Raw genomic sequence first — 60948 nt, 5'->3', positions numbered from 1 at the left:
ATAACTGAGGTGATCCCGAATTTGGGTGACATCAATGGCGGATCTTGACCTAAAACTCAGCATGGGCCGATGTTTTTTTGAGATAAAATCAGCCTGGGCCGAACCAATACACATTTAAAAAAATTCTCGAAAACCTGAAATTTAACACTATTGGGCGAAAAAACCGCACAGGCCGAAGCCCGGTCCGGCCTCCTCTAAGCTCCTCCCTTGGGTGACATATCTTACATAAACGTGTAAGCTCAAATCCGTAGCACTAACGCAATAACTTTTGCTAAAAGAAAGCTTGCGTATATTAACATTATACTTGAAAACTGATACATGAAGTCCACAAGCCGATACATTTATTTGAAACCCTAATTATAAACTATAAGATTAAAAAACAATGAACATATCGACTAAAGAAAATGTTTAACTATGTGTGAACCATCTGTAAGGGGACTGTGTAGGGGAAAATCTGGAAATTGTAGTGAACTTCATGTGACAATAGAAGCAGCAAACAAAGGAGGATTTTTTTCATGGTGCAAATTACCTTTTTAACCTTCATCACCACAACATCAAGTACTTCTTGATTTTCATTGTTGCAGAATACAAATCAACTCAACAACTCCATTATGTGAACTGCACCCAAAACCAAAATGAAGGTAAATCATATATTTTACTAATAAAAAGAAGAGTAAATTACTTTTTGAGTCCCTGTGTTTTAGTGGTTTTAACCACTCGAGTCCAAAATCAAAAAGTTTAACGCCCCGAGTCCCTAGCCACTTATTTTATAACGTTTTGAGTCCAATTTTGTTCATTTTATTTTATAACGATTTGAGTCCAAAAAATTGGACTCAAAAGGAGTCAAATGGTTATAGAAAATGCTTATAGGGACTCAGGTCGTTAAACTTTTTGCTTTTGGACTCAACTAGTTAAAACTACTAAAACACAGGGACTCAAAAAAGTAATTTACCCTAAAGAAAATAAACTTTCATATATTGAGAATTTTTTTATGCACGTTACCTAAAACAAATAACCATTGGACAATAATATGCCTTCATATACTTAAAGACGTCATCTATACAATATTACAATATGTCCTGCAAAGAAGAAACGAGTAGTTATTAGAGGTGGCAATTTCAACCCATTTATTTGGAAACAGGTCGATTCGGGTTGTATTTTATTGATATGGGGACGAATGTAGAAGATTAGCTAAAACGGAACGGGTTAAACAGGACAAAAGCCACCCGACATGTAATCAAATGCTTACAATATACAAAAATATTTTATTTGAAAGAACTTATCTTGTTATTTTAACCAAAAAAAAAAAAGATTTCATAATCATATTTAATAACAAAATACAAAAAAGAATGTTGAAAGACAGTTGTTTCCACAACCGGCCAACCCGGACCGTCACGTGAAGTTTTGACTCATTTAAAAGCAGACTGACGCAGACAAAAGGTATATGAATATGCTTTACCTGAAGCTTGATGCGTTTTATGCTCTCTTTACACTGCAACTTGATCAAGTTTCGATAATGGTGTAACGCATTACTTGGGGGGGGGGGGGGGGGGGGGGGATCTTCAAAATGATCTTTATTAAAACCAACACATCTGAGTCATCCTTTCAAAAGACCGAACAATATCTATCCACTTGAGAGATCTTTTTTCCAAAAGACTGAAAAATGTCGACAAACACAGTGTCTTTGCGGCTACGCTTTCCTTTGATTCTTGTGTTTTGACCTTGAATCACCTGTTAATTACTTCCATTGCCACTCGAACCCGATGCAACAATTCCTCAACATCATGAAAGTTAAAATCAAGAGCTCTTTTGATTGCAGATATAACGGCCTCTTCTTTTGAACTACACGCTGCAAATGCAATCCTTGATTTCCTTGAGGCTTCCATTGCTGACGTTACATTTTGTGTCTGTAAAGTATATCAGCGTTAAAAACCCGTAAACATGAAGTTTTTATAAATTTATGAGTAAAATGCCATTTTCGTCCCTGAGTTTTGGTCAGTTTTGTGACTTTCATCCCAAGGTTTGTTTTTCCGCATCTGGATCCAAAAGGTTTGAGATCTTGCCATTTTCATCCGGCTCGTCAACTCCATCCATTTTTCTCTGGTATGTCAGGGATGTTTCTGTCTTTTTTGTTAACTTAAAGGGCAATTCGGTCCTTTCCAGGGGTATTCGGTCTTTTTACATAAATTGAAAAAGACCACGTTGCCCTCACAGTTAGCAAAAAAGACGGAAATACCGCCAACTTAACAGAGAAAAATGGATGGAGTTAACGACCCGGATGAAAATGGCAAGATTTCAAACCTTTTAGATCCAGATGCGGAAAAACAAACCTTTGGACGAAAGTCGCAAAACTGGCCAAACCTCAAGGACGAAAATGGCATTTTACTCTACATTTATTAAGGGGTGTCAACTTCAAACATGGACAATAAGTGTTGATGGGTCAACGGAAAACCCGACCCAATTTGGGCCGTAAGCCCATCGGACCCACCTATTCTGCGCCTCTAATTATGGACTTTCAAGAGTAAACTTACATAGTTAAGAATCCGTGTAAAGCTGGGTTTGCTTTTAGCAGCAATAACATGATTTCCAGCCGCTTGATTAACACCCTTAACTAGTGCCGCCTTGTCAGCAGCTGCCGGGTTGTTCAAGTTATCAAGATCAGAAGCGGAAGCAGAGGAGGAAGGAGACTCGCCTATCAAAAACAATATTGAATAATCACGATAAGATTTCAGATTATGTGACATTTAATAATCAGAAGCAGGTAATTAGTTGCGACATTATGCATGAAGTTGTAAAAGTCACTTTTGATGGTGTTGCGTGCTTGGAAAATTATAACTAATTAAGTAATAGTCATAGTTGTTAATAGCGACCATAGCGGTCGCTATAGCGCGCTTTATGGCGATGCGACTATGTGTCGCTAAGTTGGTCATGGCGATGAATAGCGATTTTAGCGGTCGCTATAGCGCGCTTTATGGCAATGCGACTATGTGTCGCTAAGTTGGTCATGGCGATGAATAGCGATTTTAGCGACAGTTATTATTTTTTTTTTAATTTTTTTTTTAATGTTATAAAGGGTTATAGCTATAAAATAGCTAGATTTATAGGTTTTTGTTAAATATACATGTAAAATAGCATATATATACAAGGATATTTTGATGTAATATACATATAAAAATTTTCAAAATTCTTTTTCTAGTGTAATCGCTATTTATAAAATTGCCGTCGCTATTTGTCGCTATTCGCTACGTAGCCTAGCCATGCCTTGTCGCTATTCGCTATCGACAACTATGGTAATAGTATACTAGTATAGATACAATTTCGATACACAAAAAGACTGACCCGTAGTACCAATATGAAGAGACGTTTGCAACTCGTTCACGTCTTTGCAAGCGGTTGTGTGTGAAGAATATATAACTTTCATGTAAGCAACTTCCATGCATTTGTAGGCCAAAGATGCAGTTGTCATCTCCTTGGTTCTCTCATATTCATGAGCACAATACCTAATAACAGAAAATTAATTAATAAATTTAAAAAAAAAAAAAAAAAAAAAAAAAAACATAACCAAATGAACACGTATAAAAGAAAAAATGTTCAGTATTCTATAAAGTTTTTCGTAAAAAGATAGAAAATATAAACAAACACTTAAATGTTAAATATTGAACAACAAAAAGGGCCAATATAGATTACTTACTCGCATAATTTAGCGGTGCTACTATAAATGGACACTGATTGAATCATATCACCGTATCTCCCTGTTTGGCTATGGCAGGATTCAAATAAAGAGGCTACATGAAGAAATTTAAGCGCTGCTTCTATATAAAGAGCTCTACTTTCAAGGTTTGATCCAGCATTCTGCAAGTATTTTTTTAAATTATGAAAATCATTATCGGAAACAACAAACATTAAAAAGGAATTATAACAGCAGAGACGTCAAATTACTCAATTTCTCCCCATTTACCAAAAAAGGGTCGTTCTTCGTCGCCATCCGTTAAATGTGTAGGTTTAAAATATTAGCTAATAATGAAACATGTTAGACGGGTGAAAGTCACCCATAAGGTATTTAAATGTTTATTAGAACCAAAATAGCTTCACTAAAAAAATTGTGATATTCAATAATCATTTATATAAATTAAAGAGTAAAATGTCATTTTCGTCCATGAGGTTTGGCTACTTATTTAGCGAATTGAATGAAAATGGTAAGATTTCAAACCTTTTGGATCCAAATGCGGAAAAACAAACCTTGGACGAAAGTCGCAAAAGCAGCCAAACCTCAGGGACGAAAATGACATAATACTCATAAATTAAAAGTTGACGAAAAACTTTCTAACCCTAAACCCAACCTGACCCACACTAAAAATGGCCCGTTTTGACCAGTTACCCAACCAGCTCATTTTCTCATCTAGACATGGCACCATAGTTGTCGATAGCGAATAGCGACAATGCACCTATAGGCTACGTAGCGAATAGCGACAACTAGCGACGACTATTTTATAAATAGCGATTACACTAGAAAAAGAATTTTGAAAATTTTTATATGTATATTACATCAAAATACCCTTGTATATATGCTATTTTACATGTATATTTAACAAAAACCTATAAATCCAGCTATTTTATAGCTATATCTAATTGCTACTTGCATCAAAAAAAAAAAAAAAAAAAACAATCGCTATCATCGCTATTTGTGGCTATGACCCATATAGCGACACTACGTCGCATGGCTACATGGTGCGCTATAGCAGTCGCTATTAACAACTATGCATGACACATTGACACCAAGGTGGGAAAATCATAGAATATAGTAAAGACCAAAATACGAAGCAAAAAAACGAGTAGAACCTTAACACGATCAGCCATATGTTTAAGATTAGTCGCCTCTCTTAAAGCATTTGTCGTAGCTTGATTAGATAAATCCCTAACAAGAACAACAGTCGGATCCTGACTTTTGTCCTTATGTTTTTCAGGTGTCGGATTTTTTATATTCGAATGTTGACTTCCATTCTGATTCTGAGCTTTTTTATTATGCTTTAACGCCTTCGATGGCATATTATTTCCCACCTTTTCTTTCCGTTCGGTTTCACCTTGACCCACCGGTGGCAAAGAGTTTGACTTTCCTTTTACGGAAACATCCTTCTTTGAAGCTTTCTTGGAACCGTGAATAGAAACGTTATCGATTCTGACATTTTTGTTCGGCAATAACTCCTTTGATTTGGTAGATTTGGTCAAAGGGTCAACACCTCTATTATTTAAGATTCTCATAGGAGAAGAAGAAACCGATTCCACGGGTGACCCTTTTGATTCTCGGTTATTTGGCTTACTTTTATGAGAACCAGAAACCTTTGAAGAGCTTGAAGTGGCAGCCCGAACCGTATTTTGTCTTGAAGGTTCTGTTAACTTAACGTCTTTGATGTTTTTAACTTTTCTTCCCGAGCTTCCCCCGTCAAATGACTTTAATACCCTTGCCTTCTTTTCCTTCATGTTAATGATTTCACTTGTTTCTTTCACATTGTTCCCGGTAACATCAATTTCATATACTCTTTTTCTTTTCTTCGCAACGTCTCGTTTATCAACTTTCCCTGTGTGAGAAGGTCCACCGTTTCCATCTGTTTTGACTTTCTTGACCTTTCTCGGAAAATCTTTACTCTCTCTTTTGGTGCCCGTCTTCAAGCGATGAATGTTACTACCTGAAAAAAAAGTTATATCAAGAACGAACATTTTTCAAATGAACGTTCATTCAGCGGATAGTTCGTGAACTGCTCGGGGGGGAGCTCGTTCATGTTCGTTCATCCTTCATTTGAACAAACACGAACCAGAAATTTCATTCGGTCCGTTCGTTTAGTTAAATGAACGAACATGAACAAAGGTCGCATCCGTTCAATTATGTTCGCGAATGTTCGGTAACATGTTCATTTATGTTTTTGTTCGATAGTTCATTAGGGTTTTTGTTTATACATTTTATTTAAATACTTTCAGAATTCCAAGTAACAAAATATTTAATAAATATTAGTGTATTTAATTTAATTTAATTTATTTAATAAATATTAGGTTAGTATATTATGGATCTACGTAATCTTCGTGATGAAAGATGCCGATTTTATTCGAAATTTAATATTTGTTCGTTTCTGTTCATGAACGCTTGTTTGTGTTTGTGTTCATAAACGTTCGTTTGTACTCATTTATGTTTTCATGAGCATCCATTTGAGATCGGTACCTAAAATTAACGAACGAACACATTCATTTCCTTAATGAACGAACACAAACAAAAAATCTCGTTCGGTAAGTGTTCATGAACAGTTCGTTCGGTTCGTTTGCAGGCCTAACCTCCATCAAATAAACCTACATGCAAGTACAAATCAGGGTCAACGTCAATGAAATACCTTCATCCGCAAAGTTTTCACAAAATTTATCGTTCTCATTTGGCTTTAATCTGTCCTTATCCACAACCACGTCACGAGACCGCCCTGAATCTTGAAACGCTACTGCATTAACAACGGGAGACTGATTTACGCCATTTAAGCTTCTGGTTTTATACGAGGTGTGAAGTTTCTTCTTTGAAGAATTAGAAGACATCGAAGGACCGTCCCGCTTGGCTTCTTCATTTGGTAGATCTTTTAACGCAAGATTTTTCTTGACACCAGAAGATGGATTTTGTGAACCGAATTGTTGGTTGGCCCCGTCAAGTGTGACCTCTGCTAAGTGGGGCCCACCAGGATGAACGGGTTGAGAGCTGTGTACAGGACCAGGAAAATGAGAGGTTATAGCCTTGGTTGTTTCCTCTTCACTGATGCTACACCGATTCATTCCAGGCCTAGGTACATTAAAAATATTCACTAAAATGAAATATAAAATAAAAATATTCGACCCAACTGTTTCGGCCTATATCCAAAAGTTGCCCTTTTGACCCGTTACTCAACCCGACCCGTCCATTTGCCACCTCTATGCCGAACAAATCTAGCTTTTTCCAAAAGTACATGGATGGTCCTTGTGGTTTGCACTTTGTAACGCATTTAGTCCCTAACTTGGACATGCTAAAACCTTTAGATTTGCTGGTTGGGGACTAAATGTGTTTCAAAGTACAAGCCTCAAGGACCATCCATGTACTTTTAGAAAGCTAGGGACCAAATCCAAAATTTTGGTTAACCGCAGGGACCATTCATGTACTTTACTCTAAAATAATAGAAGCTCTTCTATAGGAAAATATTTATCCATCATCATGACATCATCAAACAAAAATTTAAATTTTACGGCACATGCAAAAGAGAAACTTACAGCCAGTCTAGCATGCTACAAATCCACTTCTCGGGAAAGCTGTCCGTATTTACACCAGGTGGAAGGAGCCTCCATTTCTCACATTTGTCACAACAAACCCACTCTTCATTGACCACGGGAACTACCGTAGACACAGCTGCATTAGATTCTGGCCCGTTGCCTATTGTCGATGAAGACGGTTTTTGACTTTTCTTTCCATTTGATCTCTCTTTCAACAAACTGTTATTTTCCATTGTGCTTTTTACATTAGTGTCCTCCAAAGGTTTCTCCAAACCCGTTTCTTCATTATCTTCCTGTTCTAAATCAAGTTCCCCGAAGAAATCTTTATACGTCTGTTTGACTTTTCCGCTATTTTTCTTGAAATCTTCTGTATAGCTTTTTGACCCGTTATCGCTTTTCTTAGTTTTAGATCTAAAAGATTCATTCTTTAAACCGCCTTCCGCTTTCCGTTTGCCACTTGAAGACGATGTGTTATTCCCAGGGGCAAAATTGTCCACACTTGTTTCCTTCTTGGGTAGAACACCATTTGTCGATTCCATTGAGACGGAATTCTTTTCGGTTGACTTTGACTTCTCTCCGGTAACATTTTGTTCAACGTTGACCAAATCAGGCCCGTGAACCGCTGTCACTGTACTATCTTGGCTCCCCTTGTGCATGGGCCCACAACTATTATCCTCTGACTTTTTTTCAGTCAAGTGCAACACGTCATAAGGAAGAGGAGATAATAAAAGACTTCCAGAAACCGGAAATGATGTCATCATCTGTTGCAATAATAAATTTCAGTTCTCTCTTAATTCATAACTCAAAAACATAAGAGTTAACTGCCATTTTTGTCCCTGTGGTTTGTCCAATTATGCCAGTCCAGGCCAAATTACAAAGTTGTACCATTTTCGTCCCTGACATTCTCGAAACATGACAGTTCCGTCCAAAAACTTAACATCAGTTAAAACCTCGTTTAATGAAGGGCAAAAACGTCATTTCCCTTTTTTTATTTTCTATTTTTACACTATTTTCCATTTTTGTTTTCTGTTTAACGGGATTTTAAAAAAGGAAAACAAAAGTAAAAACGACGGTTTTACCCTTCATTAAACGGCAGGTTTTAAACAGACGTTAAGTTTTTGGACGGAACTGGCATGTTTTAAGAATGTCAGGGACAGAAATGGTACAAATTTGAAATTTGGCCTGGACTGGCATAATTGGACAAACCAGGGGGACGAAAATGGCAGTTAACTCAAAACATAATATTGGTAAAACTACAAACCTCAAGAATACTAGTGGGAGACTCATACGGGACATCTCGAGGCCCGTGAATAAACCCGTGACTGTTTACAGGGCTGGCTTCCAAAGAAGACGGAGACATATCGAGCCCAAGCCCACTGTAGATTTCAGCGTGTTTTTTAGTCAACATGTTATCAGACCCCACTTTGATTCGAACCTTTAGAGACTTCGGGTCAGAATCGTTAGCAACGTCGGTAATCGACTTTGATTTGTTACCACTATATATGTTGACTTCTTGCTTCAGTTTACCGTTTGACTTTGACTTCCTAGGTGCTGACTCTGATCTAGCACTAACAGAGGCTGGCCCGTTTCTTACGGGTTGTGATTTGTTTGAATGCGAAACAGTATTCTGATTAACAACCTGCATAGTCATACACATTGAAAATATTATGTTGTTTCTATAACAAAAAAAGTTTCAGGGTATGCACGCATGCGCCTACCTTGTCTTCTACCCCCCCCCCCCCCCCACACACACACACACTATGCAGTTAATATCGTTAATATATCGGTTATCAATCCCCATGTAAAATATCGGTGTCAAATATCTATATTGATATTATCGGCGATATTGGCCGATATATCACCAAGTTTTCCGCTATCAATACCTTTCTTCTTTGTTCTACAGTTCGTCCTTCCTATTGCTACTATTAGTGTTTAAAGTCTTAAGTGTTAGTGTTTTAAGTCTTAATCAGTTCCTAATTGCTACAATTGTTAGTGTTTTGCAAGTTGCAAAAGGTTAATTTGTTAATGGTAGGAGAGTATACTGAATTGTTAGTGTTAAATTGCTATATATAAAAATTCTACATGATGTTAAAATTACCGATATCCCACCGCGATAACCTTTATCTCAGATATCGGTTCTTGACCGATATTCGATTTTTTACTGCATTAACTGCATAGCGCACACACACCCCCCCTAACTCAAGAATTAGAACATTAAGCTATCAAAAAACAAAAATCAATAACTATAGTACCAATGGAATATTAAATACGAATATGTCCCAAACTCAAAAAAAAAAAAAAAAAAAAACCCACCTTCATATGTGCGTTATTTGGAGAAACGGGCGCACTATAATTGAGATCTTTTGGACGTGCGTTTGGATTAGGCAAAACAGGAGAACGCTGCAAAAATGAACCGTAGCCTCCAAATTGCGCACCTGCAAAATAACCTCAAATTTGCATCAGTATGTTTTAACTTTTTAGCTTCATCTTTACAGATAATTAATTTAACTTACCCAAATTTTCAGTTAAAACTCCACCTTCAAAATCCTTCTGACAATGTCCCAAAACATTTTGTATCTTCTCGTCCTTCAGAAATCACAACAATGAGTTGCATTTAAAAGCAGATAATGGACACGTATATCACCACTTATGTGTGTATGAGTGTATCCCTACTTAGGAAACTAAATTACACAGCTCAAGTTGTAATCAGTTTTCTTATAGCAACTCGTTATCTGATTATCCAAATCTCACTATTTTGGCCCTAAATGAACAAAAAATCATACTCTAGATCGGTTTTACCCAAACACACAATATTCACTGTGCTAATTCAACTCACAGTAAGTTCAACTGTTAAACACACGTCCAAAGACGATGCTAAAACTATGGAGTGAAGATCGTTTTTAAACAAATAACCGCAATCTGAGTGTTTGGGTAAACCGGTTACGATTTTCTAACTACTTCAAGAGAGACAGAATTGGATACTCAGAAATCTTTAAGTGATCAATGAACTTTTATGTAGCTGGAAAAAATCGATTTTACAACAACTAAATCATATCCAACATACTAAACCAAAATATATAATTATGCTAATTACAACAAACAATAATCTAAACTAAAAAAAAACCCCAAAAGAGATAAAAACTGCTTACAATATAAGAGAGAGACACATCAGGATCAATTATTGAATCATCATCACCATCATTATTATTATTAATATTAATCTTCTGAACAAAAGCTTCCCCTTCTTCAATCTCAGTATCGAACTCCATCTTTCCCCCTTCAAAACAATACTTCAAACTCATCCCCTTTCTCTCATCTCTACTCCCCACAGAAATCATCCAAAACAAATTGTATCTTTCTTTCCTACAAACAAATAAACACAAAATACATCTCAAAACAGCAATAAAACTTCAAAATCTCATCGACCCATTTCAGATAACCGAAAACCCATAAAAACCCACAAAGATTTTTCCAGAAAGATCAAGATCGGAACTAAAAGATTAATAATTTAGTATTACCCACAATGAAAAGGTGACCTTTTTGAGCTGATTGACCGATCTGTTGATGAAATTGTTGAAAATCGAAGAAAGTGGAGGTGGGTTAGTGCTGGATTGTTGCGATCTTGGTACTTTGGACACAATCAATGAGACAGAAAACCGGAGGAGAATCTGGTTTGGGGGTTCACACTTCACCAGCCGCGTTTTTCTTCTTTATTAATTCTTTATTTTTTATTTTCAAATAGTAGTGCTTATCTTATTATTATTTGTTATTTTGGAAAGCACGCAATTTTTTTATTACTAGATAATTTTTTTCACCAACTTTTATAAGATTTGAAATTTTATCTTTATATTAAAAGATTCCAACTAATTAATGTCACTTGGCACACTTTCTTTTTCCTAAAACTTCTCAACCAGTATTTTTCGTATTTAAATAATTCTTTTCATGATTTAAAAAGGAAATGAAATTATGAAAAGGAAATTATTGATTTAATAAATATTAATAAACTTATATCATGTAATTCCAATGTAAAATCCTACTTTTAATAAACCATTTTAAAAAACTTCACATGAGCCATATCATCTTCAGAAGAGTGTCTTTTATTAAAGTTAGTTTCTTTTTACTTTTTAACTCGGGTTGATGTTATAGAATGATAATATTGCTTGTTTTATAATCATTACTTTAGAGTTGAATTATTCTACAAGAAGTATAAAAATAAGAACGGTAAAAAGCCATTATAGAGTGATAAGTGTCCCAAAAGAAATCAAGTAGAAATGGTAATTTTGTCAAAGAGAATAAAAAGATCATGCACATGCAAGGCATATGCTATTTCCCTCATATTTTTTTAAACGTCCATAACTTTTTTATACGGTATTTGTTTTTAAAAAAATTATTTAATAATATCAAGCGTCTTTTTATCTTTAATATGAGTACCATATTGTTATATTTAGGAAAAAATCGAAAAACCAGTTGTGTATTACACAATTGACATAACGTAAAACACAATGAGAAAACTCAGTTGCGTATTACACAATGTACATAACATACAACACAATGAGTATCAAAGTAAAAACACAATGGAAAGTAGACCAAAAACACAATTGATGACAACAGATAAAAGACACAATGGATAGCAGACTAAACACAATGAGTATCAAACTAAAAACACAATTGATGACAACAGATAAAAGACACAATGGACAGCAGATAAAAGTCACAATCAAACTAAAAATACAAGGGAAAGTAGACCAAAAACACAATCGATGACAATAGATAAAAGACACAGTGGATAGCAAATTAAACAGAATGAATATCAAATTAAAAACACAATTGATGACAACAGATAAAAGACACAATCGACAATGGACAACAGATAAAATTACAATCAAACTAAAAACACAATGGAAAGTAGACCAAAAACACAATCGATGACAATAGATAAAAGACACAATAGATAGCAAATTAAACAGAATGAGTATCAAACTAAAAACACAATTGATGACAACAAATAAAAGACACAATGGACAGCAGATAAAAGACACAATGGACAACAGACTAAAACACAATGGACAACGGATTAAAACACAATGCGCAACAAAACAAAAAACATAATGGACAACAGATTAAAACACAATCGATAGCATAATAAACACAATGGCTAGAACCTATAACACAATGTATAGAAAACCCAAATATAACACAATATTTATTGTGTCATACATGGTGTCATAGGTTCCGATAAGAATGCAATGGACATAAGCCAAATTAACATTGTGTTATAAGTTTTAATAATAACACAATGTATAGAAACCTTAGTAAAAACGTAAAGACCAGAACCCAGTTGAAAGATACAATGACCAGAACCTTTAACACAATACAAAGAAAACCCAGTAAAAATGAAACTTTTTATTTTATTTTTATATAACAATATCATACTCATATTAAAGATAAAAAAACATTCTTTATTATGGTGAATTTTTTTTTAAAAAGCAAATGTCGTATGAAAAAGTTATAGACGTTTTAAATTGATGGGGAAATTGACATATGTCTTGCATGTGGAGAGGGAAAGTCAATAAATATTAGACTGAAGGGAGTGGGGCGGCTCCCCCACCCGAGTCGCCCGGAGTCGCCTGGAACACCGACCCCCTTGGCGTCTTGGGTGGCGTCCCCCTCCAGCCCGTCTCCAGTAAATCGCCCCAACTTTTTCATTTCCCATGCATATATCCGTTGGCAACGGATAGTTTGGCCCAAGTTTTTTATTTATTTTTTTAAATACATCCCACCTTTATAAATAATACCACATATCAAACACATTTTTACCACAATCTTCTCTCAACTCATCAAAATTTATACCAATCTTCTATCAACTCATCAAAATGTACCCCCACAACATCCCTCATTTCAACCAAAATACACAATCTTCCAATCCACAACCCGATATGGCGGACCCAAACATTTTAAATAACCCGCTTTTTACGCCTATTTCAATAATATGCACGTTGCTAGCCCTACACCGCAAGTATACTACAACAATACGACGATACCGCAAAATATGGGGTTCACCACTTGGAACACACAACAAACCGGTGGTTTTCAAAACGTTGGAGGATCGAGACAACAAAATGGTATAAATTTTTTAGATATTTTTTTGTAAAGAATATGTTTTTTTAACTTTGTTTGTATTCCATCTAGTGGTGGATTTAGATGACGAAGAAGTTCCGGAGACCCAGTTCCATGTCGGTCAAAATGATGTTGAACCTCAAAAAAAGAAACGTTCACACAAGAGGAAAACACCGGGTGAAGAACGCTTGAAAACCAAACCGATACCATGGACTTCCAACGAGGAAATGAGCTTGTCCAAGGCTTGGCTAGAAATAACCGAAGACCCGAGATGTAGTAAGTTGTCTTATAACTTATTGGTCTCGTATGTACAAAGTTTTCTATAGATAACTATTGTTTTGTTTTTTATAGGTAACTATCAAAAGGAAAAAACATATTGGTCTCGTATTTACAACGTTTTCCTCAAGTTGGAAGATCAAGAAGATGGATACCGTGATCCCGATGGTATTGGCGCGAAGTGGCGTAAAATGCATCCTTTGATTCAAAGTTTCAACCAAATATACACTCGCCTAAGTAACTCGAGTGTGCGCCAAAGTGGTTCCGACGATGCGATGCTCCAAGCAAACGCCCAAAATGAATTCCGAGCCGAACACAAGAAGGCGTTTCCTTATCTTGCTATTTGGCAATTTTTAAGAACGAGTTCGAAATTTCACATAGTCATCGCCTTCGATCCATTTAAAAGTCGTGGCCAACCGTCGGCTAAGCGGTCAAAAACCTCATCCTCAAACGACCATCAAAGTACCGGTTCGGACGCTCGGTGCCAAATAAATCTCAACGACATTGAGGAAGATTTGGAAGAGCCACATGAAGAGACCGATGCGTTTCAACCACCACAACGGCCGGTTGGCCGAGATAGGGCCAAAAAAGCCGCCCAACCGTCTTCTAGCGGTGTACGAATCGACTTCCGAAACGTTCGAAAAAGTGACCAATAAGTTAGACGGCTTGTTGCAAACGAGCCAACAACAGATCAACTTAAAAAAAGAACACGGGGACCGAAAGCTAAAGTTGAAAGAAAGTCGTCAAAAAGCACTTGATTTGCAAATATTAACATCCGACGCGACAAACCTTACTGGAGCCGAGCTCGCTTTAGCCGAACAAATGAAGCAAGAAATTCGAGAAAAATATAACCTTTGTTGATTGTATTTTTTTTATTTTTGTTGATGTATTTTTTTTTTAGTTGATGTATTTTTTATTTTATTGAAGTAATTTTTTTATTGAAGTATTAGTTTTTATTTACTTTGATCAATACTTTTATAAAAAAATAGGACTTTTTTTTATATCTTTTACATAAAAAAAAGACAAAATAAATCAATCCACGTGTCGCAAGACGCCCCACCCAGCACGGTATCTTTTATTAGATTAAATATGTTAAAAGTTTCCCACAAAATCCGCTCTTGTTTCAAATATTTCTATAATTTATAATGATAATGGCTATTATTATAATGATGTTTTTGAATTAAACCTTAACCAAAAATAGATTTTGGTGATTTTTTGTATATTAAATTTATAAGGGTTATTGGATTTTAATAATCTGAAGTTTTATAAGTTGGCTGATAATAATCGCAACTTCAAAAATTCCCTACGACAATCCCATCTTGTAAAACCCAGTTAGTTTTTTGCTGACGTGGCAGCTTACATGGCACAAACTTAGTTATCAGATGATGTTGATGCTTATGTGTATGCTTATGTGGCACCATCACCACTTCCACCTCCATTACCACCGTCAGCTGCTACCACCAATGCCGTCTCCACCAACACCACCACCACTACCATCTCCACCAACACCACCATCTAGTGACTCAATGTTGACCAAATTACCATTTTTTTAGGGATATCACAAGGGAATAAATTGGGTCTAAGCTCAAGTGTCCGGAGCAGAGTAGGCTCCCCATTTTCTGTTGGAATCTCGCAGGAAAACTAGTTTTATCCCAAATTGAGTTGTTCTAACCGCCGAAGATGTGAAATGTTACCGGGTAGTTCACTAGGGAGGTGATTGGAAGAGAGATCAACAACAATTAGTTCAGAAAATGAAAACAGGGTATCTGAAAACTGAAACAGAGCCTGTGAGTAAGAAATGTCGGAGAATAAGAAGATGATTATGAAGAGCCTGTGGTGCTCTGTTTACTTTGTTCTACAATATTGGATTTACTGGTAAAAAATAAGATGAGTGTGAAGAATAATATTATTGTAGCCATTGGGGTTTTGAAGAATTTGTTTGTTCGAATGGGTTAAAGGATTGTTGTGTGAGTAGGGGGATATGGTGGGGTGAATTGAAAGGTGAGGGTTTTTTGGAAGACTGTAGAGTTCATTAGTGTGAGGAGGTACAGGACACGAATTCGGTTTGAATGTTTTTATATGAGTGGAACAACGTCATTTTGTGGTGGTGGCTGATGGTGGTTGGTGTGCGCTAAGGTTGTTGATGGTGATGGTGACAGTGGTGGCGGTTGATGGTGGTGGTAGTTGATGGTGGTGGCGGTGGTGGTGGCGGCGGCGGCGGCGACTGATTGTGGTGATGGAGGTGGATGTGGTGATGGTGCCACATAAGCATACACATAAGCATCCACATCATCTAATAACTAAGTTTGTGCCACGTAAGTTGCCACGTCAGCAAAAAAACTAACTGGGCCAGTTAGAAAAGGATCGATGGTGGCCAAAATCTTACAACTTGGGATTATCGTAGGGAATTTTTGAAGTTGGCCAAAATCTTATAAGTTGGGATTATCGTAGGGAATTTTTGAAGTTAGGATTATTATCGGCTAACTGATAAAATTTTGGATTATTAAAATCCAATAACCCAATTTATAATGATATTTTTTAATTAAATTACAAAATTTCTGTTCATATTTACCATGTTGTTTCATATTTACTATATTGTTTGATGTTGTAAAGATTGATGATAAATATGTATATGATTATTCGATGTCAAAGAAGATTACCGCAAGCTTCAATATACACAAGCAGTCCTCACATCCATATTTGATTTGCAAAAAAGATATGGTTCCTACAATCGTGAATCTTTTTTATATTATTTGAAAAAAAAAAATGATTTTGAAGGGCATATCTATGCACATATAATTTGTGTTTAGTTTTTGGTTTGTGAATATTTAAAACTTTATAGTTGATGCATATTTGCAATGAATGAATTCTCTGATGTATCTAATGAAAATAATTTCATTACTTCATTGGCTAACAATGTAAAAATAATTAAGAAACTTTTTAAAGAATTGATGAATGAGACAAGAATTGTTAAGCAATTAGAAGCAAGCTGGGTATTGATTACTATGAGCAAGAGATTACAAACTTGTGAAATGATTATCGGATGCACATACTTTTCTTATTGTGCTCTAGAAATAAAGAGTTTTCATTATTTAACCCGTGTAATGCATAGGACTATAACCTAGTATTTTAATAAGTATTAAGATTAGTGACATAAATGAAACAAATATAAAACTTGGGGTAAAGATCAAATACAAATGAGTCTTAACATATTAAATATGAGAAGTGTATAAAGATTTTTTTTTATTTTATGTTTTTTCAACCTACTTAAGCGTTATTATTAGTTGCAAAAAAAATGTGTATTTACTCTATTAGAGTAATAATGTGCAGTTAGACTAGAGTGATTACATATTTACTCTACTAGTGTAAATACATGATTGTTTTTAAATTATGGGACTAAAATCCGTGTTTGACAAGATGTGAAAAAAATGCAAAAAAGAAAAAAAAAACTCTTCTTCACTTCTCATGTTTAGTATCTTAAGCTCATTTGTACAACAACATTACCCTAAAACTTGGTTCCTGTTTAGTAAATATTATTATTTAGAGTAAACTACCATTTTGGTCCCTGTGGTTTGGTCACTTTTGCCACTTTAGTCCAAAACTCAAACTTTTTGCATCTGGGTCCCTGTGATTCCAGTTTTATTGCCATTTTGGTCCAAAAATGAAATCAGATCATATTTGTCTTATAAAATCCTGCAATTTTGTCATTTTCCTCAGAGGCAAATCAGGTCATATTTGTCGTATAAAATATGGTATTTATTTATAAAAAGAAATGATCATTTTGCCCCTGCGAAAAATAACAAAATTTGCAGGATTTTATAAGACAAATATGACATGATTTCATTTTTGGACCAAAATGGCAATAAAACTGAAACTACAGGGACCCAGATGCAAAAAGTTTGAGTTTTGGACTAATGTGGCAAAAGTGACCAAACCACGGGGACCAAAATGGCAGTTTACTCTATTATTTATAAATTTAAGTTGAAAATCTTGAAGAGAAGATCAAGGTACAATTCCTGGTAAGAGGTAGATTCGATATAATTTGGTGTAATTTAAGAAAAAAGTTATTATAACATTCGTCGTTAAAAGAAGGTTGAAGAATAAGAGTTGTGAAGTAGAAAAAAAAAACTAATTGAACAATATGCACTTTTATAATTATTTTATATATAATAAGTAAGTTGTAAGCCAATTAAAAATAAAAATTGAATAGTTGTTGGGTTTAAATAAAAGGGATGAGTGGTTTTATTGAAATAATATTGAATCTGGTTACCATTAGATAATTTATAACTTTATAATTACTTAAAAGGTAAGGGTATAAAAAGGAAATATGTAAATACATTTCTCTGTCATGATATCGTGTCACATGCATATATCGCTTTATAAAATTATTTTACGATTGTTGTTATGTGATTAAATCTAAACCTAATAAATAAGTAGTTGGTTGCGACACGTGTAATGTTTTTATGAGTCCAATGCGTTTTTTCTTGTTTTCTTTTATTTCACCTATTTCTATTTTATTTCTTAATATAAAAAATGATGTTTCATATCAAAAGAACAATATGATTTTTATGACTTCTATTCATTAATTTTTTTTAACGACCAACTAAATCACTTGATAAGCATCCTGTGATGCCCTTAATCGAGCAAATGCATCCGCTCCTCCATAACAGTCAGAGTTGAATGCATACTCGAGCCACCAGTTCCGGGGAAAACTCACCCGCCCGAAAGCCCATTGCGGTAAAACTATGTTCGGTTCGGTTTCGAACTGGCGACCTCCAGAGAGAGGTCTAGTTCTAAACTTCATTGCCAATGTTCTTCAAGTGATGCTTCCGGAGAGTTGAACTTCTATTCATTAGTATTGAAAATTTTGAGTGTGATGAATTCAGAGTAAATGCAACTAAATATACATATCTAGTAGTTCAAAAGATAAAGGATGAGTAGAATGGTGCGTAAATATTACGTTATCCCTATCATATGTATAATTTATTTATTTATAAATATTTTCTTTAACACCGCTTCTCATTAATGTGCGATGGGATATGTTGAACTATTTAAAGTTTTTTAATTTTTTTTCTTATTTAGATGACAGTTTAAAAGTCATGACACTAGTGATCTAGTGTATGGTGTGTTTTTCTTCCATAAAGTGATGTGGGTTCAAATTCTTATAAGTGTAAGATTACGTGTAGTTAGTTAACTAGATATTTCTAATTATATTAAGGGGATATTGAGATCATTAGAAGGAAGTTTTAAGCAATTCGCACACTTAGCTATATTCGAATACTCTCTCTTTAACACACACTAGCGATCACTTGAGCTCAATCATCATCCGAAGTTGTATTGGTTATTACAATGTTCTTTGTTTAATATAGTTGGTGATCAGTAGTTTCCATCACCCGAGGTTTTTTATGCCGGAAATCTTCTAAAGATCAAGGGCTTTTTCCTCGTATAAATCACGGTGTTCATTGGCATTTACATTTTTCATTCATTCATATCATTGTTTAACACTCAAGCACTCTACCTCACAAATCAAATTTGGTTACATTATCATTAAATCGATTTTTGACCAAAACAATTACAAATCCAACCTGACACGGATGAACATAAATCGCTGAAAAAATCTTATCTTTAATAAACCCATCTAATCAAGGTTGTTTTTTGTTTCAAAGATGAGTTTGATATGTTGAAATCATCAATTTTAATAAAATTCGCAAAGAAGGCATAACGTAGAATAAGAATTCAATCGATTGGCATGGTTGAACATAAGGAGAAGAAGTGGAGGTAGATGGTGGATTTTAGGGTTTGAGTAACACCGGTGCAAAGAAGAAGATCCATCATCAATTTCTTTTTTAAAAATTTGATGATAATCATAACTTCAAGACAGAAATCATAAATGATGTGGATGCGATTCCGGATCGAATTCGAACTCCCGATATGATTGCGAAGAACACGTATTGTCACACCCCCAAAATACCACATGCGAAAACCCCCACGAGGCGTGTGACGTACCAGGATCTAACCACCAATCACATTGAACTCATAACAAGATTTGAAATAAAAGCTTTCATTAACATAAAGTGTTACAAAAACATTAAATGTAATTCATCGTGTTCAGCGGAAGCATAATACATGTTTAACTAAAACCCAAGTGTATGAAATCATCTAGTCTCGTTTCAAGTTTCCATGTTCCTAGCTCGACCCATGACCACTCCAACATCACAGACAGCAAGTTCCACATCCACACGTATCAATAACTTGCGAGCATGCACACATGTGTATCAGACAACGCTGGTGAGTTCATAGTTTTACGAAAACATTAGTTACCAAGTGTTTAGTTTCGTTGATTGATTACAATGTTGATAATACCTCGAATACAAGACGGCTCCTGATTTATTTTGCCCTTTCCCCAATGCTCCTATCAAAGCATTGGGCATGACTGGGTCATTAGTTCACACCCGTCCTCTCAGGTACGGGGTGAGGGTGCCAAACCTAGATAGCGCTACTAACTAATACCCTGTTACCTCTCGGGTAACAAACGAGATGGGACTAAAAGGTGAAAGGATGAGTGCATTATCCAACATTCTAGATTTTACCCACAAGACGTATTCCTCTCAAGAATACCCAATTGATTTACCCAAAAACCTATCCCTCTCAGGGATACCCAATGATTGTCCCAACCACTGGGACGCATGCTCAAGAGGAATGAACTCACCTTAGATTGCTCGGTTGTTAAGTTACTTTACCTATTCCAAGTTGGTCAACCAAACCCTACCGTGGTTACCAAGGATAGTTAGTTTCGTAAACACTTATCCAATTCATGTATTCAACAAGTCACACGTAATACCATTGTCACATAACACATAGCAAACATTTAGATTTCGTGCACGTTTATAACACAGTTAATGTTCCCAACAATGGGTACCAATAACATCAGTTTTTACAATCAATCAAGTACACAGTTTACATCTATCACAAGATCACCTTATGTTGCTCATCCAGTACTCAGTTATCACAATAACTTATAACAGATGGATTGACTACCACCTGAGTCCAAATTAAAACCCTCATATTCAGTTAATCATTACTATCATGCCGCCAACAGAAAGTCACAACTCATGTGTCCTAATAACATAACAGATGGGGCGAAGTATCAAATCACATGTGAATGTCACAAATCAATACATAACAGATGCATGTTCTACCCACACAAAACCAGTTAGGTTTCTCAGTCTTAACAATATTGTTATCATGCAACAACTAGTATTTGTAAACACAAGTATTCATCCTCACATACACCTTAAACTGTTTACTGTACTGTCTACTTGTACGGCGAAGAACCATTCTTCGCCGGACATGATTATGACGAAGTACTCATATGGCGAAGAGCCATTCTTCATCGTCGATGAGTACGGCGAAAGATCCTAGAGATTCGTCATGAACCTCTCGACGAAATACCAGGTGGTTCGTCGAGCTAAGTCTTTCGTCAGGAACAATCCTTCGTCACCCCTATCAGTTACTAAATTTTTGGCATGCTCATCGGATCAAACAACAGTGTTTCTGTTTTTATTCTTACCAGTTCATCAAACCCTAATCGATGTTCATCATTAACACTAATATTGTTAACACATTGTCATGAATTAACACAAGTCTAATCTTATGTTGTTATCATCCCAACCCAGTCGCTAACATCCTCGTTCTCACGTAATTCAGATTATCAATCCCCTTTAACCAATCAATCAACATATTAATAATCATTGCCAGGGTCTTATTACCGATTCATAAACCTACTAATACGAAATCCCAAATCATCATATCTAATCATAACAATCATCACAAGTAATCAGAACAGTCATCACATGTAATCATAACAAACAACGCAGGTAATCACAACAATCAACGCATGTAATCACAACAATCAACACATGTAGACTACGACAACTAACATGGATTAAACACTAACCGAGAAGCCGAGTAGGTTGGTTCGATCGAGACGCAGAGGCTTCAATGATCGGATTCAACCGTCGAGTTTGCAAGGCAGAAGAGAGGTGCATAGGGTTTGACTAGGTTTCTAAAAACCTACAATGTTATGCGTATCACTACAAATATGCGTACAGGGGGATTTCTGGGCTTGGGCTTGCAAGGGTGTTTGGGCCGAGGCCCCCTTTTCCGACGAAGAACCTTCTTTGACGAAGGTTCCTTCTTCGTCGATGCGAGTGGCGAAAGACCCCCCCCCCCCATTTTTCGTCAAAAAGAACTTATGGTGAAGAATTCCTATTATTAAATCTTAACCCAAACTATAATTAACACTACACATTTAACAACCAAACATAACACATAAAACATTAATCATTCCACTGAACTATACACGACGCCACGTAAATCAAATTGTAAAACAGACCTTGAAATCTCGGGTTGTCACATCATCCCTAACTTGAAAGAAATTTCATCCCGAAATTTGACAAGTAATCCAAAGCGACAGGATGTTAAATCAAGATAACTGTGGATTTTCCGCAGGTGCCACATCATCCCCAACTTGAAAGGGAATGTCGCCCCCGAAATTCACAAGTTGTATCAGATTTAGATTGGTCAGTTGGGAATAAGTGAGGGTACTTGAGCTTCATCTGATCCTCGCGTTCCCACGTGAACTCCGGTCCACGTCTTGAGTTCCAACGAATTCTCACGATTGGAATTCGAATATGCGAGCGAATCTTGACGTCCTGGTCCATGATTTCAGTAGATTACTCAACAACTGCAACTTGTCATTAACCTCAGACTCAAATAAGGGTATCACAAGCGTTTCATCGGACAAATACTGCCTTAGATTCGAGACATAAATGGCATTGTGACGTTACCCAATTCGTCAGGTAACTCGAGTTTGTAGGCCACGTGACCGATTCTTTCCAGAATTCTGAATGACTCGACGTAACGTAAATTAAGCTTGCCACGCTTCCCAAGCGTACCACACCCTCTCAGGGTGAGACTTTCAACATGATACGATCGCCTGCAGCGAACTCCCAGTGTTTCCTAAGCTTATCAACTTTCCGGACGGCCACGCGCTACCGCTAAACAATTTCCGATCCAAGCAATCTTCCCAAGAGTTTCGAGTACAAGTCCTGGACCTGTGATTAGGTTGTCACCCACCTTAATCCGACATAGAGATTAGCGTTACTGTCCATGCACTGCCTCAAACAGAGTTATCTGAATACTAGAATGGTAACTGTTGCAGTAAAACTCAACCAAAGTCAGGTGTCCTTCCACTTTTTACTGAGTCCATCATGCACATGCTCGCAGCATGTCTTCGAGTGTCAGGATGGTTCGTTTACTCTGACCTTTTGTTCTATGATGATAAGTAACGCTCATGTCTAGACGTGAGCCAAGAGTGTTGTGTAGTGCCAGTCATAAATCAGGTATAGATCAAAACCAGAGGTAACAGGAGTTGGCACCCCGTGCCTACAAACCGTCTCTCTCAGAGGAATATTCACAAGCTGTGAAAACTCGGCAGTTTCCTTAATTGCAAGAGGGCGTACTGGTTACATGAGACAATCAATGATCACCCAGGTGATATTGTTTCCGTTCTGGGTTTTAAGTAGTCCAGTGACAAAATCCATGGCAGTCTGTTCTCATTTGCAAATGGGTGTTTCTGGTTGCTGATACAAACCAGAAGATTCTTGATATTCCACCTTGACTTTCGCACAAGTCAAACATCGTTCACACACATTGCTATATGGACCTTCATGCCCGGTTGCCAGTACCAGATTTATAGATCCTAATATCTCTTATCAAAATCTAGACGACTAGAATAACGAGGCTGGTGTGCTTTGCTCAACACAAGTTCCCTACGGTTGCCGTATGGTGGGATCCATATTCGTTCCATGTAGTAGCGAATATCGTCCGACTTGCCAAAAGTTGCTCCTCTGTGCCCCGCATGGACTCAACTTGAAAATTCTCTTCCTTCAGTGCTTCGATGTGAACAGGGCGAATCCGATCGGGTAGTCTAGAGTCGGTGGTGAGTTGCAAGCTCATACGTGTTTAGGTTCCATAGTCGTAGTCGCTCGAGAGTTTCATCCAGCAATGCCACCACATAATTAGCTTTCTCAAAATAAAGGTACACTGGAGGCCCTTGTGATTGGTCTCAATAGCGTAACTGGTACCGTCCAAGTAATGCCTCCATCTTAATTCCAAAGACCATGGCTTCCACCGCAGGTTATGACTCGTGCAATTCTTCTTGTAAATCCACTACGTAAACCATCACCTTCCCGCGTTACATCGGCGTGTGATTGGGGCTCTGATTCGAACTATCATGGTATACCACTAGATCACCCGTATCCTCGGGTAAAGACGATGCTCAGTGCATTGTAGTGTTGGGTTCCAAAAGCTGAAAAGACATTCTCCTATCTTGTCTCCCAAAAACACACAGCACCCCGCTGTGCTAAGGAGGTTGACGCTGTGCAATCCTCGAAAATCCTATGATGAATCTATGATAGTATCTAGAGAGATGTTACACCCCGATTTCCACGTGTCTCACCGGTGGGCCCGGTGGGGGATTACCGTGACGTGGTTGGCAACAATATAGTCAAACCACACAATTATATGAATGCACAGCGGAAGCATAAAGATAAATATATTTCAACGTTAAGTGTAATATCAAAGTATCACCATTGTTGAAATAAAATCCACAGGGGATCAATAGTAATAATAAAGTATTGTTCAACAGACTTCAGGCATCTTAAGCTTGCGAGACTTCTAATGATGCTAAGGAGAAATCCCAGCCAATTACGCGTAGTACCTGCATTTAGTCTTTTTGGGAAAATACGTCAGTTTACACTGGTAAATACATTCAACTGACACTTTTGTAAAATGTTTAATAAAATTGGTTTAAATGCACAAGGCACAAACTCTTTATAACTTGGGATAATTTATAATTTAAATCTTGTAAAGAATTACATGTTTGCTATGCGTTCGGTTGCCCGGGTCGTGCCAGGTTAAAGTTTAATAGACACACCACATGGTATAAAACCGTGGCGGGAAAACCAACGGCTATACCTTTATAGTCATGGACATAATGCCGGGTGTACGCCTACACCCGGATGTCAGGGTCGTGGCCATTTCGTAAAATGCTGCCAAGGATATCCGGGACATGGTTATTAAGCCCCCAAAGGCGTAAAGCCAACAAAACAAATTTTTAAACGGGTCACATTGATAATACCCAACTACTAACGAGTTGGGGTCAATTGCCCGACCAAGCGGTATTTTAAATACCGTAACCCAAGCCCGTATAACGGAAAATAAGTTAAAAGTATTTACCTTTGCAAGTATAAATCCTTAATCGAAATTAATTGCAGATAGCTTTTACTGGTCTCCTAATCTGGAACGAAGGTTTTAACATAACCTATTAGAATCCTAACGGGTCTTTAATTTAGCCGTAGCTTAGACCGGTTAGTTTCAAATGATAGATACGGTTTAATCGCGTGAAAGGCGAAAACCGGGAATGGAATGTGATTTTGACCCAACAAGTTTGAAGACTTGCTTTATAGGGGTATAGTAATCACACTTTGTATTTTGGGGTCAAAACAATATGGTTTGACCCGTTTCGGCTAGTTTATGTAAACTAGTTACATAAGCCGAACCGTGCGCGCAAAAGGCGTAACGGGTAACCGTAAGAGTCCTACACTTGTTTCCTAAGTCAATATGCTTTAAAGAGGTTGTGGTATCAGTAGGATACCTTCCATCATGCCCGTAACGAGTTTAAGTTCATATTATGCCCCGTAGGGGTATTTCGGTCTTTTTAAAGATTATAAATAAGGTTTCTGAGTTCTACAGGAAATCTGAGTTTCCGGAATAGTTTATAAAGTCTAAAATACTTTATTTATTATTTAAAATCAGTAGCAACTGGAATCGGGTCAAAAGACCTTGTAGAACTCAAGTTATGGCCGAAAAGGGTATATTCGGTATTTACCGAACCGTTGCCATAACTGCAGGTTATGAGCAGGTTAAAAATAATTAAAAATCTTTAAAAATACCAAAATATTATTTTCATCAGTGTGTAAAAGGTTTGGTGTCGAAATCTGGGTTTAGATAGGCGTTATGCTCATTGCGCTATTAAATTACTAAAGTTTCCGTAATTTGCGCTATTTAGCATAACTCCTATTCTGGACCTCGGATTGACGCGAAATTTTAGGTACATGCTTAGAAATCATTAACTAAGGTTATGGTTTCTTTACATGTCCGAAATTATCGTTTTAAATTAAAAAGGGCGCTACGGTCAACTTTTAGGCATTTAACGGAAATGTGTAAAAGACTCGGACAAACAACGAACCGGTCACAGAGGGTTATACCATCATGTAACCTGGTCCTAAGAGAGTCCTAAGGCATATCTAAATCAAACTTTAACGGGTCAGAACTGAAGTCAAAGCAAAAGTCAAAGCTTTTGCGACTTTCGGCTCCGAACCGGGTCAAAACAGTAAATGGTCGGACCAAACAAGTTTAGACTAGTTAATATACTTATTATCATGTTTTATAAGTGTTTAAACAGGTTACATATCATCTACATTATCGATTATGCAAGAAATCGCAAAATAGCATTTCTGTTGACTTTTTCTAAGCACGTTTGACTCGACATTTGGACTAGTTAGAGTGGGAATCAGAGGGTGCCCTTTTAGGGGTTTAAAGCCCACATGAATACCATCATATAACTATCTTTGATTCGACAAACCACTGGACCATTTGTGATTTATCGCAAAGTTAATCGTTAATTACGATGGATTGACTTTTAAGCTAAAACTATGAAAAAACGAAACCACAAAGGGTTAGGCAACTTACAGAAGCTTGGTGCACGACTTAGGATGCTAGAAGAGTGCTTGAGAGCTCCAGAGATGGACTAGAATGCAGATTTGAGGTGTGTTTCATTTGTGCATAATGCCTTGCCTTTTATAGTGAAAAATTAGGCTCAAGATCATTACAACTCACCCTACAATGGATCATGGATGTTCAGCAGGTGGCCCTGGGTGCTAGGGGTCATGTAGAGGGCGCCCATGCTTCATTAATTGCCTCAATGATCGTTCACAAGCTCAAACAGAAAGTCTGTCCAAGTATTCTGCATCTGGGACTCGTACACGGCCCGCATTAGGATTCAGGCTACATGCACGCGGGCCGCCTGAATCTTCATGTCAGGAAACGTATCCACAGGTGGCTCGCGGGCCGCATTAACTTGCTTGTTTCACTCAGGCGGGCCGCCTGAGGCCTGAACTTCAAGATTTTCAAATCTTTTGTAATGATTAACTTGACCTTTCGGTTTCGAAGGGGTAACTTTGCGATTTGGCCCTCGATTATTTACGATTAAGGGCCTCGTGACTTTTACCCGCATTATTAAGTCCCCGGTTAGTTTAATTACTATACGAAAAGCCTTAACTTTTATTGTTGACGCTTTTAACCCCTCTCGTACGAATTTGATCATAACTTTCTCGTTTTAAAACGGAACTTCGCGAAATTTATATAGTATATTCTAGTGAGTGTATTTTACTGTTACAAAGCCTTGGGTTCGTCAAAGGGTCACTCAGAGGTATAAATTAAACATGTTGACACGATTAACCCCTGTAGCTTGTAATCTCTCACTTTCTCCCGCGTTTCGCTCCGTACGATCCATGATTTATTCGTTTGAAGGTACGAGCATCATTTAGGGTTACTATACAGTATATTTACCCTTCGTTGACATTTATAACCCTCGAATTTACATACTTTCAAGGTTTGTCAACATTAGTCCTTTATTTAATATTTAATGCCACGTGTAAACTCATAACACGTGTTAACACATTATTGGACACAAAATTTCGAGGTGTTACATCCTCACCCCCTTAAAATAAATCTCGACCCGAGATTTATTGAAATAAATAAGGGTATTTTTCTTTCATCGTGGCTTCAACCTCCCACGTGAATTCGGGACCTCTACGGGCGTCCCATTTGACCTTAACAATAGGTACATGCTTCCTTCGAAGCTTCTTTACCTGTCGATCTTCAATCGACAAAGGTTTCTCCACAAATTTCAAGCTCTCATCTATATGCACATCTGTATGGGGTATTACCAGTGATTCGTCAGCGAAGCACTTTTTCAGATTGCAGATGTGGAACACATTGTGAATTCCATTGAGCTCCTCTGGTAAGTTTAACTTATAGGCAACTGACCCGACACGTTCGATAACCTCGAAAGGTCCTATGTATCTCGGGCTTAGTTTGCCTTTCTTACCGAAGCGCATCACCCCCTTCCAGGGTGATACTTTAAGTAACACTTTTTCACCTACTTCGAAGTGAAAATCTTTACGCTTCGGATCCGCGTAACTCTTCTGCCTATCTCGGGCAGCCTTGAGACGGTCTCGAATCTAGACAATCTTGTCCATCGTCTCGAAGACTATCTCTGGTCCTGACAATTGGACATCTCCAACTTCCGCCCAACAAACAGGCGATCTATACTTTCTACCGTATAATTCCTCGAAAGGCGCAACCTTAATGCTGGTATGGTAGCTATTGTTGTAGGAGAATTCGATTAGTGGTAGGTTCTTATCCCAACTACCACCCAAATCGATAGCACATGCACGTAGCATGTCTTCCAACGTTTGAATAGTACGCTCACTCTGACCGTCTGTCTGAGGATGGTAAGCCGTACTAAAATTCAAACGTGTGCCCAGAGATTGCTGGAAGCTTTTCTAGAAATGAGACGTGTATCTAGTATCTCTGTCGGAGATAATAGACACAGGTATGCCATGTAAGGCTACAATCTTATCAACGTATAACTGGGCTAACATGTCGGAGCTATAAGTCTCCTTGATGGGTAAGAAATGAGCTGACTTAGTCAGTCTATCGACTATAACCCATATTGTGTCATTTCCTTTCCTTGTCTTGGGTAACTTGGTAATAAAATCCATAGTTACACATTCCCACTTCCATTCGGGAAGTTCAGGCTGTTGTAGCAAGCCTGATGGCTTTTGATGCTCAACTTTGACTTGCGCACAAGTCAAGCATTTGGCTACATAAGCGGCTACAGACTTTTTCAAGCCTATCCACCAATAATTTGCCTTTAGATCCTGATACATCTTATCAGCTCCCGGGTGAACAGAATATTTGGAACTATGGGCTTCCTGGAGGATAACATCTCGTAGTCCTCCATAAATCGGAACCCATATTCGTCCATTTAATCGTAAAATTCCGTCCTTGCTAAGAGTTAACCGCTCCTCAGTTACTCCCAGCTTCTCTTTAGGATAGTTAGCTTCCAACACAGCTTCTCTCTGCGCAACTAACAACCTTTCAATCAAATTATTCTTCACTTCAATGCTCTTGGCATTGATTCGGATGGGTTTCACCCTTTCCTTTCTACTCAGGGCATCCGCGACTACATTCGCCTTGCCGGGATGATATCTGATTTCACAATCATAATCATTTAAAGTCTCCATCCAACGGCGTTGCCTCATGTTTAATTCCTTCTGATTAAACAGATGTTGAAGGCTCTTATGATCAGAATAGATCACAAACTTGATTCCATATAGATAATGCCTCCACAGTTTTAGTGCGAACACCACGGCACCCAGCTCCAAGTCATGGGTGGTGTAATTCTTCTCATGTACCTTTAACTGTCTCGAAGCATAGGCAATAACTTTGCCTTTCTGCATGAGCACACATTCCATGCCAGTGTGTGATGCGTCGCAGTAAACTACGAACTCCTCGGTACCTTCAGGCAATATCAGCACAGGAGCGTTGCTCAACTTCTGCTTCAGAATATCAAAGGACTCTTGCTGCTTAGGCCCCCAAACGAACTTTACTTTCTTCTTGGTCAAAGAAGTTAAGGGCGCAGCAATCCTTGAAAAATTTTCAATGAATCGCCTGTAATATCCTGCTAACCCCAGGAAACTACGAATCTCTGTAGGCGTCTTTGGCTCTTGCCAATTCATGACAGCTTCTACTTTAGCGGGATCCACCTGGATACCACGCTCGCTGACAACGTGTCCTAGAAATTGGACTTCTCGTAGCCAGAATTCGCACTTGGAGAATTTGGCATAGAGTTTCTCATGATGCAGGAGTTTGAGAATACAACGAAGGTGTTTCTCATGGTCAGCTCGGTTCTTCGAGTAGATAAGAATGTCGTCGATGAAAACGATGACGAATTTGTCTAAGTACGGCTTGCAGACGCGATTCATGAGATCCATGAACGCAGCCGGTGCATTAGTGAGCCCAAAAGGCATCACTAGGAACTCGTAGTGACCGTAACGAGTCCTAAATGCGGTTTTATGTACGTCTTCATCTCTGACTTTCAGTTGATGGTAGCCTGACCTCAAGTCAATCTTCGAAAAATAACTTGCCCCTTGTAACTGATCGAACAAATCGTCGATTCTCGGCAAGGGATATCTATTCTTTATCGTGACCTTATTAAGCTCGCGATAATCGATGCACAGACGCATCGATCCGTCCTTCTTCTTTACAAACAGGACAGGTGCTCCCCAGGGAGACGAACTAGGTTTGATGAAACCTTTAGCTAGCAGTTCATCCAGCTGAGTTCTCAACTCCTTCATTTCGGTTGGTGCTAGCCTGTAAGGTGCTCTAGCAATAGGTGCTGCTCCAGGGATGATATCAATCCTGAATTCCACTTGCCTATCTGGTGGCAAACCAGGTAGATCTTCAGGGAAAACTTCTGGATATTCCGAAATGACGGGAATGTCTTCTATCTTCGGTTTAGGCTCATTAAAAATCACCTGTGCCATGTAAATGACACAGCCCTTCTTTAGACATTTTGAAGCCTTGAGCATAGTCACTTGCTCAGGCAATCCGTACTGGGTATCTCCCCGAATGGTAAGCGATTCACCAGACGGAGTCTTTATCACCACTTGCTTTATGTTGCAGACGATTTGGGCCTGGTTGTGAGATAACCAGTCCATACCCAATACTAGGTCAAAACCGGCCAATTTAAAGGGAAGTAGAGATAGAGGAAAAGAGTGGTTCTTAATGGATATCACACATCCATCTAACATAGTGGAGACGGTTTCTATGGTGCCATCTGCTAGCTCTACCTCGTAGTTCACATTTAAGGTTTTGACAGGCATATTTAGCAATTTGCAAAATTTATGATCTACGAAAGACTTATCAGCGCCCGAATCAAAAAGTACTCTTGCAAAGATATCATTTACGAGAAAAGTACCTGTGATCACGTTATCATCTAGCACTGCTTCCTTCGCCTCCATCCTGAAGACTCTTGCATTGGTCTTTTTGGCTTCTTCAGGCTTCTTGGCATATTTAGGGCAGTTGCTTTTGATGTGCCCTTTCTCGTTGCAGCCGTAGCAGGTTGCATCCTTTATCTTTTTGCAATCCACGGTCTTGTGGTCCTTGGATTTGCATAACCCGCAAGCATACGACTTCGACTGAGTCTGCGAGTTCGATTCGAGTCTACACTTTCCATAGTGATGTCTCTTGCAATTCTTGCATTTGGGCTTCTCACCAGACTGTTGCCCATCCTTCCTTGACTCCGACCCTCTCTTGTTGTAACCGTTTCCACGGTGTTTCTTGCCCGACCTTCATGAAGTATCATCTTCACGCTTTCTTTTCTCAGCCTCTTTGTTCCTTAGCGATCTTTGTTGGACCGCATCAAGAGTAAGGGACAAAAATATGTCAGCTACGGATCTAAAGGTCGCTGGCCGAGAGGCCTTCACGCTTGCCTTTATCTCGGGGGCTAAACCACCGATAAAACGAGCTATTCTCTTTGGCTCCGGGGTTACCAGATATGGAACCAACCGGGAAATCGTGTTGAAGCTCGTGAGGTAAGCTTGACAGTCAAGGTTCGTCATAACTAATGATAGAAAATCGGATTCTATCTTTTCAACCTCATGTTGAGGGCAGAAATTTTCCTTGATGAGAGAAATGAATTCCTCCCATGCCATGCTTTATAGAACAGCCTTTCCCGAGGCCTGAACCAACGACCTCCACCAAGCCAGGGCCTCACCCTTGAATGATTGTGAAACAAACTTTGCCACGTCCCTCTCTGCACAGCCACTGATGTCTACCATGGTGTCCATCTTGTCAAGCCACGTCATACAATCAACCGCGCCTTTCTCCCCAGTGAAGTCTCGGGGTTTACAAGATACAAAATACTTGTAGGTACAGCCCCTGGCGCGAGATGCATCAGTATACACTCATTCTGGACGGACACTGTTTTCATTAGACTAGTGATTATCATCGTCCTTTTTGGGTTTAGACGGTGGTTTGCTGTGAGATTTTGAGTGGGTTCTCGGCTTTGAGTGTGGTTTGGATATGGTTCTGCTCCGGGATTCAGTATACTCCTCGTATTGTCGATCCAGGGCTGTCTTAACAGCATTGTCGACAAGAGCTTTCAATTCTGCGCCCGTCAAATGAACCTGGGCGTTATCGTATTCGTCTTCCTTTGAATGACTATTCTCCCCACTTGGATCAGCCATGGTAACTTGAATCTGCTACAGAAGATAACGAAAAATTTTATTTAGGAGTTTATTTTGGATTCGTTTTTTATGGCAATTCATTAACCATGGTAAACAGAGACCATATCTAGTTAATTTGTTACTCACTTTTTATTTAGGATTTGAATATAACTTATCCTAATTACAAACAATATTGTTAGTGGCATCAAAGCCTAGTCACGAGGACGTTTTTATAATATTAGCCAGGATTTCAGAGAATCAAGGCATGAAGGTTTGAACCATAGTCCTTTTACCTTTTCTGACAGGGAGTCATAGACCACCACCGTCTTTTGTCTTATATGACAATAATTATGGCCCGTAGGCACTACATCACTGATGGATGTTTAATAATTTGGCCTGTAGGCACTACATCACTAATGGATGTTTAATAAATGATCATCTTCATTGATGATTTAACCCATGATTTATAAATCATTAATTTGGGCTTTGGAATCCTTAGAAGGATTCTTATATAAGAATGACGCGTGCGATTTTAACGAATCACATCTGCCACGAATGTTAACATGATTACAGAGGTTAACTTGGAATCTGAATCTTTTAATCAGGTCTTACCATCTTGGCCGGATCTTATAAAGACACCTGGCTAGGTTTCACTCTTAAGATTCTTTATTTAGGCAGATATAAATTTAAAAGAAATGATTTTTGATTTATTTCATATATAATAATAAAATTGAAATTCATAACATAACATTCCAAAAATTTCAAATATGATTACACGTTGCCCTAAACGGGACTTTTTAATTAAGTAAATACCTACACAGAGGTTTATAGAAAAACAAGTCCACGCAGGGACCAATACAAGATAGATGTCCGCGCAGGGACTAAATGATAAGTCCACGTAGGGACTGAAATACGACAGATGTCCACGCAGGGACTAAATTGTAAATACAACAATACATAAGGAGACTAATGATCTCGTTTCTTCCTCCCTTTTAGTAGGTTTGCTAGCCCCTTGAGAAATCCACGATTACTCTTTCGTTCTTGTTCGAAGTCTCGTTCCACACGGTTTAAACGGTGGAGTATTTCTTCTTGCTCCGGTGGAGAAAAACGTGGCTGCTGCGACGGTTGCTGAACCGGAGGTCTAGGAGGTATTGGATACCCACGAGCTGAGTAATCTGGTCTCCAAGAGGTTCCATGGAGGGCATTGTAATTAGCCGCTACCACATATGGATGGGCATCATAGTTATAGTTGTAGTGCGTGTGAGTTGGCTGCTCAAACGGATTGTACGCCGTGGAAGCGCCGTACGCTGGTATCGGATTGTCATATCCGAATGGTGGCGGAGGTGGTGCAACTGGTGCAGAATTCACCTCTGCAGGGTGACCAGAAGGTTCCCCTAATTGTGGTTCTTCTTCAGGCACTGACGGAAAGTGACTCGCACTCGAGTGGCGAGGGGTGCTGAAATGGAATTCCCCTCCTCGGGTGGACATCCGCGCGCATGTGAAAGGCGAAAACCGGGAATGGAATGTGATTTTGACCCAACAAGTTTGAAGACTTGCTTTATAGGGGTATAGTAATCACACTTTGTATTTTGGGGTCAAAACAATATGGTTTGACCCGTTTCGGCTAGTTTATGTAAACTAGTTACATAAGCCGAACCGTGCGGGCAAAAGGCGTAACGGGTAACCGTAAGAGTCCTACACTGGTTTCCTAAGTCAATATGCTTTAAAGATGTTGTGGTATCAGTAGGATACCTTCCATCTTGCCCATAACGAGTTTAAGTTCATATTATGCCCCGTAGGGGTATTTCGGTCTTTTTAAAGATTATAAAAGAGGTTTCTGAGTTCTACAGGAAATCTGAGTTTCCCGAATAGTTTACAAAATCTAAAATACTTTATTTATTATTTAAAATCAGTAGCAACTGGAATCGGGTCAAAAGACCTTGTAGAACTCAAGTTATGGCCGAAAAGGGTATATTCGGTATTTACCGAACCGTTGCCATAACCGCAGGTTATGAGCAGGTTAAAAATAATTAAAAATCCCAAAATATTATTTTACATCAGTGTGTAAAAGGTTTGGTGTCGAAATCTGGGTTTAGATAGGCGTTATGCTAATTGCGCTATTAAATTACTAAAGTTTCCGTAATTTTCGCTATTTAGCATAACTCCTATTCTGGACCTCGGATTGACGCGAAATTTTAGGGACATGCTTAGAAATCAGTAACTAAGGTTATGGTTCTTTCACATGTCCGAAATTCTCGTTTTAAATTAAAAAGGGCGTTACGGTCAACTTTTAGGCATTTAACGGAAATGTATAAAAGACTCGGACAAACAACGAACCGGTCACAGAGGGTTATACCATCATGTAACATGGTCCTAAGAGAGTCCTAAGGCATATCTAAATCAAACTTTAACGGGTCAGAACTGAAGTCAAAGCAAAAGTCAAAGCTTTTGCGACTTTCGGCTCCGAACCGGGTCAAAACAGTAAATGGTCGGACCAAACAAGCTTAGACTAGTTAATATACTTATTATCATGTTTTATAAGTGTTTAAACAGGTTACATATCATCTACATTATCGATTATGCAAGAAATCGCAAAATAGCATTTCTGTTGACTTTTTCTAAGCACGTTTGACTCGACATTTGGACTAGTTAGAGTGGGAATCAGAGGGTGCCATTTTAGGGGTTTAAAGCCCACATGAATACCATCATATAAATATCTTTGATTCGACAAACCACTGGACCATTTGTGATTTATAGCAAAGTCAATCGTTAATTACGACGGATTGACTTTTAAGCTAAAACTATGGAAAAACGAAACCACAAAGGGTTAGGCAACTTACAGAAGCTTGGTGCACGACTTAGGATGCTAGAAGAGTGCTTGAGAGCTCCAGAGATGGTCTAGAATGCAGATTTGAGGTGTGTTTCATTTGTGCACAATGCCTTGCCTTTTATAGTGAAAAATTAGGCTCAAGATCATTACAACACACCCTACAATGGATCATGGATGTTCAGCAGGTGGCCCTGGGTGCTAGGGGTCATGTAGAGGGCGCCCATGCTTCATTAATTGCCTCAATGATCGTTCACAAGCTCAAACAGCAAGTCTGTCCAAGTATTCTGCATCTGGGACTCGTACGCGGCCCGCATTAGGATTCAGGCTACATGCACGCGGGCCTCCTGAATCTTCATGTCAGGAAACGTATCCACAGGTGGCTCGCGGGCCGCATTAACTTGCTTGTTTCACTCAGGCGGGCCGCCTGAGGCCTGAATTTCAAGATTTTCAAATCTTTTGTAATGATTAACTTGACCTTTCGGTTTCGAAGGGGTAACTTTGCGATTTGGCCCTCGATTATTTACGATTAAGGGCCTCGTGACTTTTACCCGCATTGTTAAGTCCCCGGTTAGTTTAATTACTATACGAAAAGCCTTAACTTTTATTGTTGACGCTTTTAACCCCTCTTGTACGAATTTGATCATAACTTTCTCGTTTTAAAACGGAACTTCGTGAAATTTATATAGTATATTCTAGTGAGTGTATTTTACTGTTACAAAGCCTTGGGTTCGTCAAAGGGTCACTCAGAGGTATAAATTAAACATGTTGACACGATTAACCCCTGTAGCTTGTAATCTCTCACTTTCTCCCGCGTTTCGCTCCGTACGATCCATGATTTATTCGTTTGAAGGTACGAGCATCATTTAGGGTTACTATACAGTATATTTACCCTTCGTTGACATTTATGACCCTCGAATTTACATACTTTCAAGGTTTGTCAACATTAGTCCTTTATTTAATATTTAATGCCACGTGTAAACTCATGACACGTGTTAACACATTATTGGACACAAAATTTCGAGGTGTTACATCCTCACCCCCTTAAAATAAATCTCGACCCGAGATTTACTGAAATAAATAAGGGTATTTTTCTTTCATCGTGGCTTCAACCTCCCACGTGAATTCGGGACCTCTACGGGCGTCCCATTTGACCTTAACAATAGGTACATGCTTCCTTCGAAGCTTCTTTACCTGTCGATCTTCAATCGACAAAGGTTTCTCCACAAATTTCAAGCTCTCATCTATATGCACATCTGTATGGGGTATTACCAGTGATTCGTCAGCGAAGCACTTTTTCAGATTGCAGATGTGGAACACATTGTGAATTCCATTGAGCTCCTCCGGTAAGTTTAACTTATAGGCAACTGACCCGACACGTTCGATAACCTCGAAAGGTCCTATGTATCTCGGGCTTAGTTTGCCTTTCTTACCGAAGCGCATCACCCCCTTCCAGGGTGATACTTTAAGTAACACTTTTTCACCTACTTCGAAGTGAAAATCTTTACGCTTCGGATCCGCGTAACTCTTCTGCCTATCTCGGGCAGCCTTGAGACGGTCTCGAATCTGGACAATCTTGTCCATCGTCTCGAAGACTATCTCTGGTCCTGACAATTGGACATCTCCAACTTCCGCCCAACAAACAGGCGATCTATACTTTCTACCGTATAATGCCTCAAAAGGCGCAGCCTTAATGCTGGTATGGTAGCTATTGTTGTAGGAGAATTCGATTAGTGGTAGGTTCTTATCCCAACTACCACCCAAATCGATAGCACATGCAGGTAGCATGTCTTCCAACGTTTGAATAGTACGCTCACTCTGACCGTCTGTCTGAGGATGGTAAGCCGTACTAAAATTCAAACGTGTGCCCAGAGATTGCTGGAAGCTTTTCCAGAAATGAGACGTGTATCTAGTATCTCTGTCGGAGATAATAGACACAGGTATGCCATGTAAGACTACAATCTTATCAACGTATAACTGGGCTAACATGTCGGAGCTATAAGTCTCCTTGATGGGTAAGAAATGAGCTGACTTAGTCAGTCTATCGACTATAACCCATATTGTGTCATTTCCTTTCCTTGTCTTGGGTAACTTGGTAATAAAATCCATAGTTACACATTCCCACTTCCATTCGGGAAGTTCAGGCTGTTGTAGCAAGCCTGATGGCTTTTGATGCTCAGCTTTGACTTGCGCACAAGTCAAGCATTTGGCTACATAAGCGGCTACAGACTTTTTCAAGCCTATCCACCAATAATTTGCCTTTAGATCCTGATACATCTTATCAGCTCCCGGGTGAACAGAATATTTGGAACTATGGGCTTCCTGGAGGATAACATCTCGTAGTCCTCCATAAATCGGAACCCATATTCGTCCATTTAATCGTAAAATTCCGTCCTTGCTAAGAGTTAACCGCTCCTCAGTTACTCCCAGCTTCTCTTTAGGATAGTTAGCTTCCAACACAGCTTCTCTCTGCGCAGCTAACAACCTTTCAATCAAATTATTCTTCACTTCAATGCTCTTGGCATTGATTCGGATGGGTTTCACCCTTTCCTTTCTACTCAGGGCATCCGCGACTACATTCGCCTTGCCGGGATGATATCTGATTTCACAATCATAATCATTTAAAGTCTCCATCCAACGGCGTTGCCTCATGTTTAATTCCTTCTGATTAAACAGATGTTGAAGGCTCTTATGATCAGAATAGATCACAAACTTGATTCCATATAGATAATGCCTCCACAGTTTTAGTGCGAACACCACGGCACCCAGCTCCAAGTCATGGGTGGTGTAATTCTTCTCATGTACCTTTAACTGTCTCGAAGCATAGGCAATAACTTTGCCTTTCTGCATGAGCACACATTCCATGCAAGTGTGTGATGCGTCGCAGTAAACTACGAACTCCTCGGTACCTTCAGGCAATATCAGCACAGGAGCGTTGCTCAACTTCTGCTTCAGAATATCAAAGGACTCTTGCTGCTTAGGCCCCCAAACGAACTTTACTTTCTTCTTGGTCAAAGAAGTTAAGGGCGCAGCAATCCTTGAAAAATTTTCAATGAATCGCCTGTAATATCCTGCTAACCCCAGGAAACTACGAATCTCTGTAGGCGTCTTTGGCTCTTGCCAATTCATGACAGCTTCTACTTTAGCGGGATCCACCTGGATACCACGCTCGCTGACAACGTGTCCTAGAAATTGGACTTCTCGTAGCCAGAATTCGCACTTGGAGAATTTGGCATAGAGTTTCTCATGATGCAGGAGTTTGAGAATACAACGAAGGTGTTTCTCATGGTCAGCTCGGTTCTTCGAGTAGATAAGAATGTCGTCGATGAAAACGATGACGAATTTGTCTAAGTACGGCTTGCAGACGCGATTCATGAGATCCATGAACGCAGCCGGTGCATTAGTGAGCCCAAAAGGCATCACTAGGAACTCGTAGTGACCGTAACGAGTCCTAAATGCGGTTTTATGTACGTCTTCATCTCTGACTTTCAGTTGATGGTAGCCTGACCTCAAGTCAATCTTCGAAAAATAACTTGCCCCTTGTAACTGATCGAACAAATCGTCGATTCTCGGCAAGGGATATCTATTCTTTATCGTGACCTTATTAAGCTCGCGATAATCGATGCACAGACGCATCGATCCGTCCTTCTTCTTTACAAACAAGACAGGTGCTCCCCAGGGAGACGAACTAGGTTTGATGAAACCTTTAGCTAGCAGTTCATCCAGCTGAGTTCTCAACTCCTTCATTTCGGTTGGTGCTAGCCTGTAAGGTGCTCTAGCAATAGGTGCTGCTCCAGGGATGATATCAATCCTGAATTCCACTTGCCTATCTGGTGGCAAACCAGGTAGATCTTCAAGGAAAACTTCTGGATATTCCGAAATGACGGGAATGTCTTCTATCTTCGGTTTAGGCTCATTAAAAATCACCTGTGCCATGTAAATGACACAGCCCTTCTTTAGACATTTTGAAGCCTTGAGCATAGTCACTTGCTCAGGCAATCCGTACTGGGTATCTCCCCGAATGGTAAGCGATTCACCAGACGGAGTCTTTATCACCACTTGCTTTCTGTTGCAGACGATTTGGGCCTGGTTGTGAGATAACCAGTCCATACCCAATACTAGGTCAAAACCGGCCAATTTAAAGGGAAGTAGAGATAGAGGAAAAGAGTGGTTCTTAATGGATATTACACATCCATCTAACATAGTGGAGACGGTTTCTATGGTGCCATCTGCTAGCTCTACCTCGTAGTTCACATTTAAGGTTTTGACAGGCATATTTAGCAATTTGCAAAATTTATGATCTACAAAGACTTATCAGCGCCCAAATCAAAATGTACTCTTGCAAAGATATCATTTACGAGAAAAGTACCTGTGATCACGTTATCATCTAGCACTGCTTCCTTCGCCTCCATCCTGAAGACTCTTGCATTGGTCTTTTTGGCTTCTTCAGGCTTCTTGGCATATTTAGGGCAGTTGCTTTTGATGTGCCCTTTCTCGTTGCAGCCGTAGCAGGTTGCATCCTTTATCTTTTTGCAATCCACGGTCTTGTGGTCCTTGGATTTGCATAACCCGCAAGCATACGACTTCGACTGAGTCTGCGAGTTCGATTCGAGTCTACACTTTCCATAGTGATGTCTCTTGCAATTCTTGCATTTGGGCTTCTCACCAGACTGTTGCCCATCCTTCCTTGACTCCGACCCTCTCTTGTTGTAACCGTTTCCACGGTGTTTCTTGCCCGACCTTCGTGAAGTATCATCTTCACGCTTTCTTTTCTCAGCCTCTTTGTTCCTTAGCGATCTTTGTCGGACCGCATCAAGAGTAAGGGACAAAAATATGTCAGCTACGGATCTAAAGGTCGCTGGCCGAAAGGCCTTCACGCTTGCCTTTATCTCGGGGGCTAAACCACCGATAAAACGAGCTATTCTCTTTGGCTCCGGGGTTACCAGATATGGAACCAACCGGGACATCGTGTTGAAGCTCGTGAGGTAAGCTTGACAGTCAAGGTTCGTTATAACTAATGATAGAAAATCGGATTCTATCTTTTCAACCTTATGTTGAGGGCAGAAATTTTCCTTGATGAGAGAAATGAATTCCTCCCATGCCATGCTTTATAGAACAACCTTTCCCTCCGTAGACAATCCTGGGCTTTCATTGCTGAAATGATACCAACCTTTACACCACTCTGATGTTTTAGGACAGACGACGAGTCTCTACTAGGGAGAGGGATACACAAAATTTCCTCCTCACCGGGTAAATCTGCGCGATATCTGGATAACCAATCCACACTATCCACCACATCGAAATCATCAAGGATAGTAGAAGGAAGGTCGATGTCGAACACTTGTCCCGCAAGGTCGAGTTTGCATCCCAACAAACATAGGAGGTTTCCATTAACTTGCCATCAGTCGGTTCCACAACATGTTTGGTTTCCAGAAGCATCAGGATTAAACAGAACAGAGACGAAGCGATTAGTTACCAAGAACGTGCAGGCCACCAGGTTGCTATATTCCTGGCGTCGTCCACGCCAATCCTAAATGCCCTTCCACGAGCACCACTTCCAGTGTTGTTGTTACTGTTACGAGGATTCCCAATACTATCATCATTCCCGGGGTTGTTGACGTCTTGTCTTAGCAACGGCCAATCCTTGTTGAAATAACCTCCATTTCCATACTGAGAGTCATAATTTGCGAGTTCCTTGTTGTCGCCATGGCCATTGCCTCTAATGTTGTTGCTTTGAAAACAGATCCTTGTGATCTTTTTCCCTTAGGGTCCACCTTCCCGTTGTTTGAGGGGTCAATTCATCAGGTTCAGGTATTCGAGAAAAGTGAGGAAAATACAGACCAAATGTTCAACAATTCGCCAACTAGCACAGGGGTGCTCGCACTAGCACTCAACTTTCTTATACGGGTCACTAAGCGTTCAGATACGTGTTTAAGCAACGCCCAATATCAACGTGATTCGTAAGAATTCAGTGGGAAGTGAAAAGATCACGCTCAGGTAGGAGGCAGTCATTGCTATGACTCCTATAGATTTGTTACGTTTCTCATTGATCAATTAACGGAACGGAACCCCTTCTTCACTTGTTAAGTCTCACTGGGACTCACATGCACCCCACATTATTATTATTATGTGTGCACCCACAATAATATTGTGATTTGCATATTCGTCTCAGTTCTTCCTAACTCATGTCAAATGGTCCCTCAAGCTCAATTGTTAAACAGGGGTTGTCAAAATGACAAGATCACAAAAATCCAAGGACTATGGCATAATATCAACGCATCATAAAGTAAGCAAGCAATCCATGCCATCATGCTATAGTGACGAGTGTGTGTTTGTATGTTACATCATAAACAATGTGTACTAGTCATGTAATGTATGCAACAAGTGAGAAATATGAACCTTGCAATCTGGAGCTGAGTGTCATGGTAGTATTCACATATTCAGAACTATTCGGTTATAGTCTGGTTTTACAAAAACGTTTTAAAACCAAGTTCACTATAACCAGTGGCTCTGATACCAAACTGTCACACCCCCAAAATACCACATGCGAAAACCCCCGCGAGGTGTGTGACGTACCAGGATCTAGCCACGAATCACATTGAACTCATAACAAGATTTGAAATAAAAGCTTTAATTAACATAAAGTGTTACAAAAACATTAAATGTAATTCATCGTGTTCAGCGGAAGCATAATACATGTTTAACTAAAACCCAAGTGTATGAAATCATCTAGTCTCGTTTCAAGTTTCCATGTTCCTAGCTCGACCCATGACCACTCCAACATCACAGACAGCAAGTTCCACATCCACACGTATCAATAACCTGCGAGCATGCACACACGTGTATCAGACAACGCTGGTGAGTTCATAGTTTTACGAAAACATTAGTTACCAAGTGTTTAGTTTCGTTTATTGATTACAACGTTGATAATACCTCGAATACAAGACGGCTCCTGATTTATTTTGCCCTTTCCCAATTGCTCCTATCAAAGCATTGGGCATGACTGGGTCATTAGTTCACACCCGTCCTCTCAGGTATGGGGTGAGGGTGCCAAACCTAGATAGCGCTACCAACTAATACCATGTTAGCTCTCAGGTAACAAACAGATGGGACTTAAAGGTGATAGGATGGGTGTATTATCCAACACTCCAGATTTTACCCACAAGACGTATTCCTCTCATGAATACCCAATTGATTTACCCAAAAACCTATCCCTCTCAGGGATACCCAATGACTGTCCCAACCACTGGGACGCATGCTCAAGAGGAATGAACTCACCTTAGATTGCTCGGATTGTTAAGTTACTTTACCCGTTCCAAGTTGGTCAACCAAACCCTACCGTGGTTACCAAGGATAGGTAGTTTCGTAAACACTTATACAATTCACGTATTCAACAAGTCACACGTAATACCATTGTCACATAACACATAGCAAACATTTAGATTTCGTGCACGTTTATAACACAGCTCATGTAACACCCCGTATTTCGAAAGTCAAAGTCAAATTCAAGATTGAAGTCAAAGGAAGAAAAGATTGCTAATGGCGATTTGTCTCTCTTTGCTCAATTCCTGTTTTGACTTCTTTGACTCATAGTTAGCCTATTTTATTTCCGTTTTAGTTGTATTATGTGGTGTATCTATTAATAATCGCATGGTAATCGCTATTTATCGCATGTTTAATCGCCGTATCGCTATCGCAATCGCACTCGCAACTCGAATTACGCATTTTGGTAAATATTATACGTGTGTGTGTGCCTCATGTGTTATTTGTGCATGTTTATTTATGTTATGTGTGGTCATCAATCAAAACGCAATCAAAACTCAATCACAATCGAATCGCAAACGCTAAACGAATACGAAATAAGGATGCTTGTATGTTGATATAGTAGTTAGGATTAAAAGTAATTTGACAAGGAAACTTTATTGCATCGCAACGTTTGCAATCGCAATCGAAACGACAAGACTCGTCGCACCGAACACTCAATCAAGAGGCCGATCGACCAGGAGACCGGCCGATTGAACAGTCGCTTGACCGATCGACCAGCTGTCCAATCGGACTGCCTAACTGAACGACCAGCCCCTCTCCACTCCTTTCCACTTTGGGTAACCCTATAAATACCCCTTGTCACTATCATACTTTCCCCTTTTGGCAATTGACGTCCGACCAGCGCTATCACCTTGCTTTTTCTTCGATTTCTCGCAATTCCGGTAAGATCTCATCCTAAATCTTGTACTTCCTTAATCTACACGCACTCTTACACCTTTCTATCTTTTGAATCTTAACTTTTAACCGTGAAATCATCAAGATTCAAGGTGTTCTAGGATGACGTCATCATGTGTTCTTGAAGAACTTCATGTTTTGGCCTCAATCCACCAAGAATAACTTAGATCTAACCGATTTCCAAATAAACAAACAAGGATCTTTCAGAGATCTAAACATATTCACTACAAAAAGGATTGAAAGATGGGTTTCCAAATTTCTTTCAACTCTTTTACACTCAATGCACCCAAAACCGATAGAATCGGAGCTTGTACCGACTTCCTACTCATTCATGTGGTTGTGTTGGTTCAAGATCTAGATTTTTATTCATGAGGTTTACCGATTTCGGGTTAAACATGGAACACCGTCACGAACAGTTGACTGGCCGGATTTTGGTGGTTCCTGTCCGATCAGGAGTACCAAGTAGTGACGAGGTTTCTGTTGTTTGGCACGTTATCACATCATCTCGATAAAAACATCAAACAATAAAAAACAACCAAGTGTAAGACGAACAGGTCGACCAGGACGGAGAGCCGTCCGAACGGACAGCAATCCTAACGACTGGCCAAGCCGAACGACTTGCACCTTGGTCCCACCTTAATTTTCAAATCAACTCTCAAGGGTTTTGGAACACCGAATAGATTGCCGTCCGATCGAGCTACCACTCGATCGACCGACCATCCGATTATGTGATGCTTCGAAACTTCAACACTTAAACAATTTTCAACATGTTCAATGCTCAAAGGAGGCCACCCGATCGAACGACCATCCGGTCGCGTGACAACCTGCTGCGAACTTATTCTCACTGAAGTGCCCAACCAATCGGGTTGCTGTCCGATCGACCGACCGTTCGATCGACCGACCTGAAAGGAAGAGGTACTTCAATGTTTTCAAAATGCTACAACAAAAACTTCAAAAGTCAAGCCATCATACACAAACACATCCTTCCCAAAGGAAGAAACAATCCACTCGAATGGCCATCCGACCGGACGACCGTCCGAACGGACTACTACTCGCACGACCAGCTGTCCGATCGGATTACCATTCGATCGAACTGCTATCTGACTCACTTGTACTTTGCACCGATTTACGCGTCGCTTATCGTTATTCTATCAATCTGTTCGGGCAAACCCTACTCTCTAGCGCTCCCTTCAATCCATCAATCGCTGTGAGTATACTCGATCCCTTTTTGCTTTACGCACTTTTGGGTGTTACATACGTTACTTATACTAAATCACATCGAACACACTACGCAATACTTTAAACGCGTACCATTACCGCATGTTATACGTGACTTAATGAATGCTTGTTTGTTATGTTTACACATGGAATGCTGTCTACCTGCCTTAGCAACGATAGTACTATTAGTTTGGACTCAGCACCTGTTCACTCAGGGGTTGTTAAGGACAATTACCTACATGGCTCACAGTGGTGAGTGTGTATCGCGAACTGCCTTGGGCAGTCAACCCGCAGTCATTGGTATCGATAGGTTCATGTCGATAACTAACATGCCTCATTTTACACTGTGTACGTGCTGGTTATGCGTAACGCTTTCGAACTCTATATGCTATTATCAAACTTGTATGCTCACCTTTACACTATGTGTATTGACTTTTACTTTAACGTATGTGACAGGTGCTTAGGATGCTTAAATGCTTTCTGTGGTGTGAAATCGAGGCTAGGAAAGACCTAGGTCAACAATAAACAATTGTCTGTAATAAAAATCTGAGTTTTCGGAACAGAACAATTTGACTAGATCTTTCTGTAATAATTTGTATTATCTTATATGACATGGTATGGGACATGTTGCTTTAAATATTTGGTAAATATAGTTGTTATGGAAACTTCTGGACAATCTGTTTCGCTCAGTGCCGCGCCCCGTTGATTCCGCCATTGGTTGGGGTGTGACAGATTGGTATCAGAGCCATAACTATAGGGAATTAGGCAAGACTTGACCTAGTCCGGGTCGAAGTCTTAGAGACCTAGTCTATAGTTAGGAACCAACAGACCGACTCGTGCATGTCTAGTTGGGATTATGTGTGAGCCTACTTGCTACTTCTTGCTATTCTCGCCTACGCTACACTATCACTGCACTCGAATTCTCAAATTATGAGCGATCGATTAAGTCGAGATTAGGTGTGAAAACCGCAAACTCTCGATTAAATTGCTTGTTGATCTGTATTTATCTATAAAACGCGAGAATTTGTGTTGAACCAGGAGTGAAATCCCTACTTTAACACGAATTTTCTTCTCGATTTTACTAAAAGCTCAGGAACAAAAGTTGTTAAGTCAGGGGTGAAACCCGAACCTTGACAAATATTTCCAACTTATTCTGTTTTTACAAACTCTCACCAAAGTCTCGGCGGACTCCAACGACTGGAAGCCACACACTAACTAGAAGGATGTATGCCGATTGCCCATAATCGAGGCAAAAAGCATAGTCCTGAAGGCCAAATGTGTGCCGACGCTCCTTGTGAATAGTTGAACCACTTGGGTAGTCAATGTCTAACAGCCGCAGACAATCTATCTTCGATTTTTATGTGTTTCGATTCTGAGTCCGTTACTGTCGACTCTGATATTTCGATACTTTTATATGGGTTTGTGTGATTTATGTGATTTGCATGTTTGTATGTTAAAATTTTTGGGGATTCTATTCACTTTTCGTTTTTCGCTTTAATCGGCACACACAACTCGCACTGCTCATTTACCTCCAAACACCCAAATTGTTGATTATGGATGACCATATGCCAAATTATACGCTTATACTATACTACTCGCTCTGTCATACGCGATCGCTAATCTAGTACGCACGCGGACTTTGAATGATAGGTTTCTGTATTCTAACTGCCTCTTGTGTTTAGATGCTTCTGTGTACTTCTAAGTGGCTCTATGTGCTTCTGTGCTTATGTGAATATGTGATTATGTGCCTATGTGTTTATGTGGTTACGTGATGGTATGTGTTCCTAAGCTTTAGTAGTATTAGGATTGTGAGGTGAGATTCGAATATGTCATGTTGAGTCCTGTGGCGATGTCTGTTGCAGACAATGTCGTCATCTGGATCTCGCGCTACCCGAGATGCTCGCCGAAAGCAAGCAGACAAATGCCTCGCTGCCATGATTACTAAACAAATGGCAAAGGTTGTACCTTAAGTCGTCAATGAACTGTACGAGAACATGAGCAAATCATCTGAGGAATCCCGAATTGAGACTCCCAAAGCTGCTTTCAGCTTCAAACAGTTCAAGGCATGCGGACCGAAAGAGTTCACCGGAGAAGAAGGCCCTACGGCTTTGTTTCAATGGTTTGACTCAATTGAAGTTACCCTGCGACAGAGCGGATGTCCTGATAATCTCCGCACATTGAACGCTGCCGGCGTCTTCCAGTCCCGTGCTCTAGACTGGTGGACGGCTGAAAGGAACAAGCGCGGAAATGATGCAGCCTATGGTCTGTCATGGGACGAGTTGAAGAATGTTATGCTCGAAGAGTTCTGCCCTCCCCATGAGCGCCAGAAGCTGGAGGATGAGTTCTGGCACATTAAGCAGAAAGAGGGTGACAACGCTGCCCTGACTGCTCGCTTTAAGCAGCTCAGCATCATCTGTCCCGATCAAGTGAAGACGCCCGATATAACGATCAAGAAGTACATTCGAGCTCTACCCGACTGTGTTGCGGATTTTGTGCATGCCGCAAAGCCAGCAACGATTGAAGAAACTTACTTGCTTGCCGCTGAAATCAACGACAAGCGAGTAAAACCTGGTTTTTCGGATAAGGCTTCAAAGAACCTGCACCAAGTCACCGCCACACCAACTGCCGAAACCGCCGCCGCTCAACCGTCAAAGTCCTCACGCCGCAAGAAAAAGAACAACAACAGCAGCTCCAGCAACAAGAACTGTGCTGTCACCACCACTGCTGCTCCACTACAAGCCGTACCGGCTCAGCAGCAGTCTAACCACCGCCCAGCACCAGTTACCTATGCACCGCCTGCAAAGCGTGCATACACAGGCCCCCACCCTGTCTGCCCAACATGTTCTTATCATCACCCGGTGGGTCTCGCCTGTCGTTTCTGTGTTCACTGCAATATGTACGGCCACTTCACTGCTAACTGTCGTACTGGTCCCCGTCAAGCACCAGCTCAAGCCACTGCTCATCAAGCTCTGCTCCCAGCCCCGCAAGGTCAACAAGCGGCTCAGGCACCCGCGGTCAACGCCCGAGTCTGCTTCGCATGTGGTGATCCCAACCATTTTGCGAACATGTGCCCGAACAGGGTGGTGAAACAAGAACCCCAGCACCAGCAACCTCAACAGCAGCAACAGCAAGCCGCACGCGCCAGAACTTTCAACATCAATGTGTGCCAAGCCCAGACTGACAACAACGTGGTCAATGGTACGTTCCTTGTGATTGGTATTTATGCATCGTGTTTGTTTGATACTGGATCCGATAACTGCTTTGTGTCGTTCGAATTCGAGAAGCTTCTTAGTCGTAAGCGCCCCCATCTCCCCCTCGACTTTCGATGTCGAAGTCGCCACCAGAAGAACTGTCGCCGTTAATCCTGTTCTTCGTGATTGTACTCTTGAGCTCAACAATCACATCTTCCCAATTGACCTTATTTTGATGCAACTAGGAAGTTTTGACGTCATAGTAGGCATGGACTTTCTTCGCGAAAACCATGCTGAAGTTGTGTGCTTCGATAAGATGATTCGATTCTTGCTCGCGAATGGTGATTTATTGTGTGTTTATGGCGAAACTGCTTCGAAAGGTCTCAGCTCATGTCGTGTGTCCAAGCTAGCAAGTATCTCCGCAAGGAATACAGAGCTTTCTTAGCTAACATTATAGTAGTGGAGGAGGTAAAGAAAGGAAAGAATGAGGTGAAGGATGTTCTTTTGGTTCGCGAATTTCCCAATGTGTTTCCCGATAAATTGCATGGCCTTCCGCCAAGTCGTGATATCGACTTTCGTATCGACCTCATTCCTGGAGACAACCCTGTTACCAAAGCTCCTTACCGACTCGCACCGTCCGAAATGCGTGAACTCTCGAGTCAGCTTCATGGACTACTTGATAAAGGCTTTATTCGCCCGAGCACCTCTCCATGGGGCGCATAAGTTATTTTTTTCAAAAAGAAGGATGGGTCGTTTCGGATGTGCATCGACTATCGGGAATTGAATAAGTTAACAATCAAGAATCGCTATCCCCTGCCTCACATTGATGATTTGTTTGATCAGTTACAGTGCTACGTGTTTCTCGAAGATCGATCTACGCTCAGTCTATCACCAACTACGCATCTAATAGGAAGATATACCCAAAACCGCGTTTCGCACTCGTTACGGCTACTATGAGTTCATTGTTATGCCTTTTGGTTTAACCAACGCACTCGCGGTTTTCATGGATCTGATGAATCGCGTGTGTAAACCTTATCTCGACCGTTTCGTCATCGTGTTCATCGACGATGTCTTGATCTATTCCAAATCGAAAACCGAACACGCGCAACATCTACGTTTGGTTCTCGAACTACTCCAAGGAAATCGACTCTATGCATAGTTCTCCAAGTGTGAATTCTGGTTGGAGGAGGTTCAATTCCTCGGTCACATCGTTAATAGTCAAGGTATTCACGTCGATCTCGCGAAGATTGAAGCCGTTAAGAGTTGGATTACACCTAAGAACCCATCTGAAGTCCGTTCTTTTCTCGGATTAGCGGGCTATTACCGCCGATTTATCGAAGGATTCTCTAAGATCGTTGTGCCGCTTACCGCTCTCACCCACAAAGACAAGCCTTTTGTTTGGGGAACTGAACAAGAGTCTGCTTTCCAAACCCTCAAGCACATGCTTTGCAACGCTCCTGTACTCACGCTGCCCGACGGAAACGACGAATTCATTGTCTATTGTGATGCTTCCAACCTTGGTCTCGAATGTGTCCTCATGCAACGGGACAAGGTTATAGCTTACGCGTCTCGTTAGCTCAAGTTCCACGAGAAGAACTATACAACCCATGACCTCGAGCTAGGCGCAATTGTTTTTGCGTTAAAGATTTGGCGACACTACCTTTATGGTACCAAGTGTACGATCTTCACCGATCATAGGAGCTTACAACACATCTTTGATCAGAAATAACTTAATATGCGTCAACGCCGATGGGTAGAACTTCTCAACGATTATGACTGTGAGATTCGTTATCACCCAGGCAAAGCAAATGTCGTTGCCGACGCTCTCAGCCGACGAAGCTACCTACACGGTATTCCCAATGTTCCAGCTCAACATCATCTCGAGACCCTCATCCGTGAAGCCCAGCATGCGTGTTTTACCGAACGCACTTTAAAGAGAGAAAGGATTCACCACGATGGAGCCCAACTTGTTAATAAATCGAATGGGATATTCCACTATCTGGACCAAATCTGGATCCCTAAGCGAAAAGATTTGCGACAGATTCTGATCGACGAAGCCCACAAATCCCGGTATTCTATTCATCCCGGTACCGACAAAATGTACCAGGACCTTCGCTACAGGTATTGGTGGCCAGGCATGAAAAGAGATATCGCCCTCTACGTTCGAAAGTGCCTGACTTGCTCGAAGGTTAAGGCCGAGCACCAAAGACCCTCTGACTTACTCGAACAACCGCCAATCCCTATATGGAAGTGGGAAAGTATAGCTATGGATTTTATAACCAAACTCCCACGTACAACCGCAGGTCACGATAGCATCTGGGTTATCGTTGATCATTTGACCAAATCTGCTCACTTCCTGCCAATACGAGAAGACTACAAGGTAGAAAAATTAGCCCGAATCTACACAGACGAAGTTATCTGTCGACACGGTACGCCTCGCGACATCATCTCTGACCGCGACGCTAGGTTTACCTCGCGACTGTGGGAAACGTTTCAAGCTGCACTCGGTACTGAGCTTAATCTGAGTACCGAATTCCATCCACAAATTGATAGTCAGACTGAAAGAACGATCCGTACTTTAGAAGACATGCTTTGCTCTTGTGTCATAGACTTTGGTGGTAATTGGGACACCTACCTGCCGTTGATCGAATTCTCGTATAATAACAGCTATCATTCCAGCATTCAAATGGCACCATTCGAGGCTTTATACGGAAGAAGATGTCGATCGCCTATTGTATGGCACGAGATCGGTCACTCGCAATTAACCGGTCCCGAGCTATTGCAAGAAACAACTGACAAAGTCCTCCAAATAAGAGACAACTTGCTGAAAGCTCGGAGTCGTCATAAAAGTTACGCCGATAGACGACGTAAGCCCCTCGAATTTGACGTTGGCGACTACGTACTCCTAAAGGTATCACCTTGGAAGGGTGTGGTCAGATTCGACAAGAAAGGGAAACTAGCGCCTCGATATGTTGGACATTTTAAGATTTTGGAAAGGATCGGAAAAGTTGCCTACAGACTCGAACTACCGGAGGAACTTAGCAATGTCCACTCGACTTTCCATGTGTCAAACCTCCGAAAGTGCCTGGCTGAGCATGATCTAATTGTACCTCTCGACGACCTCCAAGTAAACGAAACACTACACTTCGTGGAAAATCCTGTTGAAATCATGGATCGCCAAACCAAGCAGCTCAGACGCTGGCGCATTCCTATTGTGAAAGTCCGATGGGAAGGCAAACGAGGCGCAGAGTTCACTTGGGAACTTGAAAGCGACATGAAGGCGAAGTACCCGCAGTTGTTTGTTACGGCTTCAGCCTAGTTTCGGGACGAAATTCCCTTAACTAGGGGAGGCTGTAACACCCCGTGTTTCGAAAGTCAAAGTCAAGATTGAAGTCAAAGGAAGAAAAGATTGCTAATGGCGATCTGTCTCTCTTTGCTCAATTCCTGTTTTGACTTCTTTGACTTATAGTTAGCCTATTTTGCTTCCGTTTTAGTTGTATTATGTGGTGTATCTATTAATAATCGCATGGTTATCGCTATTTATCGCATGTTTAATCGTCGTATCGCTATCGCAATCGCACTCACAACTCGAATTACGCATTTTGGTTAATATTATACGTGTGTGTGTGCCTTATGTGTTATTTGTGCATGTTTATTTATGTTATGTGTGGTCATCAATCGAAACGCAATCGAAACTCAATCGCAATCGAATCGCAAATGCTAAACGAATACGAAATAAGGATGCCTGTATGTTGATATAGTAGTTGGGATTAAAAGTAATTTGACTAGGAAACTTTATTGCATCACAACGTTCGCAATCGCAATCGAAACGACAAGATTCGTCGCACCAAACACTCAATCAAGAGGCCGATCGACCAGGAGACCGGCCGATCGAACAGCCGCTCGACCGATCGACCAGCTGTTCGATCGGACTGCCTAACCGAATGACCAGCCCCTCTCCACTCCTTTCCACTTTGGGTAACCCTATAAATACCCCTTGTCCCTATCATACTTTCCACTTTTGGCAACTGACGTCTGACCTGCGCTTTCACCTTGCTTTTTCTTCAATTTCTCGCAATTCCGGTAAGATCTCGTCCTAAATCTTGTACTTCCTTAATCTACACGCACTCCTACACCTTTCTATCTTTTGAATCTTAACTTTTAACCGTGAAATCATCAAGATTCAAGGTGTTCTAGGATGACGTCATCATGTGTTCTTGAAGAACTTCATGTTTTGGCCTCAATCCACCAAGAATAACTTAGATCTAACCGATCTCCACATAAACAAACAAGGATCTTTCATAGATCTAAACATATTCACTACGAAAAGGATTGAAAGATGGTTTTCCAACTTTCTTTCAACTCTTTTACACTCAATGCACTCAAAACAATAGAATCGGAGCTTGTACCGACTTCCTACTCATTCATGTGGTTGTGTTGGTTCAAGATCTAGATTTTTATTCAGGAGGTTTACCGATTTCGGGTTAAACATGGAACACCGTCACGAACAGTTGACTGGCCGGATTTGGGTAGTTCCTGTCTGATCAGGAGTACCAAGTAGTGACGAGGTTTCTGTTGTTTGGCACGTTATCACATCATCTCGATAAAACGTCAAACAATAAAAACAACCAAGTGTAAGAAGAACAGGTCGACCAGGACGGAGTGCCGTTCGAACGGACTACTGTCCGAACGGACAGCAATCCGAACGACTGGCCAAGCCGAACGACTTGCACCTTGGTCTCACCTTAATTTTCAAATCAACTCTCAAGGGTTTTGGAACATCGAACGGATTGTCGTCCGATTGAGCTACCACTCGATCGACCGACCATCCGATTTTGTAATGCTTCGAAACTTCAACACTTAAACAATTTTCAACATGTTCAATGCTCAAAGGATGCCACCCGATCGAACGACCCTCCGGTCGCGTGACAACCTGCTGCAAACTTATTCTCACTGAAGTGCCCAACCAATCGGGTTGCTATCTGATCGAACGACCGTTCGATCGACCGACCTGAAAGGAAGAGGTACTTCAATGTTTTCAAAATGCTACAACAAAAACTTCAAAAGTCAAGCCATCATACACAAACACATCCTTCCCAAAGGAAGAAACAATCCACTCGAACGGCCATCCGACCAGAGGACCGTCCGAACGGACTACTACTCGCACGACCGGCTATCCGATTGGATTACCATCCGATCGAACTGCTGTCCGACTCACTTGCACTTTGCACCGATTTACGCGTCGCTTATCGTTATTCTATCAATCTGTTCAGGCTAACCCTACTCTCTAGCGCTCCCTTAAATCCATCAATCACTGTGAGTATACTCGATCCCTTTTTGCTTTACGCACTTTTGGGTGTTACATACGTTACTTATAAGAAATCACATCGAACACACTACGCAATACTTTAGACGCTAACCATTACCGCATGTTATACGTGACTTAATGAATGCTTGTTTGTTATGTTTACACATGGAATGATGTCTACCTGCCTTAGCAATGATAGTACTATTAGTTTGGACTCAGCACCCGTTCACTCGGGGGTTGTTAAGGACAATTACCTACATGGCTCACAGTGGTGAGTGTGTATCGCGAACTGCCTTGGGCAGTCAACCCGCAGTCATTGGTATCGATAGGTTCACGTCGATAACTAACATGCCTCATTTTACACTGTGTACGTGCTGGTTATGCGTAACGCTTTCGAACTCTATATGCTATTATCAAACTTGTATGCTCACCTTTACACTATGTGTATTGACTTTTACTTTAACGTATGTGGCAGGTGCTTAGGATGCTTAAATGCTTTCTGTGGTGTGAAATCGAGGCTAGGAAAGACCTAGGTCAATAATAAACAATTGTCTGTAATAAAAAATCTGAGTTGTCGGAACAGAACAATTTGACTAGATCTTTCTGTAATAATTTGTATTATCTTATATGACATGGTAAGGGACATGTTGCTTTAAATATTTGGTAAATATAGTTGTTATGGAAACTTCTGGACAATCTGTTTCGCTCAGTGTCGCGCCCCGATGATTTCGCCATCGGTTGGGGTGTGATAGTTCATGTTCCCAACAATGGGTACCAATAACATCACTTTTTACAATCAATCAAGTACACAGTTTATATCTATCACAAGATCACCTTATGTTGCACATCCAGTACTCAGTTATCACAATAACTTATAACAGATGGATTGACTACCACATGAGTCCAAATCAAAACCCTCATATCCAGTTAATCATTACTATCATGCCGCCAACAGAAAGTCACAACTCATGTGTCCTAATAACATAACAGATGGGGCAACGTATTAAATCACATGTGAATGTCACAAATCAATACATAACAGATGCATGTTCTACCCACACAAAACAAGTCAGGTTTCTCAGTCTTAACAATATTGTTATCATGCAACAACTAGTATTTGTAAACACAAGTATTCATCCTCACATACACCTTAAACTGTTTACTGTACTGTCTACTTGTACGACGAAGAACCCTTGCGGCGTTCTTCGCAGGACATGATTATGACGAAGTACTCATATGGAGAAGAACCATTCTTCGTCGTCGACGAGTACGGCGAAAGATCCTAGAGATTCGTCATGAACCTCTCGACGAAATACCAGGTGGTTCGTCGAGCTAAGTCTTTCATCGAGAACAATCCTTCGCCACCCCTATCAGACAGACGGTTACAATCCCCATTAATCACGCATCATCAGTTACTAAATTTTTGGCATGCTCATCGGATCAAACAACAGTGTTTCTGTTTTTATTCTTACCGGTTCATCAAACCCTAATCGATGTTCATAATTAACACTAATATTGTTAACACATTGTCATGAATTAACACAAGTCTAATCTTATGTTGTTATCATCCCAACCCAGCCGCTAACATCCTCGTTCTCACGTAATTCAGATTATCAATCCCCTTTAACCAATCAATCAACATATTAATAATCATTGCCAGGGTCTTATTACCGATTCATAAACCTACTAATATGAAATCCCAAATCATCGTATCTAATCATAACAATCATCACAGGTAATCAGAACAATCATCACATGTAATCAAAACAAACAACGCATGTAATCACAACAATCAACGCATGTAATCACAACAATCAACACATGTAGACTACGACAACTAACATGGATTAAACACTAACCGAGAAGCCGAGTAGGTTGGTTCGATCAAGACGCAAAGGCTTCAATGATCGGATTCAACCGTCGAGTTTGCAAGGCAGAAGAGAGGTGCTTAGGGTTTGACTAGGTTTCTAAAAACCTCCAATATTATGCGTATCACTACAAATATGCGTACAGGGGGATTTCTGGGCTTGGGCTTGCAAGGTCGTTTGGGCCGAGGCCCCCTGTTCCGACGAAGAACCTTCTTTGACCAAGGTTCCTTCTTCATCGATGCGAGTGGCGAAAGACCCCCCCTTTTTTCGTCAAAAAGAACTTATGGTGAAGAATTCCTATTATTAAATCTTAACCCAAACTATAATTAACACTACACATTTAACAACCAAACATAACACATAAAACATTAATCATTCCACTGAACTACACACGACGCCAGGTAAATCAAATTGTAAAACAGACCTTGAAATCTCGGGTTATCACACGTATCACGTGCGGAATCCGTGTACGTGTGTGGATCGACACAAGAACGTAATATAATGATTATTCGATTGAATATTTGACAATTTACAAGAACCGTGAATCACCTTGTAGCACTTCCTCTCTCTAGATCTTCTAAAGTGCCAAAAGTTGCAAATGTTCTAAAAACTAAACATAAGGCTCCTATTTATAGGCAATGGCAGTAAGGAAGGTTTCCTTATTTACAAGAATGCCATTCTCCTATATTTAACATTATAACACCTTGTTTTAATCAGATTTCTGCTACGATACGTGATTGACGAAAGTGATAGACATTATATACTCACAATTGAGAATTTTGTTTCATACATTACGTATTTAGACATTTTGCACCACCTTGGCGTAAACAAACCTACTTCTTAAATAGGATTTTTGTTTCATACACTACCTATACAATTTATATAAAGTTAAATTATAGTTTACAGTTCTTTACTAGGTCTTACAAAGCCTAGCTGTAAACTGCAGTTTACAAATATTTAAACTGTAGTTTAACGTGTTTTATTTGTTTTTAAATTATAAAAAGTAAACTATAGTTACTATAATAAACTGCAATTTACCTAAATAAATAAAAAAAATTAATAAAGTATTATCTATATATATAGTATGTATAATTACTTTTTAATCATTTAAGTTATTTCGTACATGTTATAATATTTTTATTAGTACTTAACTTATATACTTTATTATTAAATTTATTTATCTACTATAATAAAAGAAAACAACTTTTGGACACGTGTCATTCATTGGAAGCATCCTCAAATCTATACTTATTTTATATTAATTAAATAAATATTAAATCTTATCATACTTTAATAAAATATTATCATCAAATCTAAATTGTTAATTTAATATATCTTTAAAACAAATACCTCTCTTTCCTATTTATCTTATATTAAATATATAATTAATAAATTAATATTAAATGTTATCCTAATTCATTAAAAATATAACTTTTTTTATTATTTGTTATACAAAATTTCATGTAAAATGCGGGGTTTTGAAAAATAGGGAAAGGATCAAATAGAAAGTTTATTTTGGCTAGGAAGTATAGGAAGCAATAAGATTAGGACATGTGGCAAAATTTAAAATAAAGAGGAAAGGTATTTTAGTCAATCTTACCATTTTCTTCTTCCTTCTTCTTCCCAGTAACATCAAAACCCACCATTAGGGGTGTGCATGGGTCGGTTTGGGTCGGTTTTTTCCATTAACCATAACCATAACCGCTAGTTCGGTTATGGAGTTTTGGTAACCATAACCATAACCAAACTTCGGTTATGGTTAATTGGTTATGAAGTCGGTTATGGTTCGGTTTTGGTTAATTTCGGTTACGTAACCAAGCAAGGTTTGAAATAAATAGGGTTGTGCACGATTTGAACTTAGCTTGAGCCTATTTTATAAGATAATGAAGACTAAACTTTTTGGTTAAACTACCGATTTAGAGTTCTTTTTAATACGGTAATTCTCAAACAAAAATAATTATGGCCATAACACCTTAGTTCTTTATCAAAATAAATGACATCTACATCAAAATCATTTTGTTACTAACATACGTTTATCTTAGTAAAACCCTCTATATGGTTTTGTAAAACACAAATCTATTACTCCGGTTCGGTTTCGGTTATATTCGGTTAACCAAAGCTTCATAACCATAACCATAACCGATTGAGTGGTTATACAAAGTTTCATAACCATAACCATTGGTTATATTGGTTATCGGTTATTAGTGGTTCGGTTATATCGGTTATGGTTCGGTTATCGGTTATGGTGGTTAATTTGCTCACCCCTACCCACCATCTTCAACCATTTCTTCACTTTCTATCTAAATAATCACTACATTATAGTGTGATTTTCGTCACCAATCAATGATTCAAACACCCGATCAACGTGTTCTTCAGCTTTTTTTTTTCGAAGAAAACCCAGTTTAATTTCATACAAAATCTCATTTTTTCCGGTGATTTTGAAGATAATCACTTGATTCATTCGATTCGATTGCTGATAAGGGTTTCAATCATTCAAATTTCGTCAATTGTTGAAGAAACCGACTTCGATCCATGTAAGAAATTCTTTAATTTCATTTTTATTATCTGGGTTTTTGATTTAGTCATTGCGTTTTACGATCTTGGCGGGGGTCCGGGGGCAGCGCCCCTGGTAGCAGGGTCCCAAGGGCGGCAGCCCCTGGCGGGGTCCAAGGGGCAGAGCCCCTGGCTGGGATTGATCTGCCAGGTCAGCTCAGAAATTGGCTCATTTCAAAGACAATAATTCGTAGACAATTCAGACAGTTCACAGACAGTTCACAGACAGTTTTATGTGTCCATTGCGTTTTAGAAATAAGAGAGTTTTATGTGTTTTCTGGCTATTGCGTTTTAGAAAAAAAAAATACATTTTTAAGTGTTTTTAGTCATTGCGTTTTAGGTAAAACACATTTTTGAAGTGTTTTTAGTCATTGCGTTTTAGGTAAAACACATTTTTAGGTGTTTTCAGTCCATTGCGTTTTAGAGAGAACATTTTCTTTTGTTTTTTTAGGCCATTGTGTTTTAGAAATGAGACATTTTTAAGTGTTTTCTGGCCATTGCGTTTTATAAATAATACATTTTTTGTGTTTTTTGTGCATTGCGTTTTAGGTAAAACACAATTTTATGTGTTTTCAGTCCATTGCGTTTTAGAAAAACAAACATTTTAAGTGTTTTCTGGCCATTGCGTTTTAAAAATAAGACATTTGTTTGTGTTTTTGGTGCATTGCGTTTTAGGTAAAACACATTTTATGTGTTTTCAGTCCATTGCATTTTAGAAACTACACTTTCTTTTGAGTTTTTAGGCTATTGCGTTTTAGAAATAACACATTTCTTTGTTTTTTCTGGCCATTGCGTTTTACAAATAAGACATTTATTTGTGTTTTTGGTGCATCGCGTTTTAGAAAAACGTTATTGTTTAGGTTTTTTCTGGGTTTTCAAAAAAAAAATTCGAAAATATAGCAATAGTATACTCGTTTTAAAGATAAAAAAACGCTCGTTTTTTTGGTGTAATTTTTATAAAAAAATAATATCGTATGAAAGAGTTATTAACGTTTAAAAAATGGGGGGGGGGAATTAGAGAAGAGAGAAACTATTGCCTTGGATTGACTAGAATGCCCCTAAACAAACTCACGTGCCTCATTTTTTCTCTTCAATTTCCATCATTTAATCTTAGCCCTTGATTAACTAAATGGATGGTCAAGATCACTTTCTAGCCTTCTTAGCCAAATAAACTTCCTATTGTATCTCCACCCTTGAAAAAATATATCTTTTTCTATTATTTATTATACAAAGTTACATTTATATAACCCGTGTAATACACGAAGTTTTTTAACATATAACTTTTTTATCATTTGCTATGTAAAATTAGACTTAATCAACACGTGTAATACACGAGGTTTTTAAAGATATGATTTTTTTATTATTTGGTAGAATTTTCAACCCGACTATACACGGGTTTTTTTTAAAGATATAACGTTTTTATTATTTAATATACAAAATTACATTTATTTAATATATGTAATACACGTGGTTTTTAAAGATATAACTCTTTTTAAGATCTATTCAACACGTGTAACATACCAGGTTTTAAAGGATGTAATTTTTTAATTATTTGGTAGATTTATTCTACCCGATTATACTTGGGTTTTTAAAAAATACGACGTTTTTAGTACTTAGTATACAAAATTACATTATTTAATTTGTGTAATACATATGGTTTTTAAATATATAATTTTTTTTATTTGATATATAAAATTACATTTATTTAACCCGTACAATATACGGGTTCATAAAGATATAACTTTTTATATTTAATATATAAAATTACATTTATTAAACCTGTGTAATACACAGGGTTCTAACCTAGTATTATACATTATTTAGTATCATTTATTTATTATTAGTGATTATTTTTAATTATTAATAACTATTTATTGTTTACTGTATTAATTTTTTCATTAGTTATTATTCATAATTATAAATCAACTACTAAAAAATCAAGGCAAATTGGAAATAAATAATCCCAACTCACTGTTATTGGCCAATAATAATCCCAACTCATTTAATCACCAATAATAATCCGAACTTTTCACTTTTGTTTGTAAAATACTCCGGCGTTAAAAAACACTAACTTGGTTAAAAAAATGCTGAAGTGGAGTGACATATGTGGTCCGACGTGGCAGTTTAGTTATAAATGAAAGCCAACTCATTTAATCACCTATAACTTTACCCATCCGTGTATAAATGTTTTCACCCCCAATTGCACTCTTCTTCAAAACCCTAATTCATTCAGTCGATCCCCAATGAGCTCAAACCCTAATTGATCAAATTCAGTCGATCCCCAATGAGCTCAAACTCTTCATCTTCATCTCCTTCAATTCGTTCACAAAACCCCAAAATTTTTAGACTTGGCACCGATGGTAATGTTTATTGTAACCATGAATTGCTTGCAATTCGTAGGGTGGCTGGAAATTGAAGCTCAAGGCATGGTGAAGAGTTTTACGGATGCCCTCTATGGCCTGTAAGTTATTGAATTTGATTGGCAATCTGATTTCATCAGTTTCTCGTAATTTAATAGGTTGTTTTTAATGGCCTGTTCATTTCAGAGATCTGATTGCAAATTCTTTGTGTGGAAACAAGAGGTGGATGCTGTATTAGCAAGGGAATGCAACTGTGGGGTGTTAGAAGAAGAAAATCGGAGATTAAGAAAGTCTTCAAAGAAAGCATGTTTTTTGGCAGTTGTCTGTATTGCATTGTCAATGTATTGGTTATTTTGACATGTTTTATTATGTAATGTGTCCTTTTTCCAAGCGATGTAGTGACTATAATGACTTTCGGATAACTATATGAATCTTGTTTTGACTATTCCAAGCAATGTAGTGACTGTAATGACTTTCGGATAAGTATATGAATCTTGTTTTGACTATTCCAAGCAATGTAGTGAATGTAATGACTTTCGGATAAGTATATGAATCTTGTTTTGACTATGAATTGGGTCATAAAGTCTGGACACAATTGACCAAGCCTTTTTACACAATTGACCAAAAATGGACATTATAGTTCCATCCAAACACAGTTGACATTAAAACCTGGACATACTTGTCATTAAAATCTGGACACAAAATCCGGACACAAAATAACTACCAGTTTCAACATCCAAAACATAAGACAGACATTATAGTTCCATCCAAACAGGCTATTACTAGACATTATAATTCCATCCAAACAGGCTATTACTAAAGCATTAAACAACACAAAAGCAATAAGCAACACAAAAGCATTTCAACAAAAGGCTTCATTCAGCTGATTGATTTGTGGCTTTTGAGATCTTTTTTGGCCTCCCCCTCTTAGCTTGCCTCTGAGTTTGTTGTGATGCTACATTCCCCTGTGATTGCTGAGTGGACTGAGAAACTTGTGGGGCTGCTGTTGACTGAGAAGGTTGTGCATCAGTTGACTTTTTAGGCCTGTCCCTCTTTCTTGTGACTTGGCTACCTTCAGCTGCAGGTTTCTTACAACTTGAAATGTTATGACCTCTTTCATGACAGTTTTTACAACTCATGAGTGTACCATGCCTACCTAGCTTCCCAGTTTTTTTCTTGGTTTCCCGTGGATCCTTCTTTCTGTTCTTTTTTGGTCTTCCTGGCCCAATCTTGACTGGTGGAGGGTCCAAAGGTAAATCAACAATTGGCCAATATTTTTCTGAAGGCAGTGGTGGGATAGTGTACTCATAGGACTTGAG

The 60948-nt window shown here is 39.3% G+C and overlaps 2 protein-coding genes across 2 annotated transcripts; one reads left to right on the top strand and one right to left on the bottom strand.

The window, feature by feature from the left end:
- Positions 1 to 266: 266 nt before the first annotated feature.
- On the bottom strand, positions 267 to 10979 carry LOC110884223. The gene is made up of 14 exons (XM_022131903.2): positions 10792 to 10979; positions 10419 to 10632; positions 9783 to 9855; positions 9583 to 9704; positions 8531 to 8908; positions 7270 to 8030; positions 6378 to 6808; positions 4840 to 5684; positions 3692 to 3852; positions 3340 to 3500; positions 2532 to 2692; positions 1460 to 1907; positions 1003 to 1079; positions 267 to 618 (listed from the first exon to the last, which is right to left on the bottom strand). The coding sequence occupies exons 2-12, from the start codon at positions 10605 to 10607 to the stop codon at positions 1728 to 1730; spliced, it is 3462 nt and encodes a 1153-aa protein (XP_021987595.1). The 5' UTR covers positions 10608 to 10632; positions 10792 to 10979; the 3' UTR covers positions 267 to 618; positions 1003 to 1079; positions 1460 to 1727.
- Positions 10980 to 13318: 2339 nt separating this feature from the next.
- On the top strand, positions 13319 to 14318 carry LOC118482603 (glutathione S-transferase T3-like). Its single transcript, XM_035978152.1, has 3 exons — positions 13319 to 13391; positions 13459 to 13662; positions 13738 to 14318. Exons 1-3 carry the CDS (start codon positions 13319 to 13321, stop codon positions 14316 to 14318), a joined length of 858 nt encoding a protein of 285 aa, XP_035834045.1.
- The last annotated feature ends 46630 nt before the right edge of the window (positions 14319 to 60948 follow it).

This window comes from Helianthus annuus, chromosome 10 (genome assembly GCF_002127325.2).
Source record: "Helianthus annuus cultivar XRQ/B chromosome 10, HanXRQr2.0-SUNRISE, whole genome shotgun sequence".
NCBI classification, from domain to species: Eukaryota; Viridiplantae; Streptophyta; class Magnoliopsida; order Asterales; family Asteraceae; genus Helianthus; species Helianthus annuus.
This window is presented reverse-complemented; position numbering and strand designations above follow the sequence as displayed.

Bases quoted from the DNA above. Each gene is read 5' to 3' on its own strand.
- LOC110884223 (XM_022131903.2), bottom strand. From the start codon at position 10,607: ATGATTTCTGTGGGGAGTAGAGATGAGAGAAAGGGGATGAGTTTGAAG. The intron at 9,856-10,418 runs GTAAGCAGTTTT...TGATTTCTGAAG, and splicing joins ATGTGTCTCTCTCTTATATT to GACGAGAAGATACAAAATGT. The intron at 9,705-9,782 runs GTAAGTTAAATT...GTTATTTTGCAG, and splicing joins AGTTTTAACTGAAAATTTGG to GTGCGCAATTTGGAGGCTAC.
- LOC118482603 (XM_035978152.1), top strand. From the start codon at position 13,319: ATGGGGTTCACCACTTGGAACACACAACAAACCGGTGGTTTTCAAAAC. The intron at 13,392-13,458 runs GTATAAATTTTT...TATTCCATCTAG, and splicing joins AGGATCGAGACAACAAAATG to TGGTGGATTTAGATGACGAA. The intron at 13,663-13,737 runs GTAAGTTGTCTT...TGTTTTTTATAG, and splicing joins AACCGAAGACCCGAGATGTA to GTAACTATCAAAAGGAAAAA.